The 69,822-nt window shown below is 40.9% G+C and overlaps 1 long non-coding RNA gene across 2 annotated transcripts; it reads left to right on the top strand.

The window, feature by feature from the left end:
- The first annotated feature begins 9,386 nt into the window (after window positions 1-9,386).
- On the top strand, window positions 9,387-48,473 carry LOC117244061. 2 transcript variants are annotated; one of them, XR_004496461.1, is made up of 3 exons: window positions 9,387-9,477; window positions 10,216-10,253; window positions 48,400-48,473. It is a non-coding gene; the product is annotated as an uncharacterized LOC117244061 (long non-coding RNA). The 2 variants fall into 2 exon arrangements; XR_004496462.1 differs by lacking the exon at window positions 48,400-48,473 and adding an exon at window positions 10,821-10,992.
- The last annotated feature ends 21,349 nt before the right edge of the window (window positions 48,474-69,822 follow it).

Raw genomic sequence — 69,822 nt, 5'->3', positions numbered from 1 at the left:
GGGGGGAGAAGGAAGGAAAAAAATAATAGGAAAAAGAGCACACGCTAGGAGTAACGTACTTTTCTCGGTGCTGCCGAGGGGCGGGTGGGGAGACCCACCCGTGCTTGCTCCGCGCTGGCTCTGGGAACGCTGCGGCGCCGGAGCCCCCGCGGGCGGCTCTCGGCTCTCAGCAGAGCCGGCTGCTCTCGGCCCGCCGAGCCCGCTCAGGTGCACCCAGCAGCAGGTGGGGTGGGCCGAGCCGAGCCGGGTCGGGTCGGTCGCGTTCCCAGCGGATTGGGGCCGAGCAGGGGACTGCTGAAAGGAGGGGTGTGCGAAAGCTGAGGGCTCATTAGCGCGGCGCTAATTGATCCTCCCCTCCGCGCCGCTGCAGCAGCGGGGCGCATCTCGCAGGTGGGCCGCGGGGATGGCGGAGCGCCGCCGCCCCACGGTCCCTGTCACCCGCACCGGGGCCAAGCCCGCTGCCCACCGGCCGTGGGGCCCGTGCCGGGCGCTGCAGCCAGCGGAGCGGTCCCCGGCGCAGTTCCACCACCTCCCAGCCGCATCTTAGTCTATTTTTCTTTCCCCTTGCACCAGCCGCAGGCGGGATTACCGGCACGGCCTTGGGCTTTAACCGCTCTGCAGTGCGCACCGCAAACAGGGAACTGCTTGGTGGTTCCTGAGCTCAGGGGTGAATCAGCCACCGGCGGGACGAGCCCCGATGCTCGGGAAACACGCTCGGACGGGTGTCGGGAAAGAAAGCGGGCATTTTCTTTCTTTTTTTTTTTTTTTTTTCCCTTCCCGGGGATTTATGTCAGATAAAAAAAGTCCCTTTCAAGTGCACTGTAAAGCGCGAGAATTTATGCTAAAACACGAAGTCCCTCAGCACGGGTTTATGTTCGCTCCCAGGAGTTAACTCGTTCCTCGGCGTCGCGCTGCCGGAGGCGGGAGGGGCTGGAGGTGACCGAGCCGAGCAGAGCCCGGACGCTCCCCACCGGCCCCGCAGCGCTGGGAGCCATTCTCCGGGGCTGCTTCAAAAGTGTCCTTTCATACACGGTTTATAAAAACCGGTTCCCATCTGCATTAGCTTCTCAGAAGCTAAATAAATGGCTTGCTATTACCGGCTGAATTTACCACTCGCCATTAGGGTCAAATAAAAACTAACTTTCTGTGAAAAAACTTACTCCCAGGGGTGAAAAGGAGATTCCGGGAGGCTGCTGATATCTTCTTTGGATAGTCCTAAATGTGACGTTTTGCACAGTCTCTAGTGGCTACCTGGCCATTAAAATGCCACAGAATTATTTGTGGGGGTTCAAAGAAAAGGGCCCCCATGGTTCCAGGGGGAATGTTGGATTTTGTGAGTAGGGAACAGAGACCTGCCTTCAAGCAAGCTTACTTTCCTCCTAAATCACTTTTCAAACAAAATTCACCTAATCCTGGTGCCACCTGAGCCTCCTTCTCACTCGTACAAAAAAGATTGTGTTGTTGGAGCTCTGGGATGGTTGGCAGGCTATTGATTTCCCAGCTGTTGAGAAGACAGACTGAATACAATTCAGCAGATGCAAACAGACAGAGCCTGGCTGAGAGATTGTTTTCCTCCAGAAAGTAACCTTGTGAGATGCTGAGGTTATTGACTTTGGAGTGGGGAAGGAGGTGTCTGATAATCAGCTCACTCTCTATCTCCCTTAGATTTATAGCTCAGGGCCTCCCTGTCACTCCTGAAAATATAATCACGCTGGCAATAAGTCCTGAGGGAAGAATGAGGCAGCAAGTGTTTTTTCTCAGGGGTAAGGCAGCGACCTCTGAATTACATACTAAAATAAGCCATGATCTTATAGCAAGCTCAGTGCTGCTCTACTTGATAGCTCTGTTTTGGTTAAGATGCCAAAACCGTCCCAGCGTGCACAGGGCTGGTAGTGTGTCCTACAGCCTCACTGCAGAGGGGTCCAGGGCACAGTGTCCTGCTCTGGCTCAGAAACTGCTGCCATGAGGCACTGCGCTTGTTTTGAGACATGTAGTTTGAGAGGGGGGAGAGACAGATTGAGATCTGTCTCACTTTGTTTCTCCAGATGGGAAAACTGTACCAGAGGGATTGGTGGGGTTCTTTGGTTTGGTTTTTTTGGGGTTGTTTTTGGTTGGTGGGGGAGCTTTCTTGACAGAAACATTTCCTGTCTTCTTTGCAAAAATGTATTTTATGACCATTTTGCTGTGCAGATTTCTCTTTCTCTGGATATTGCACAAAGTAATGTAACACCTTCAATCTGTGGAGCAGATACCTCTTGGTTTCTTTATCTCAGAACATGCCTTTGTCTCTCTTCAACCTGTTCTTGCTCTTCAGCAAAAACTCACCTTTTTACAAGCTGTCAAACGTAACACTAACAGCTGAGCATTCCTTTGGAAGAAAAAAAAAATACAACCCACATATATTTACTTAAAAATCACTTAGTATTTATTACTCCTTGATTTTTTATTAGCCTTTTAAACCTGTCTCTCACTTTAACTCTAATCCAGGGGGAATGGGCTCTCTCCTGTGCCTGTAGTAGATATACCCAAACAGAGAAGGAGAAAAGAGTTGTTTAATTGCTTGTAGTATTTTTGATATTTAAGGTCATTTTTGAGCAAGTAAAAGACCCTGCTTTAGCATGCCCTCTGCTAAAAAAAGTATTGTTTCCAAAAGCCATGGTTTGTCTGCTAGGTTGAAGCAAACAGCACAAAAGGTTGCAAAAGCACTGCTTCTACAATACCATTCCACAGAGGAGGCACCTTCCTTTAAGGAGGAAGACCATAATCAGGAGATTATGTTCTTCAGGCCTTTTGACACAAAGATGGCCCAAGCATCCAGCTCTCCTTCACTTTCTTTCCTAAACTCAGCTGAGTAACCCCAGCCTGCCACAGTCTGGCAGGCAAAAGGAGGATAAGTGCAACTCAACTAAGTGGTGTCCGTCTTAACTGGTGCAAGTTGTTACTTTGGCCAAAAGTGCAACAGACTGAGAGGAATTTCAAAGAGGCCCAGGGCAGCCAGGAGAATGGGTAGCAGCTTGGGAAATGTTAAACAACAGACATGAGACTTGAACAACACATTCACTGATTTGCTTCTCAATGTGCTCTAGTGACTTAGGATGGAAATCTGGACATCACTGTGGATAATACAGTGAAAACCTCTGGTCAAAGGGCAGTGACAGTAAAAGAAGCTTATTAAATATTGGATAGCAATGGAAAGGGGAGGCAGGCATGGGAGAAAAATTTACATAAGCTTTGTCATCGTGTAGGTCAGTGGGAAGCCCCTGCCAGAAATAGGATCTCGAAAAGAGCAAAATATAATGGCTCAGGGAAAAGCACCATGAATTGTCAGTGATCTACTCAAAACTGATGTTTGGAAAGACCACTGGCTTCTTTGGGGAGTATGGGATAATCAGAGGGTAAGATGAATAACACAGTAACACAGATGTGTAAAATAAAAGGGGTGCAGTAGAAGACAGATTAGGAACTTTTTGGCCCTCATGACTTGTATGAGTAATACATAAACAAGACAAGAGGAAATGGAAAAGAGATCTTAGGAATTTTCTGCACAAGGGAGAGTTAACTTGTGGAACACTGTCATCAGATGCCATTAAAAGCAAGGTTTTGATGGAATTGAAGGGAAAAATATAGACAGAGTTATACTCTAAAATTAAAATAATAGTATTTTTATATTGTCACATTTGGAAGTAAAACAAATCTTCATCTCTCAGCTAAGTAACAGAACGTTTAGAAAGAAAAATGATTAATCTAGAAATGTTGGTTTTGGCTTTTTTTGCATCTTCCCCAGAAGTAGCCACCAGTAGTTATAATTTGAGACTGAGTACACCTTGGATTGAGCTAGTATGACCATTACTGTGTTTTTAAATCTCTCCTGGAGGCAGCTTTCTTTCCTTGACAGCTCTTAGTCCAGCTTGCTAGAAGCAAGTCTTGAACACAATTCACTGAAGTATTGAATATGACACTAAAATATTAAGCAGAAAAAAAAAAAAAATCAAATAAAGTTCTACCCTTTTCTTCATGATATTATGGCATCTATGTGAATTAGGATACCTAATTTTAGTGTTAGAAAAACATTAAGTCCTTAGATTTTTAAAGATGGGATTGAGGAGCTTTTGAAAATATTAAACCCACTGCCTAAATAATAACATGGAATGTATAAACCATCACCTCTTCACCCTATTCAAAATAATAATCATGAATATTTGTCTAGATCTTCACATGGGGCAGAGTCAGTTTGACTTGCTCTTCCAATTCAAGTAATCACTACAGGAAATCTTTATATTTACATACTAATTTTGGGATTTGTATTTGGTTTTAGTGGAACTAGAAAAGAGTGCCAGCATAAAATGTAAACTTTCTTTAAAACTAAAAAGAGAAAATTTCTACCCTTAATTTTGTTCTTTAACATTTAGTAAGAATAATTTTAATTTACCACATCTGGGCACTATTAGATAGTGCTTGCATATCCAGTCTTCTAAGTAGTCTGGACAAATACAGTGACTGAACAATTTATTTAAAAAAAAAAAAATCTCAAACTAAATAAACCCAAGAGCAACCACTGATACTCATCAACTACCCTTACAGACCTGCATCAATATTTCTTTCCCCTTCCAAACACCCATCTCTTGTAGGCAAGAGGAAAAAAAGAGCAGGGGGGTTGTACCCTGCAAGAAAATACCATCAGTGAATTCAAGCTATTTGAAGCTTTGAAGAAAAACAAGCAGCAGATTTCCAGGATTTTAATACAGTCATTTCTACCTCACTAGAGACTGCGCGTCAATGCCAATTCCTCTGCTGACTGAAATTTCTTAGCCACACTCTGCCACCTTGAATCAAATACTCCCAATGTGTGATTGCTGAAGCAAGTTACAAACCTGAGAAAAACCATGCTAGCAATCACTGTGACACAGTGACTGCTTTACAGAGAAACATTATTTACCTTGTACAGAAAAAGTACGGTACAATATCCTGCCCAAGCTTAAAGGAAGTCTGTCTAGTTCAGGAAGAGAAAGCTCTTCCTAATTCCCATTGTGGAAGACCACCATTTCACACAGCGTTTAATCCAGACAGCCCACTTCACACAGCACCACACTTTTGTCACATTTTCTCCATTTCAGTTGTCATTATGGCCGAAGGACAAAAAAGGGTGTAGACTGCCCCAAAGCACTTTTCCTTCGGCTTTTTTTCAGAACAGGATGCCATTTAGACTCATGCATGCCATTAACATAAATAACCTCAGAACTACTTAAATCACAAACAGACTTTTCAAGTGTTTGTAAACAAAAATGTGTGCCAGGTATACATTTTAATTTATCCTTTCCTCCTGGGTTGTTTTTTTTTTTTTTGGTTGTTGTTGTTTTTTGTTTGTTTTTTGGTCTTTTGGTTTTTTGCTTACAAACGTTGGTAAATTAGAATATTGTGAAAACTACATAAAGGGATAGCTTTGAGTTTGCTCGTTCCTCCCTTCACGCCTCAGCACCCTGGCAGAGGTTCTCTGTGTACCTTGACATGCAAATGCAGGTTAGTTGCCTCAGATTATCCTGCTACTGATTATTGAAATATTTTTACTGCTGGGCAGCACTCCTCCCTGTAATTTTGAGGATGGAAAGCTTTGAGTCAGTTGATTTTAAAAACGTGAGAATACTTTTTTGATGTTGAAAAAAACCAAGAAACAAAGTCACCCAATTTACTTAAAATGTCATGGACACTTGATGGAAGCTTACATTGGTATTTCTTTAATTCTAGCCTTTTGTCAGTACAACTGATGTTCGTTTAATTGTACATATTTAAATTAAAATATCCTGTGATTTAAGTGTGGCAGCATCTAAGCAAATTTGTGCCTCTTTTTTTTAAAAAAAGTAATGTTCCTTCCTCTCACTTTCTGTATTTTCTGCCCTTTTCCTTTGTTTTCCAAGCATCCAAAGGTAAAAAAGAGCTTTATAAAAATGCAGTAGTGGGATGGGAGGAAGGAGAGGAGAGGTTAGGTAACATTATTTCAGGTCTTTGCTCTGCTTTGTTAGGACAGATTTAATCTTTGGGCAGCATCAGAAGATAGGCCTGAATGACTGCCTGATCATCTCTTCACTCTCTCCTCTTTTATCTGTATTACTCCTGACCCTTTTCAGGGATGATATCTCACTATTCTTATTTTGTAAACTAGGCTATTGTTTCCCTGGGTTTCACTTATTGTAAAATGTTTTCTTAACTTCATGCCTTTGTTCCTGAGTAGTGAGCATGCTGTCACTAAGACAGGGTGAGAGGATGGAACTACATAACTGGGGACAGATTCTGCCATATTGTGCCTGTTAGCAGTAGCTTGTTCTCAAGTGCTCTTGACTTCATGGCAGTTTGTAGCAGAAGAAAATGGATAAAAGGGGTTTAAGTTTGCCTTGTAATTGAAAAACTAGGAAAAGATAATGAATATTATGGAATAGTCTCAAATGGCAATTTAATTTTCAAGTTAGCAGATACTCAGAATAACAGAATAATGCTCAGAATAATACTCATGAATTGGTGAGTTTTGAGAGAGCATTTGTTCACAGTCTGAATTATTAATGCTTCCTGTTGCCTTATGATAAACACTAAAAAAAAAAGAAGAAACAAACACAAACACCAACATGACAGTCATCTCAGCTCCATTTAACAGCAAAACTCAAAGCTAACAGTTGTAGTTCAGAACCAGAAACCTCACAACAGAATACTAAAATGTGTGGTGCTGGGACTTTGTTGTCACTGGAATGTATATTCTGAGTGGTAATCTTTTATCTAGTTGTGCACTGAAAATAAAAACCCCAAACCAAACCCCACTGTAATTATATTTTGCTTGTTCATGCTGAGTAAAACGTGTCAGACATTTGGGGAGAGCAGGCTGAGGTGCAGGGGAACCAAGCATGAGCGTTGCTAGAGTTCAAGAAAACCAGGGGATTACTGCTGTGCTTGTGACAAGGGCTTGGGTGAAGGTGGTTACAGGCCAGCTCATTAAAAGTTAATAACGTGTGTTGTGCCATGTTTGATGACTGTTGAGAGAAGGGCAGAGAGAAGGAGCTTACATAAAAGCCAGGACATAATGCTAGTTGACTCACTCAGCACAAGGTTGCCCCTGTGCAGAGCACGTGCAGCCATAATTAGTGCAGCAAGTGCTGCTGTGTCTTTCGGGAAGCGTTGGAAGCTACAGGCTCCGTTATGTGGTCAATGACCACCTGCCCACAAATGTCAGGCAGGTGATGGGTGTTTCACGGGAGGCACTTGGAAAGCTTCTCTGCGGAGGCTACTGCTCTTTTCTGGCTCTCTCCCCTCAAAGTGATCAACATTGAGACCAGGGATATTCATAGAAAATCACATCAAGAGGGCCATGTCCATAACAGCAGGGTGACTATAGCAGAAGAGGGCAGCAAGACAGAAGTTGTAACTCCCTTTGCCTTTTTAATTGCTCTTTCAAAATGAAGCAGGGATGCAACATACTTATATGGAGCATGCCTCCCATCCTGGAAATATTTATTCTGAGCTCAAAAAATAATACTGCTGGACCAGATCCATCCCTGGTGTTCATTGTGGGACACTGGATTTGCTGTTGCTGGGGTATTGAGCAGTCTGTGCCCATAGGTGTGTGTGCAGAGTGTTTTGGTGGCAAGCATGGAAAGGCCCTGCAGAGGAACCTCCACATCACCACGTCAGATGCTGGAGATTGCTCAAGGAGACCCTCCCTGTGCAAGACATGGCTCTGGCTCTCCAGTGGGATTTTTATCAACCCCTTTAGACAGACTGACATAAGAGATCAAGCAGGTTGGGGGACAGGATGCATATAGGATCAATCCCACCAGTATACACAGCAAGCGTGCCTGCCTGCGGCTCTCAAATGCCCCACTGCTATCAGTCCTCCTGCCACACCCCTCTGCTGCAACGCTGCATGCAACTCCTCAGCCCGAAACTCCCACGGACCCGGCTACATTTTTGCTATTCTTTTGGGGTTTTTTCCTACTTAAAACGCGAAAGGAAAGCTGACACGAGCGGAGCCGCTCCTGACAACACCCCGCTGCGAGGGGCCCGAGGGCGGCCCCGCACCCTGACGAGGGACGCGGCCGGGGCTGAGCCCTGCCCTCATGCTCCTCGGGACCCGGGGAAGGCTCGGGGCAGGGGTGAGCCCAGCGCTGCGAAGGCTCCTGCCAAGAGCCGCGGTCCCCTGGAACCCCTTGGCAGGGTCAAAGTGAAAGTGAAGCGACTCCCGAAACCCCTTTGGGGGTGGCGGCGGGAGCCATGTGACAGCCGGGAAGCAGCCCGGCCTCACGGGGGGCGAGGGTGAGTGTGGGTGATTCCTGAGGGCCGCGGTGCCCTCTCCCCGCCCGCCGCGGCAGGGGCGCCCCTCGCCGCCTCCCCTCCCCGCATCCCGCACCGCCGGCATCTCCCTCCGCAGCCGCATTCGCGCCCATCCCTGGAGACTGGGCCGGGCCGGGCCGGGCCGGGCGGCTCCCCCTCCTCCCCTCCCCTCCGCCGCGTCCCCCTCAGGCAGGGCAGGGCAGGAGCGCGCCCCGCAGCGCTGCCCCCAGGAGGAGGGACTCGCCTCCCCAGCATGATCACGGCGGCTTATTAGGGTGGTCGTCTCTCCACCTCTTTTTTTTTTTTTTTTTTTTTTTTTTTTNTTTTTTTTTTTTTTTTTTTTTTTTCCTTCCTTGTAACTATATTTTTTTAATTTTTATTTCAATTTGTCTGCTGGCCGCGGCTGTCACCGCTCTCGCCGCTGCTCTTACCACCGCGCCTCCCGGGGCTGCCGGCGCGGCCCTGCCCCGCCGCCCCTTTGTGCCCGGCGCGATGCTGCGAGGGCCCGGGGGCAGCGGCAGGTAAGCGGGGCGGCGGCGAGGGGCTGGTGGGGCACGGCCGGGGCAGGAGGTGCCGTGGAGGAGGGCGCGGAGCCGCCCGCCCCCGGAGCAGCCCGCTTCTCGCCCGCGCCTCCGCGGCCGGCCGGGTTTGTGCCTTCCTTTGTTTTATTTAGGTTGTCTGTAAAAAAGTTGCTACTACCGCCACCCAAAAGGACACCCCCTCCCTTCCCCCCATCCCCAGTCGAGACCTCTGGGGTCTCAGACCCTGCCCGCATTGGCCCTTTCTTTGAGTCTCCCTGTAACTGGCGCGTATTAAACCTGTCTCCAGCTGCGAATCATCCCTCTCTCCAGCCTACTTACCCCGCTGCCCCCCGGAGTCCCTCACTCCAACCCTTCTGCCTATTTTTATTTTATTTCCTCCCCCCGCCTCTCCTTGGTTTCTGAAGGACTCCCCTCCAACCTGTCTGTAGGTATGTTTGTGTAACCAGACACTGAGAGTAGCTGTCTGCCGAGGAATTAACTCGGCAACCCCCAAAGCTTAGTTTGCATTCAATAGAGGTGTTTGTTTTTCAGGTTTAAATCTCCAGACGGGTTGAAGAAGTCGCCCAAAAGGAACCACTTCGCAAATTTTGTTTCCTCCCTTGAAATCCCACTGGACGTGGAGCAGGTGGGGGATCCGGAGGGGAAACTTTTGGGGGGGGTGGAAGGGGGTGGTGGGATGGAGAGTGATCAGGGGCTGAGTAGTGTGGGAAGGTGGGGGAAAGCGCTTTAAAATTGGGAGAGTGAAGCTGCACTTTCCCCCTTTCCCTCCTCACTGGAGGATAGCTCAAGGCTCTTGCTTTCGTTCGTTAAAAATAAATACTACAGAAGTTGGCACATTTTGTAGTTTTAGAGAAGTGGATTCTCTCCAGGATTAACGTAAAAAATGTTGATGTTTGAGGAACTGCTCTTGCTCAACCCGTAAATAAAGTGGAGATGTTGACAGTTTGTCTAGCCTCTGGTAAATTAGAACAAAAAATATTTCATTTCTTTAAGGGCATCAATAATTGTGAGGGTGGGAGAGAGAGGAAGGAGTTTAACTATTAACCTTTATCTGGGCTCGTAAATTAGTTGAAACTCCTGTTTCTGAAGCTTCTTTTATGCATTTGCTTTCCTGTTTCCCCCCCTTTTCTTTCCTTCACTGGTGATGGTGAAAGGTAAATGAAAATAATGATGCTTGCATTAATTGGACAAGCAGGCGATTTTATGGCTCACCAGTAAAAAATAAATGCCACGGGAAAGTTGCTGTTTGCAGTGCAAGCGGTGGGAAAGTGGTCCGGAGGGCGGGGGTGGGGGGGAACGGCAGAGAGTGTGGCTGGCTGCTGGTTGTGCTCTTACTTTAGGGGATTTGGATTTGTGTTTCCAGATCTTCACTTGAAGGCAGCGAAGGACAATTTGTGGAAGGTAAGAGAGCCTCTTCCCCAGCACTTATATCCTGCCCACGTGTGTACTGTGAGTACCTGGGTGTTTGCTCAGGCCCGCAGAGCCACCACACCCGTGCTGGGAAGTGATAAACAGGAGACTGTCGAGTTGTTGCTGGACACGGTGTGCATATTGGGAAGCACAGGATTTTTTAGCAAAGAGATTAGCTGTAAAGATGCTTTAGATGCTTGTAAAGCTAATGAATTCCTTCCCTCCAAAAATGGGATAGCCTTTATTTTCTTAATCAGGACATAGCTTAGGAAAACAGCAGATGGAGAGTGCAATGAAAAAGTTTCTGTTCTGGCTTTTTTCTACAGTGGAAGTAGTATGCCTTACTTAACATGTAGGTTGTTTCCATCAAAGATATTAGTATTTATTTTGGTATGATTTGGGGGTAAAATAATCCTTGTATGTTCTTAATTGCATCTTTTCCAAATGTGGTGTTGTTATTTTGTGGCATGGTTTTTGCCAGAAGTTAAATAAAGTTACTGTGTACTAGTTTTGAAGATAAACTACATCCAGCCACCCGAGGTTTTCTCCTTCCTACAGGCTTAATGAAGTGAAAGCAAGAGATCCTGTGGAGGAGGCAAGGGTGGGAGAGATATGGGATCATAAAATTTGGCAAAGCAAGTGATTGAGTGCAGTGTCTTTGTTAGTTTGTCAGCATCGCAGTTACAAGTAAAATATGCTTGTAAAATGCAAATTCAAGTTATTTTAAATGAAAATTGAAAAAATGCTTTCTCCCTTTTTTTTATTAGTAAGAACAGAGTCTTTCACTTATTTTTCATTGTTTTGTCGTTCTCTTGTGTAGGAATCAAAAATACAAAAACTGAGTAATACTGTTTATTCTCATGAATTATTGTAGAAATCTGTACAGCATACTCTGTTTGGAGGGTGCTCCTTGTCTTCCCCCTAAAATGAGAACTTGTCAGCAACAAGTGATATACGGATCTGAAGGATTTGGGCACGATGCCAGCTCAGGCAATTTAAATGACATGGTTAATAGTGTCTCTACTGCCCTTATCACACAGTAGTTGTCTTTAATAAACTCAGTGACTTCCAAGTGATAATCACGGATGACAAATTAAGTGGAGTCCTAGCTCTCATGTTCAGTTGAGCTCTTTTGCACCAATTGGTAAATATGAAATGCTAGTTCCAGATGGAGTTTAAGAATTTGCAAAATATACCTCTCTCCTCTAAACACATGATTTCTTTAAGACAAATAAGAGCTAAATAGATTATCTGAAAATATTTCTAAACCTGAAGTGTTCTCATGGATTCTATTGCTAGCAGTGTAATTTTTCAAAAGTTTTTCTGTAGTAATAAATGTATGTGGAACACTGCATCCTTGAAATGAATCTTTATCAAGCACTTCAAAAGAGGAAACAATTTTACATAAATTAGATAAGCCAGTACAGAAAATGTAACAAATTAAAACACTCTGTAACTCCTGTAAAGCATTTCAGATGGAAGTGAAAAAGATTATTCCATCAATTTCAGTTTGAAATAAGTAACCTTTAAAGAGCAGCAAATACAATTTCAGAAATACGCACACTGATAAGCAGCTGTTTCACAATGGGAATTTTAAAGTTCTTTGAGTACTTCTGGTAATAGTACCAACTTTTCCCCTTGTCAAATTAAGATTACTGCATAATGTGTAACTACATAAGAGGCAGAGTAGTACAATTGGCAGTTTAACTGCAAATTGGATGTATGATTTCTTAGTATATGACTTTTTTTTTGAAAGGTTTGATCCTAAAAATATCATTGCTGGATCTCATTTTCCTGATTTTCAAACCTGCTAGATCTTGCCAATAGCTGTAGAAATGCTCATGCTCTCAGCAGCTGTTAAGAGTTTGCTAAAGCACCTAATAATAATGTGTTTTAAATCTTGTGACTATGATGGAAATACAGTGCTGTGTGTTTAACTGATAAGTTTGGAAATGTTCTTAATGGTCAAGATTGTGTTTTATTTTGTGAAAATTTATACATGAATGCAAATTGTCATCACAGATTTTGTTTCTTGTGGATTTGTTTGCAAAATGCATTCCTTTGAGACTAGTGAAAACTAACAAGAAATTACCTATGTCTTAAAAGTTACAATAGATAAATAACAGTACTTTCCTAAAAGCCTTGTACAAATGAAGCACTCTAACAGATTTTTTTTTTTAACTTTGCGTTTCAAATCATATCACAGTCATACCAAAAGTTACTAAAGTGTTAACTTTTGTCAAAGTGAATGATCTAACCTGAGGTAGTAATGAAATGTTACCATGAAAAACCTGTGGCCCAGAGAATGGGGCAAAGAAGAGAATGTGTCTTTATGTATAAATTCACTGTATAACAAATACATTAATTTTGGCCACTCCTTGGCAATATGGATCTGTTCTATTCATTAAAACTAAATACTTGTTGGTTCCGCATAATATTTGGAAAGATACTGTGCCTTCACATCATCGAGTATTCCTAGACATACTTTTTAATCGAGTTGATAGGTTGCTTCTATTTTTAGATGCTCTGAAATGATGATAGTGGCTTTCTGATACACAGGATGTGAAGTTAAAAGTGATCCTCATGGTTAAGAATTATAACTTACTACCTTTTTTTCCCTGCAGCCCTCCTCAAACCTGATAGCATTTTCAGTTCCACAGCTGGGCCCACGTTCCACTTTTCTTTTTACTTTGAAGGCTGGACAGAGGTCTTGTCAGTGTGCAGCTGTACTACTCTGTGTTGGACCGGGTGTCCATGCTCGAAACCATGCAGGTGTTACTCTTCCAGAAGTGTTGCCACCATTCCCAATTCCTTTTCCTAAACTACTTTTAGGAAATAAACTATTTTATTTTATTTTATTAAACCAAATGCTAAGGATTTCTTCCCTAATAATGTATCACAGTAGAAACTACGTGCTAAGCATCATGTACTTGAAAAACTACAAACCTCAAAGGGTTGGGTTTTTCTGGGTGGGGTTTGGTTTTTGTTGGTTGGTTGGTTTGGATTTGTTTGGGTATTTTTGTGAAAACTAGGCACATTAAATGTACAGAAAAAGTGTTCAGGTTCAGAAAGCTTTGCAAATGTAGTGCATCTGAAGCATTTCTCTATGATGTATCTTTGTGTTTTACCCTCTCTTGTTTGCCATGCTCATCACTTAAGACCTGAAATTACCAGCATGCATAATAAGCACAGCCTTACTGCTGGAGGAATGCCACTGAAGTAACTGGAATGATTTTTGGTAAAGCAGTGCCCTATGTTTGCAGAATGGACTAGCCCTTGTCTTTTATGCTCTGCAGGGAAGGGAATTGTCTTCAAAGTATAAGTGCCTGGCATGTCTGTATGTGCCAGAAATGGTAAATAATAACTAACAGTAGTTGACAATTTATGCAGACTTCTTTTTTTTAATCATTATTATTATGATTTTGGAATTCGCCTATAGGGTGCTTTCCAGCAAAAAGAAAAATGCCAGAGTGGCTTCCAGCTGGGGCAAGATGTGCTGTGATGGCAAGAGAAGCTTTTAATCAGAATAGAACACACAATTAATCGATAATATCTTCTGTGAAGCCGTCGGGCCAAAACATCAACTGGCGTAAATCAGTGAATCTCCACTGAAGTCTGCAGAGGCACGACTGACTTATGCCAGATGATGTGAGTGTCCTTTTTGGCTTTAACAGTTTTCCTTTAATCTTTCTGCTGCTTAAACTTTTACTATGATCTGCCCACATTCCAGAAGCATGGAAGGATGATGGGATAATGTTTCCTTGCTTTCGTCCTCCTTTCAAGCCTTTGGAGGCTTTTCTTTTGCGTGATGGTATATGCTTCTTCAATTATATATGCTCTAGTGTCCTCTTCAAGCCAGTGAACATAGTTGCCCTTCTCAAAATCACACCTGTAATTATATTCTGAAAAACTCCAGTCTTGTCTAGCTTGCCAGATGCAAGTATATTGCAAATAGAATCCAGATCATAGCGTATTTTAAAGGTTTCTAATACTGTTGTTGATAATCCTCTTATTAACAATTTTTGTCACATGAAGAAGCTTTAAAACTTTGCACCCCACATCTATTTCCCAGAATAATTTTATTTTGTCTGCTAAGGGTCGTAATAGCTTTAGTCACTAAACTGCGTCATCTGTACAAAATAGTTGAAAATGCTGAATTTGTCTTGTGTGGTGGGATGACTCCCATGATACTCACACAGTAAAGAGGAGAAATAAATATTTTTTCTCTTTCTCACAAGCCTATTCTAACTAATTCTAAGAATTAGTTTACTAACAAGCGTTAGTAAACTAATTCTTGTTAGACATGGGAAATCTGTTTGACTAGAGATAGAAAATCTGATTGATTTTCAAATGTTCAAGCGAAATCTTGCTTCCTATTGAGTATAATGCCATTTCTAGAATTTCAGCATAAATATTTTTAACAAAATTTGCTTTGTTAAGTAATATAGAAAAGTAATCAAGTAGATGCCTGTGCAAAATTGATGGTTTTGAAGAAGGATTTGAGATAATTGTTTGTGTGTGTGAGATTTGAAGCAACAGAGAAATCATAAATCCTAAAACACAGGGACACAGGCATGTTCTGAGAATGATATGGACTGCCTAACCATACATTTTTTCTCAAACTTCTCACCCCATGTCCAGTTTTTCGTGATCTTTATAAACTAATAATATCTTCATTGAAAAAGAAAGTAATAAGAGGAAAATATTGTGCCCAGATGCTGTACTGCAGAAAGTGACACAGAAATGTCTGTAAAGCCTGATAGAGAGTGGATTCTGCAAGTGGAAATGACCATACTCCATTTCCTTTGAACTGACTGGAAAGTTACTTTCCTCTTTCCACTTGTCAGTTCTTCCAGAGCTATAAAGGACCATAGTAACCAAACCTTTCACCAACATTTTATAACAGCAGGAAATATATGTAATTACAACATTACAAGTGACTCAATAGAGATACATAGAAAACCAATAATGTATGCAATAATTTTTGTTTTTTACAGGCACTCAGATGTCTATTTTCTTTTTGTTTGGAAAAACTTTGGATGGAAATGGGGCTGGAAAAGGGCAAGAGTTGAGGCCAAAAAAGTAAAGCACATTTCAGAACTTGTCTTGATTTTATTTTCTGTTGGTGATGCTGTCTTAGCAGAAAGTGAAAATATTACAATGAAACTCTAAATGGGACTGAAAAGCTGGAAGAGTGAGAGGTTTTCAAAAATGTGCCTTTTCAATATACTTCCATCTTATATAAGAAGACATTTTTTCACTCTTGGTTTTGTATCTACTTTACTGTCAGGAGCACTTTGCTGGTCTGACATTAGTCCTAGTGGGACATCAGCTCCAGCTAAGATATGACAGTTCGTAGCAGCTGAGTATCTGATAGAATTCTATCTTAAGAACCTGATCCTGCTAATGTAACCTTGTTAGATTTCATAGGTAGCACGTTACAGTAAGGAAAACAAACTTCTAAACACTTACACTAGAATTCCTTAAAAATATGAATTTATAAGATGCTTTCATATGAGAGGGAAGTCCTGTTATTTCACAGGTTTTAGTGGTTTTCTTAAACTTCTGAATGGTAATTACAAACTGCAGCTAGTGACAAAGTATCAAATGCTGTAAACTTGCATCATAGATTGTTATATCTAAAGATGTTTTTAGAGTTGCAAATACTTCACTGGCATTTAATCTACAGCTAAAGTAAATAATTTCTCAGTTATTATTATTATCTGTTACATATTTCAAGGGGTTTTCCCCCCCCACCACCTTTTTAATAAAATTACAGAAGTATATAAAAGACAAGAGGTGGGTGTTGTGAAGTGATTAAGAAAAGTAAAAAAAAAAAATAAATTTTCTAAGTGAAAATCAGTAATGATAGAAATGATCGGTTTTGTATGAGCTTTTTCCTAAAGAGCAAATTGCCCCCAGAAGTGGTTTTTTTTTCCCTTCAAAAGTTTTATAAATATTTTAAAACAGTGGAAGAACTTTATGTATTGTGTATTGCTTTTATCTTGTAGTAAGGATTTTTTTTGAGGCTAGATCTCCGAGGATTTTATATACCAACCTAAATTATTCTGTAATTCTGTATTAACTACAGACTGGTCCCAGCCACTCGCAAAAAGTCTGCATGGTGCTGACTCATGTAAGGCTTTTGTTTATAAGTAATTTGAGTAATATAATGGACACACTATGTTGGAAAGCAGAACACCGAAAAGTTTGTGGATCAGGAGTTAAATCCTTCCAGCCTTGCTCTGCAGATGGTTTTGGGCAAGTTAAGTGTCCAGTTATATGAATCTGCAGCGGGAGGGGAACACATGGGACGGTTCAGACAGAAAGTTGTTTGTGTGGGAGTATTTGCAAGACCAAAGCCTTGTACTGTAAGCTGGCTCTCATGTTTTCAAAATGAAAGCATTTTAACTTAGAAGCTTAAAAGTAGTTACTCTTAACTTAAATACACATTGACAGACTCCTGAAGTCTCCTAAGTGCCTTTCCGCTGTGACTTTGTATGCTGAGTTGTCTATTTGAGAATGAAATAATCTATCGTGGTGAAATTAAAAAAAAAAGAATCTGATCAAAGCAATTGTTAGAAATTACACTATTTGATAAGATCATCTGCTGAAAATAAAGGGGGAAATGAGATCTGACAGAGGTAAAACCAGGTAAATAGCTTTCAGCTCTGCTTTTGTTATTCAAGAAGAAAGAGAAACAATAGGTGCTGTTTAGAGTCAGGAGCTGCCCTTCTAACCTCTGCTGCTCTTAAAATGCCTGAAGGTTATTGCATGGTTCATGGTGGCTTTTATGTTTGCAGTTCAACTTTTAATTTTCTAACAAAAGGAGATGTGGTACCAGCCTGCTGATAAACACTGTATGGAACAATCAGAAAAAGGAATGGAAATATTCCCTCACACTTTTTTTCCTCCATTCCAGTTACTGAAATATTACTGTGATATTTTTAACAGAAGAAGAGCACTTCTTCTTATGTTAAACTGCCAAAGCTGGAAACTGATTTTTTAAAAGTAGGGACATTAGGAGGATGGGATGTGCTTTTGCATTTAATAACCCCAGCCCAAACAGATGATTTGTCACATGCTGTTATGGGAAATGATCTGAACATCCACAGGGGCTGAATGTATTTCAATAAGATTTTTAATTCTTGCTGCACTGGTAAAACAGTGCCGAGTCTGCCTTAAATCCAGCCTTCTCCACATCAAAATTCCAGCTGCCTGGCCCAGGAGTGTTCCCACTGAGTGAGAGAAGCACCCTTTCTGGCCAAGCTGTAAAGTGGTGCACAGTGTCAGTAACACAGAAACTTCAGTCAGTGCTTGGGTCCTGTCCTTACAAGAGCTGTTTGAATTTGTTGGTGCGATCATTGCCACTGTTTGGAATACCGTGCTTGCTGTGATGCTTTGTACTCGGATACCAGTGCGATCAGAGGAGAGAAGGGGTCAACTTCTGAAGGTATTGTTTTCAAGCACAGCTGAAAGTAATGGAATGTAACAGTTTTAGGAATGTACACCTGTGAGTATATAATAAGACAGTATCTGTTTGTGTATTTTCACCGCTGACATTCAGATCAAAGGTCCCCTAGGTGGTGGTGGTGTAAGAAAAAGGGAAAGGGGCCACATGTCTCGGCAACTCTGACCTGTCGTCCTGTTTGTTGTTTGCAAGTTTTCACTAGAAAATCGGTCATGAGCCTGTTTCGATGAGGTGACTTACTTTCAGTTACTACATACGAATGTGCAGTTCAAAAAACTGGTAGGGATTAGAAGAAAAAATACTGTTAGAAAATGCTGCCACTTAAATACCAAAACTAACGTCCAGTCTTGCGTTGAACTGCACTGGGATATTGTCACAAGCCCTTAAAAAAACCCATTGTGTTTTGAGGCAGAGACCTCTGGATGACCGATGCCAAAAAGGCTGACAAGTAAACTGAGAAACATCTTCAAGCCTTTACAAACACATACCAGCTAAAACAAAAAGCCGTGGCGGCATCTGTCTCTTGCCCTTCAGCTTGCTTAAAGCTAAAGGAAATCTATCCCAAATGGAGGAGAATCTTCCAGGCCCTGGAAGATGTTTAATTAATTATCAATTTCATCCTTCTCATTAAATGTCTTTTGTCACATGGGCAAATTAAAGAGATGATTACACCTGGGAGAAACAATGACACCTGTTAAATCTTCCTCTGTTGCTGAGCATGGTTAAAAAAATAGATTTAATTTTAGATACGCAGAATAAGTAGAGTTATGCTTGGTTTATTTTTATGCGGGTTATGTGGATGTATGCTCGTAAATATTTGTGTCATTATAGTGTATGCTATTCCTCCTGGCAGTAATTCTCATCATCTTTAACTGAACTTGCTGAAAAACTAGCTTTTTTAAAAAATTTATTAAGGTAGAGAGACTTCTACCATCAATTTTTCTCTTGCTTCTGTGACACATCTGACTTAGATGTATAACAAAGTTGTTTTACATGAGAGTCCTGATGTTATTTTTCATGTTGCTTCAGTGCTGGCACCTTGTTAGCTATGGGGAATTTCAGGCAGAATTTTCCATTGAATCAAGGAAGCCAGCAGCCACACCATTAGACTTTTGCATGGAAATCTGAATGTAGATACGGCATGAAGGAAACTGCTTATCATTTTGGGTGCATGTTTGGTAATAAGAACTAAGCCAGGGGTGTTGGGTAACTGTGGTCATCAAGAGCTTAGTTTGGTGTCTGTTCTCAAAGTGCATAAGGCCTCCTGCAATCATTTTTTAGCATGTGGTGGAAAGCTACCAGTGCTTTGATGATACACATTGTTCTCTTTCCTGGTGGGCTCTGCAGCTCCAGTTTGCTCTGGATGAATTCCTGGGGCACATAGATTGCTTTCTGGACTCAGGCCTGGGAAATCTATACCTTACTAGGTGATAAAGAGGGTTGTTTAGACAGTTTGATTTAAGATATTATTTCTGAGATAGAGATTGAGATCAAGGCCTTATTTTGCTTTACCCAGATTTATTCCACAGAAAATTACAAGCTGGGTGTAATTTGCAAATGTTTTCTTTAGTTGCAAAGTTTTCACAGTGTGTTCTCCCAGTCGAAGGGTGGGGAAAATATGCAAGAAGGCCTGTGACAGCATTTTACACAACCCTTGGCCACATGGTTTTGTTTTATTTTTGTTTTCTGTTGGCAGGCACTAAAGGGGGTGTTAATTCGTGGCCTGCTAATTTTGCTTAGGAGGTCTATTCAGCCAGCAGAACAAAAAAAAAGGGTTGCCAGCCTTGCTGTTTCCTATGGCAGCTGTGGCACAAGAGCGGCAAGTGCTGCTCTGATCACAGGGCTGGACTACTGTAGTTCACTCACAGTTAAAGCCTTCAGCCCAGCCCCTACTTTGCTTGCCCACTGCGTCTTTGGAGAGCAGCAGTGTACTTTCTGGTGTGTCACACCTCTGGCTTTTTGGGTTGTCAAACTATGTGAAGTGGTGACTTAACTTTAAGGTGGTGGCTCTGCTCTCTGCTGCAAGCATTTCAAAGCTACATGGCAAGACCGTGTTACCTTAAAGATTGCTTCCTGAAGCTCCAGCCTGAAGAATGTATACAAGAATGAATATACATATGAATTAATATAATTTTCCCACCATTATATTGACTATGAGCAGAGGGGGTGAGATGTTTACCTCCTGGACCCTGCCCCAGGCCTCCAGTTGTATATTTGGTCTATCTTCAGGCATTTGGCCAAAGTGGCTTTGTTCCAGTAGGTGTAGGTCTATAACAGCTTGAACTCCCTCTTTCCTTGCAGTTCCTGCCCTTTCCATTGCTCTAGAGCTGGCTCACAGCTGATTCCATACAAGCCACCATATAGACTCCAACTTGCAGACTAAACCACAGAAAATCAAGAAGCATTCTGCAGGGTTATCTCTCCAAACTGACTTGTCACAGCAGTGACCAGTTCTGCCACCAGCAGCAAAGAGGTGGTGGTGGGAGCAGAGAGCCTGGACAAGGAACAATGACAGCGCAGCCCTACTACCAACACAATTTAACTGCCTTTGAAGTATTGTGAAAATGCAGCTCTTTCCTAGCAGTGAGGTTATTGCCTATATTTCTAAGCAGGAAAGCCTTTTATTAATTGTTTATCATATGTCTGGACACATGAGAGAGCAAGACGAAAGCCTGGGACATGGTTAAGCATCACTGTCAGAGAGGCTGGGGTAGGTGCCTCTTAAATGTTGTCAAAATCCTTGTTGTTGTCAGTGCTGAGAGATGGTCTGTAATGTCATGTTATTTTTCTTTATATTTCAAGATAATATATCAGCTTAGCACTTAAACCCAAGGAACAAGGGTGCAGTCTGTCTAGCTCTATGCATCTCTAGTTCCTGCTTTCTTATAAAAAAACTTAATACCATAGCAGGCATTTTTGGCTGAGGAAAGGGGTCTATTTACAGTGTTTACGTAATTATTTTTTTTTCTGGAGGAAATGCCAGTCACTGTACTTCATACTTTAGGTGATTAGCCAGTGGGAGAAAATGAGTTTGTTGCTGCTTAACTTGCTAAAGACAATGAAATGTATTCTGCTTATGTTTTTCCCTTTCAAATATCAGATTTTATCTTTTTTTTTTTTTCTAAAACAAGGCTAAAGAACTAAAATAGGAGCTGTCTGAGCCTGAAACTGGTAATATGACAGTAATGATAAATACTTTATAAAATTTCTTTTCATATTTTGGTAATCAGCTGGAATGCTGAATAAATCAAAACACCAAAACCTGAATGTGCTACATGTATAACTTAAAAAAAAGGACAAGTAAAATTTGATTAAAATACCTTGCCCTGACAGTTGCTGAAGTTTTCATCTCTTGATGTATGAAATGTTAAAAGCCAGCAAAAATACCTAGTTAGACAGAGAGTTCAAAGAGAGGAGGAAAGGAAAAAAAGCTAAGCAAGAGAGACAAGTAGATTTTGATACAAAAAATAAAGGCAGCAACAAGTGTAATACCTTCTGTCTTCAGAATATTGTTGAAATTAATATAAATTCCATCCTTGGAGGAGCTTTGTTATGTTAGAGTTATTCGTATGTTAAAGTGATTTTTATATCTTTTTTGCTTATATTTAAGTGGGATTTCTCTCATATAAACAAAGTAACACACACTCAAAGACTCTTTCTGCCTCATTTAAACACCCCACCTTATCAAAACTCCATTTCCCTGAGTGATGGATCATGGCTCTGGATGGGAGAATGAAGTATTCAATTACCTTATTTTCATGTGCTAATGAAGCAGAATGTGGCTTTAGGGGTTTTCTTTTCAGCAAGGTAGCCTGTTTGGTTATGCACATGCCGCCTTCTTATGTTTCCTTCCGTGTCCCTGCCTACACTCAGGCGGCAACGGGGCTAATCCGTCTGCCTGACAGCGAGCCTTGGCCTTCTTCAGCCCAGCAGGAGCAGCCCTGGCCTGTAATTAGCGGAGCCATCAAGCCAAACTGTTTGGCTCGAAATTATTTCTTTTGGCACCTCTTGCAACAACTTTATACGCTGGGAATCCGTGATGGGTGGCTGTTTTGGGGGGTTTTCCCTCAATTTTTCTCTGCATCACCGAGTGCTGATGTGACCTCACAATTTCTCAGCCAGCTCTGATAACTCTGACTATCTTCAAATGGGAAATTTGAAATTTGGAAAAATTGGGAAATTTTTAAATTTTAAAAAGACAGCTTTTAAGTGTTTGCTATGGTTTGTTCAACTGAGTTGAAAAGTGCGGGTACATTTGTGACCACGAGTCAGAAGGTAAAAGGTATTTTTTATAAGAGCGTTATGCTTCTGTGGATGTAGGAAAGGCATGTATTGAGATCACACGCTTCTCAGTACTGGGACATGCTCCTCTGGCATCCTCAGCTTCACTTCCATGAGGGATAGTGGTTTAATGGGTAGGATGCACCTTTGTACCCTTGGCGTTAAGCTTTAACTTAGTGCTTTGACAGAAATAGAATATAAGTGTTTGATGCATCACACAATATCCCCTTAGCTGCAGTTGCAAGTCCTTTTGGCACCATATAATGAAAATACACACATTTGGGTTTTTTTTTTCTAGCAACCGTATGCTAGGAATTACTGTGTCAACTTCACCGCAATGGATGATGGAGAAAAATAGCTGTACAGGCATTAAGAGTTACTCACTGACAGTTATGAAAATGAGGAATTGGAAAAAGGCAACAAATTTTCCTTTATTCCTTCTCCCAGGGAATGAAATTATAAAAAAAAAAAAAAAAAGCTTTACAATGTACATTGAACCATATGCAAGTTTGGAATTTTTGTGTGTGTGGAGACTTCTGAAGAAAGAAAAGAATGACTTAAATGGTTGTGGTAGGTGTAAGAATAGTCACCTTCAATTCTCCTAGCAGGTAAAAGGAGGAAGTGTAGTAGACACTGAGGATTTTGTAAGGTGCACCATGCGGCTTGGCATTCTGGTTTTTCCTGAAGAGGGAAAGAAAGTGTGAAAACAAAAACTGGATATGTTTTTTATATGCTCTTTCACAACGTTACCAAAGTTAAAGGTTTAGTGGTTTAGTCTGGTCAGGAATTACAGGTGAAAAAGTTAGGTGGTGAAGGATAACAGTCTTCAGCACTTGAATCCTATTGAAATGGAGCTTTACAAAAATATTCCAAGCAGTGTGTGTTAAAGGCAGAGAGAGACTGAGAAGCAGCCCTGATCATTGTGGGTACCTGGCCAGTAGTTTGAAGTTATATATGTTAAGATTATATATGTTAAGACTGCTGGGGGAGGATGACTGGAGGAATTTGCAAGAAAATGAGGTAACCTAATAACACACGTGTCTGAAGTGCATCACAAGCCAGATTTGATCAATGCAGTGATATTACCAGCTCCTTTTCATGGAGGTGAGGCCAATACCATGTTCTGCTGTTGCTGGTCAATATGGCTTTTGTGCAAACATCCCAGCCAGTGCTGCTCCCAGGAAATTCACCTCATGTCAAGGAAATTCCCTGCATGCTTCCCCAACTCCAGCTTTCCTCTGCATGGAGGGGAATTTCCATGCCTCTCCCTTATCTCTTGCCTATCCTATCTCCAAAGTGTGCTAGGGAAAAACAAGGGGTATTTGGAGCTCTGCAGAGTACTAGCTGCCTTTGGCAACCAGAGATGCATATTGTGGTCTGGCCAAAGTTACAGCAGCTCTTTCATCCCTCAAATTTGGGGAAACAGCTCTGTGCTCTTCAGCTAGAGCTGTGTAAAGGAGGTTTTCATGACAAATGACTTTGCCAATACGTGCTGTTGTGGAGAGCACAGGAATTAACATGATTGGTTATGAATTCAGTTTGTTGTTTTGGTTAAGAGTTGGAGGGTTTTCAGCTGAAACTTTTTTAAGCTTTTAGTTTCTTTAATCATTCTCAAAGCGTAATATCTCAGAGCGTTCCTTTTGAAATAAAACATGTATTTTTAAAAATATTCAGACTTTCTTTGGGAATACTTGAGACTTATTTGTTTCACTCTGTTTAACGTTATTTTTCATCCCAAAAGAAAATTTTACAACATGCAGAAAAACCCCCACCTCCTGCCTTCTTAATCGGTTTTGAGACAATTATCCTCCTTCCCTCCACTTCCTTTTCTATGACACTCTCTTGGATCTGAGTAAAAAAAAAAATAGAATTCCTGGTATCTCAGTATGGCTTGAATTTACTGAAACAAACTTTGCAGAATTTTGGAAAAAATAAAGGGAAGAAATGTAGCCGAATGTCACTCGAAAAAGTAAACTTATTAATGGTGCTGCACATGGCAAGAGCAGATACTTACTGTGCATTCAGAGCTGCTAGCAAATAAAATTAGTGATAAACTACATGCCTATTTAGCAAAATTGTATTTCTTAGAATCAAAGTAAGTTTCACACTTCTTTAGTTACCCCAGCTTTCAGCTTATTTCCCATGCGTTTCTCAGCTGAAAACATCCCACTAAAGCTACTCTTTTTAGCTCACTTTCTGATTCTCATACTTCAGTACCCTGCTGAGCCTGATTAAAGCTGGAAACAGTGCATTGGTTTTTGTTTCCGTGAGTATGCTTACTAAATTCTTTAGAAATTGGTAAGCCGGTGTGTTTTGGAAAACTCCTCTCAGAAAAAACAAGATTTTTTTTCACTGCTTTCCATTTTAGATTGATGATGACAGGAAATAGAAAAAAAAACCAAACAAACAACATTTTATGGTGGTAGAGGTAGTACCTTCTTTATTATTTTATATTGGGAAATGTTTTGAGTTTGTTTTACAGTGATGTGTCTTGCACTGTGATATGTCTTCATATATTTATATATACATAATTCCTGGGCATGAATTTTTTTATGGGAAGCAGTTGTCTTATTGAATCTCATGTCACTTAGGAGAGAACTGTGAAAGTTGTATGATCATGCAGCTTAACTTTTGTATATAATAGGTATGCACAGCATAACCACCAAAGCTGGAGCATTGAATTGCAGTATTCAGTGCCTAACAGTTTATAAGACAGCTGTATTATTACTTCAGAGATTCACAGACTAGCAGTCCTCCTCCTGCCTGGTTATATATAGTATAAAATTTATCTCTCCTAAGAAATATAAAAAACCTACAGGGTCAAAATCCAAGCAAAACCAGAAAGAATTGATAGTGCAAAAATAGCAAAAGTTACCTCAAGAAACTTTCCCAGTGAACTGATTGCAAGTCTAAGATTAGCATTTAGACAACATTGCTTCTTTCAAATCAATAAACTTATGCAGATGTACTGGACCATAGAGTTACACTGTGACAGGGTAAGCAGCCGGGTCGTGGGGAAACTGAAAGCGCTTGCAGCTAAACCCTCATCACTGCATTAAGTTCAACCTGCTGCTGCAACTGTTGCACATAAGTAATCATAGAGCCACACTTAGGCTGTCCTGTGTTTCATTTCATTTTACTTCAGCTTCTGTGTAATCTTAAGGACCTGAGCAAGTAAAGCCATGGCAGTAGCCTGCTCTTGAGGTGACCAAAATTTGGTAAATGTCAGAAATCCACATCTGAAATAAGAGGTCACACGCTCTTTTACCAAGCACAGATGAAGAAAAAAGGCTCTTTGATGTGGCTCTAGTGTAGTATCAGCTTTGTCTGTAACAAGACCTTTGCACTTCAAGCTTGATTTGTGTATAAAAAGCTGTACTGTTGGGTGGAAGGGCTGATACAGGCTTATCCTTCCTGTCCTCTTCACCCCCACCCGCCTTCTGTACCTCTCTGGTGATCTCTGTTTTGGCTGGTTTGAGTCTCAGCCAGCTAGTCCTCATCCCAGCCCAATCACCTAAACCCCTCAGATAATCCCATTCCAGTGCATAAACCAGAGCAGCCATAACAGCAGTAAACAATTGCATAGCAGCTGCTTATTGCAGACATACCCCCATTTGGTGATCCAATGGACATCAAATGCTGCTGCCCATAGAGCAGCAGCTCAGGTGGCAAGGGATGCCTTGGTGTCTCCCTCTGGCTCCCAGCACACACAGCAGTTTGTTTCCATACCTAAAGAGTTTAATACTTTGCTGAATGTATCCCCCTTCTAAATATTAGCATTGATCACCACCCCCACTGCTGCTCATACCTCTTTCTGTGCCTGAGGCAAGACCTCACATAGAATATAAGGATCCTTCTTTCATGCCTTTCTCCTTCACAGTCCTCATTTGCCCTGGTGTTTTCTCACTGTAAAGTTAATTTTGATATACCTGATCTAACAGCGTAATACAAGTCAGTGCCCCTCTTTGAGTCATAATTATTGACAAATTAGACTTATATCCTCAGATATGTGAGCATGGTAAATCTTCCAATGGTGTACTGTAGGCAATGGATGTGGTAAGAAAATGGTAAAGGATGATATAACTAAGTGGAGCATGTTACCTGCCTTTCTGCTGTACTTTTTTCACACTACCACTGTCTTTGAAGTACCTTTAAGTTTTTTAAAAAATGGGTTAGCTAATCTGCTAGGTAAGAAACATCCTACCCATCACATTGCTGTAATTAATATGTTACATGGATCATTGGTCCTCATTCTTCAGCCATGAGATGGTGTTTGCTGGTTTGATGAGAAATCCTCAGCTCCTGCAAATAGGTACTGCATGTGTTAGGGTAGGCAGTCTGGGATGCCTATGATCAGGGTGTTCACTTCCTTCAGAATTCAGGCTGTCCATGAAGGTGGCAGAAGGGGGGGATTTTGCAGTTGGTTAAGGACATGTTCAACTTGATTTTTGAAAGTTAAAGGGGTTCCAAACATCATCACAGCAGAAGAGTCACTGCTGTGGTACATGCACTGACATGTTTTCTCAGTGCAGAGACTTGAGGTGCAGGGACAGAAGAGCTGCCCTGAGAACTTTGCCTTCCCTGTTCTTCACTGCACCAGGAGCCAGAGCAGAGCAAAATAAGGCATAAAGTTTGCACCGGAAAAGCACTTTCGAAGCCTGGGCTTCCAGTTAGGTTGTAATGGCATTTCAGCTGCCAAGTTACTAATGCATGGCACAGGTGGTAATAGCTATTTCTGCTGTCCCACATCCTACCTCTCCATCCCAAAAAATGCTGATATTCCCAACTCTGACTTCACCGGTGTATAAAAATTGTTAGTGACTGGCTATGTGGTGTAACTACCAGCATGACTGTGGTTGGTGAAAATGAATATATTTGCAATTGAGGAAGGAGCCAGAGCACCAAGGTGCCTGTTACACTTTTGGTGTGGGGAGTACAAGAGTGAGAAGCCATGGGTGAGGTGCACCTAGAGTCCCCTCTTCCCATCCCATGGACTCCTGGGACAGAGCTAGAGTGCCAGGTAGGGCACTCTGCTCCTGAGCTGGAATGTTTTTACCTTTTATTAATCTTCTCTTATTTTTCAAAACGGATGCAGAGTATTTACCAGGCTATAAAAAATACACTATGAGGAGTTGCCATATGTAGTCACAGCTGCCAGAATGAGAGCTGGTGATAATGTATTAGAGGGGAGTGAGTGGCTTTGGGTTTTGATGTGATGTTTACACACTACCTTACAAAACTCAGTGCAATGCTTGAGCTCCCACTGTTAAGGAGTGAAAATTCCGCTCTCTCAGGAGAGCCTTCAACCAGGGGTTTGTGAGTCAGAGCTGCTGACTCTCAATGTCTGTGTTGCCCTGACTCCATCCCTCTGCGTGGCTGTGAGCAGAAGAACACAGCCCTGTCCCCATCATTTGCTCAGCATATGGAGAGAGAAGATGCCAGTGGGAAAGGCAGCCAGTGTGGTTCTTGCTCTGGCATCTGGGCAGCAGGTGTGCTCCCAGTGACTGCCTGCTTGCAGCTGGGGCTGTGAGCTGTTACAGATACTGAAACAGCATGGGCAGAAGGGTTTCAGAGAGCAGTCTCTTCATTTGTGTCCCCCAGACTCCACCTATCCATTATAAGTTCTGTGTTATGGAACACAGAACTTATAAAGTGCTGTTTGTCAGGTCTCAGGTATTGCTTGCCAGCCAAACAGCTGAGTTTTCCCAAATATTCCTCAGCAACAGGTAATGTATGGTGAAGGACTGCTTACTGTTTGTTTGTATTTAAATAAGGCCATTAAGGCCATTATTAATTGTAAAGGAGGTATTAAAGCAGGGTCATATATCCTGGCAAACTAATCTACCATATACTCCATTACTTTTAGTTACGTGGTTTAATATCTTTGTGTGGTAAGGCATTAGCTGCACCACATGTTCATGCTGAAAATCAGTTTGGTCAGTTCTAGATCTTCTGTGTAGGCTCTCCAGAACACAGTTCACATGAAGGACTGCCTCTCTAGGTATTGTCCTGGGAATTGCTCCTCTGTGCATCAGAAATCTGGCTTTTCTCTTACTTAGGTTAACAGAAGAGGAGCTGATAGAAGTCGCTCATCACTGTTAGCTGTTAACCATGAAGCAGCCGTGACCTTGTTTGTTTTGAGCTAATTTTCGGATGAAGAAAGCATTGACATTTCTTTCCCTTCCTTTTAGATTGATGGGTGGAAGCAGTCCTTGGGATTTGGCTATTTTCAAAACAAAATATTTGACCTGAAAGGTAATATTTATAGCAGGCAGCTAATAGAAAACCTACTTGCCCTCTCTCTGTGTCTCTTGTGTATGTGTGTATGCGCACTTTGGGTTCCCTCCTGGGCCTGACCTCTGCCGCACTCAATGCAGCTTCATTGACTTCACCTTCTATTCCCTTCTCCTGATAAATGAACCACTGGAAACAGCGGGGCTCGGTATGCAGGGGAAGCAGGGTGCAGGAAGTTCATGGCAGTCCCGTGCCATTCTGATCCTCTGCAAATGTCCCTTCCTGCCGGAGTGATGGATGGTGTGGGGCTTCTGCGTCAGTCACTTGTGAACTCTGAAGGTCACCCGGGACAGCGTATTCTCCCTTTGGAAAGAAACCCTGCAGGGATGTTGATTTAGTGACATCTAGCAAGGACTGAGCCTGTCAGTCTGTGTAGAAATGTTGGGAGTGGGGAACGGTGTTAACATTGGGTCACTGGATCTAAAGCAGGAAGAAATGATAGCTGGTCTCTATAAAAGCCCTCCTCTGGGCTGCTGATAGGACCTGGCAGGTGGGAAGGGGCTATTTTGGAAGCGGTGCCTGGCTGAAGGAGCAACTGCAGTCACAGCTCTTACAGCAGCAAGTGCTTTTCATTTCAGTGAGAGCTGGGGAGTCCTCATTTGCTTGCAAGCAGGCGTTTTCTGTTCTTTTTCTTCAAGGTAAAATATCAGGGGGTAGTAGGTCTCAACAGAGCTTAAAAGTGTCTGTGTCATTAGAAATCGTGCCTGCAGTTTTTTGGGCTCCTGGTTCCTGTGAAGTTTGGGTTTTAACAAATCTAATTTTCTCATGTTTGTACCCCTGTGCATGTCAATAAATCCATCGTTGTTCAGTGAGGATTTGCTGTGATGAGGTGTGGCTCAGTGGGATTCAAGGTGAGCACAGGACAGGCAGGGAGGTGCCTATGCCATTAAAATTAATTATGAGCAAAAGCAAACCAGTTGCAAAAGCAGCATTTGCAGTGAGGTGGGAAGAACCTGGGCTGAACCAAATATAGGTCTGGTCTCCCTTTTCAGCCTCTACCTGAGATGCAGTGGTAGTGGCCTATTTACCATTGAGGCATTTGTTGGTAGTCTATAGTCTGGCCATAGCTGCAGACTTCACCACATGTTTGAAAACACATTCTATTTTTTCCAGTCAAAATTGCTGATACACCAAACAGCAGTGACTTCACAACAGCTGGAGAGCCAATACAAAAATACTGCATTCTGCAAACATTGCGAAGTTCCAGATTTTGGTTCAGCCGTTCAGTTCAGAAATAGAGATCATTAAGCAAGCTGGAATTTGAGTGAATTTCAGCTGACTACTTGTTAAAGCTCTATTTAGACTGGGCTGTGATGAGGCTGGATTGCAGAGCTACAGCCTGCGATCAACACTCAGCAGGAGGTTATTTAGATTAAATACCAACTGTCTTGGAATGGTGGGAAAAGTTTCAGACAAAAGTTTTATTTACTGAGTTTTTGGACAAAGCTGTGGGATTGCAGTAATATTTTAGGAATTCTGCTGGACAGATAGTTTTCCTTCTTGAGGAAATGTTCTTTTTGCATTGCAGTGTTCTTGAATTCAGCTACTCCCTTTCATATCCTCTGATGAATACGGTTCATATCCAATTTGCTCCCCTCCTTTATCTCCTTACTGTGAGAATGTAATCATCCTTTTGCTTTCTTTCAGACTACATTTTTTTTGTTCTGCCAAGAGAAAAACAAGACAAGGGAGAAGCTTTTTTTTGGGGGGGGGAGGGTGGAGGGGTAAGCATCACAATTTTCTCATTTTTCTTGAGATTTTTTCTGTTTTCCCACTTTACTTTTCCATTTTTCATGCTGACCTTCCTTCTCACCTTTCCCTTTCCTGTGTTCTCTCTAAAGGGTGGGCTTGCTCCTCCCTTCTCATCTACTCTTTTATTTTTGAAAATAAGAATCATGACTGATTGTTTTTTCCTCTCATCATTTATCTACTTGTCCACACCTGTTTCTTTCACTTTGGTTTCCTTCAAGTTTCAGCATGCATTTTCTCTTGTTCTGCTATTTGCTTTTCGTTTCTCCTCTGTGATTATGCCAGATCCCCTGGTCCCCCCTCTCCTCCTTTCCAAGCTGCCAGCCCTAGGCTTGCTTCCTCCTGCCCAGCCCCAGCAGAGGACTTGGCAGCCTGGCTGAGCAGCCCCTGCTGCTGTTGCAGTGCCAGAGACAGACTCGTGCCTTTCCGCTTCTCCCGGCACAGCAGCATTCGGTTTGAGTGCTAATGTGATTTGCATCGTTTTATTTTGGGGTCAGCCCTTTCAAAAAGTAATGCATGTAGGAAGCACCATAATGACTATGTTGCAATGTTAGGCTTGAACTGCATAAAAGAGGGTCCACTGACTTACTTTCAGAATGAGTGCACAGTGTATAAAAATCACAGAGAGGAAAAATGATACTCATGCAGTTAATGTCCCTGTAAACAGAATGAGTGATTCTGTAAACAAATGTGGCAAGCAACTCCCTGAAATTAAGAAAAATGCATGTTTCCTGTAATACTGGTTTATGTTTATACAGGGTGTCTTGTCTTTTTTTGGCTTTACAGAGTGAGCAATACAAAATACTGGAAATTATAGTTAGACTATTAAAGGTCCCCAGCCTTTCTCACTTATGCAAGTAAGTGAGATTTCCTGCTTCTTATTTTCACCTGACTGCCATGATAGAGGTATTTGGTACAATTGTTTATTTTATCTAAAAGTTATTTCTTCTCTGAGGCTTTCACAACTGCCACAATTTTTTTCCTGAAATTAGTTTTACTAATTAGCATATTCCTCTTGCCTCAATTACTTTTCTTTGTATTGGAGCTTGAAGGTCCCAGGTGAGATGATGTCTACCAAAAGGATCAGTGAAGCTATGCAGTCCTTGTCACACAGCAATGTGAAATAGGTCACAAAGGGCCTTGGCTGTGATGGGCTAGAAGCAGATGCCCTCCAAAAATTACAGTCACAGGTGTGCACCGTTCCTCAGCAGGGAAGTCATTGCAAGGTGGAGGATTTGCAGGCACCAGTTCATCAAAAAGAGCTAAATGCTAGGGCAAAACAAACTGGGCCCATGGCCAGTGCTTAGCAGATGGACTGGAGGAAGACACAAAGACCGAAATATTTTGTCTCTAGAGGTACAGTCTGAAAGGCTGATGTGTGAAGCGTGTCACCGTGTTAGGCAAAGAAAACTATGCCGACTGTACAATGGAGGCACTTTACATTACTAATTTCAGCAAAATTCAGCAATACAAAAATTATAAACTTTCTTAAAATAAAACTGAAAATACTGAGAGCCTTTGATCAGAATTTACTCAAGTTCGAACTGAAACTCTTATTTGATTTTCCAATGTTGTAGTGAAACCAAACACTCAGTAAATCACTGTAACAATATTTAATATCCTTAAGTAGTCTGCAGAAGTTTTTGTTTGCAGAAAATAATTTCACCAAAGTTATGTTTGTCATCTGAATTTTGCTAAGTAGGTTAATCAAATTGTAATTTAGTATCTGAACCAAAAACACCTTGCAGAGCTCTCTGGTTTCAGGTCTTACGTACTAGTTACTCTATTTTCATCCTGCCTAGCACAGAAATAATGTTTTAAAGGTAATAGCTTTTAACCAGAAACCATAGGTGAACAATTTCAAGACACAGCACACTTTATAACAGTGTCTCCTGCAGCCTCTTGTAGTGCTTAGTCACAGACTATTTCTTCCTGCAGCTGTTTCATACAAGCTTTTGGGGACACTCCCATATGTAGACATTTTCATCTTCACATCCTGACGATGAAGAAACTGAAAATACCCTTTCTATTTAGTTTAAAAATATGTCAGTAGACATTGGGAAATTAATATTTTTAAAAGTGACAAATTATGAATGGGCAAAAAAAAAAGTTTCACAGATCCTCAGCTTGTGCTGCACTCCAGTATCACAAGTGATGGAAGTGCAAAATCAATATCAGTGAGCTTCTCATGAGTTGTTTCACTGATCTTTAGCTGGTGTGCATGTACAGTTTCCTCTTTCCAAGGTGCTTCCTTGCAGAAGCTGTGGTCAAATTGCAAACCTTCTTATTTAGGAATGCCTGGTGTTGGCCAAGCAGTAGCCACCACAGGAACATGTACCATGGCAGCTCTGGCTTCTAAGCAGTTGAATCCACATTTTCAGGATGTCCCTTCAGAAACACAGCTAGTGCATCTCTGTTTGAAAATGTTTAAATAAAGCTTTGAAGTAGTTTGTGATTTCTGCTCACAGGCTCTGCGAGCACTCCTCCATGTGTCCCATCAAAATTCCCAGTGAAGAAGGCTCCTTTAGCATGTGTGCTCTTTCACTGTTGTAACATCTCTGTGTCCCAGAGAATCCAGCATAAAACTATAATTAATGTGATTATTAAAGCAGACAAGCAGCATCTCAAAATTCAAGTACACAGCTCAGTTGCTAAAATAATTGCACATCAGCAATCAAAAAAATTCTTCTACAATAAATTTATTTGTCTTTTGCTAATCTAAAGAGAAAAATACTTATTCTTCATATAAAAAAGAAACTATAGTTACCTTCCTATTTAGGATTTCATCAGTACATCACACAGTTTATTTTCCAAAATCTAATAAAACAGATGGAAAAATTCTTTGAAACTCATTAAATGAACCCTAATATATATAATTTAAAATGTGGTTTCCCTGTTTCTACAAGCTGTTTGCATGCCATGTTACACTACTGGTCTAGTATCTCCTAGATGAGGAAAAAGAGATGAAAAACAAAGCTGCTGTTTTCCCCTGTGTAGGGGTGACTGCCCAAGCAGGGATTTCTAACAGCCCAAAGAGAATTCCTGAGAAAGGATAAGACAACTATTTATTGTGGTAGCCTGTAAGTCTAAATAATAACTCTTACAACTGAATGCAGGGGTCCTGAATCACAGCTTAATAACAATTCCAGGAGGATATTTTACATCTTGGCTGAAAATAAAATATCAAAATTTTCTTTTATATGAGTTTCTACAAATAATGTATTCAGGTTGTCTGTGTCTTCTCTTACAAATTTGGTCCTATGTTCTGACTCTGAAAAATTCGCAAAATTTAAATTGGGAAGAGTACAACTTGGCCATGTATTGAGATCATGGATTTTATTTTCACTCATGAAATTTTGAGGCAAGATCATGAATTAATGTAAATTTTTAAGCCATCACCAATTTCACACCACATACAAAAATCATACAAAGTTGATTTATAGTTTATCAATTGCAACATTATAAGGAAGATGTTACGTGGACCTGAATTTGTTTGGTGCACTCACAGTAGCTCTGAATAAATGCCTCCAACACTAAGGTCATAAAAATAAGATACACATTTCTCTGTCACTGTTAACTTGATACTCAACTGTGATAGATTTATGAAAGAACTATGTGTGAAAATCATTATTTCTAGAAAAGGCATTGCAGGAAATATCTGAGAAATGCTGTGGGGTTAGCACACTTAGGACAAAAGAAAAACATCTATAGGTTCAATTGCACATATGAAGCACTATTTTCTCTTCTTTTTTTTTTTTTTTTCCCCCATCTAGACGAATATATTGTCTTTAGATGACAGGAGATGTAAGTAAGGCTCCAGTACTGCAAACCTTCAGTAGGATTCCCCCTGGCAGCAAAGCAAAGTATACTCATTTGTCAGGCAATTTAGATAGTAGGATTCATAACCGAGTGTTTTGTTTGTTTACTTGTGCATAAATGGTTTATTTTGGGCTGATTTTAGGTTGGCTGTGTGCACAGGGCATCAAGCCATGTTCTGAGGCAGTTCTGCTTTGTTTCATTTGGGAAAAAATGGTTTGGATTATGGTTTGCCCTCAAATTATTAGCAGGAACAAATGGTGTCTAATTTATCTTGCTTTTCATTTGCATAATGATCAATGATAGGGCAGTGCTTGAGTTAGCTTGGAAATCATACAAATGTTTTTATTTGACCTGATTTCTAGATTTGGATAAGTTTCCTTTTCCTGCATGTAAATATCCATAAAAACATGTTGAAAATTTCAGGTCTCACCTAGTTGTTCACTTTGTTGTGGCTACTGCTATCTTTATGAGTTTGATTCTCAAACACTTATGTACCAATGTTCCACTTGATAGCTTGTTAACACACATTGTTCAAATAAAACCCCTTCCCTGACATCTGATTTAATGTAATATTCTTCTTGGAGAATTGTGGAAATAAGAGATGGAAAAGTAACCTTGTGCATATTTTTCACTTTTATATGGTTTTTCTCCTGTTTGTGATGCTCATCCAATGTTTCTTGGTTGCCAGCTGTCTGTTAGTTAATAGGTGGCCTGACACCACACCTTATTTAGGCAGAAGGCCTTCTGCCTCTGAAGCTCAGGCAGTTAGTCATGTTATCATCATCCACAGAATACTGTTTTTCCTATGGAAAGACTAGAAGCTGCCCTGTTTATAAGCTGGCTACTAAGAAGGCGTAAAACCCCATACAGTTTTGACTGTTCCTCTACATGGAAAGTACAAAATAATTTAAGAACTGTGTTTCTCTTTTTTACTCAGGCAATGTTCCGAGTAAGATTTCAGCAGAATTGCTTTTGTGATGCAGCAAAAAAAACCCCAAACCTGTCCAAGGACTTCACTGTCTGTTCCCTTTTGCTGTCTTTCTCTTTTTTTACATCTTGCTAACAGACATTGCTGTTACCCAAATTAACCTCTTCTGAGTTTTTTCTTTTTTTCCCCTGGTATTTGGATCAGGCTTCTCTCTGGGTGGGGCGAAAAGTGAACTCTCGTAACATACAGTACAAATTAGGTCTTTTCAAAAACAAAGACTTCTCTTAAGAATAGCTGTATTTTATTTCTGACAAAAGAAGAGAAAACACAAGTGTGCTCAGTAAATCAAGAAGTCAAATGTGTGTAATCTGATGCCAAGTGTAAACATGTATGGACTTTACAAGGCTTGCCGACACTAGATGCTCTGATTTTCTTTCATTTGAAAAAGTGCTTTTGAGTATTCACAGTAGTGCTTGCAAGAGGCAGTCAAAATCACAAAGTGAATAAGAGCAGGTCTATGCAACAGCTTCTGCTGGATCAAGACACTTATAGTTTTTTTATGAACACACTATTTTTTGCTTGGAGTAGGTAATGTAAATATGGTAGATCAAGCTAGCTGCATATGCATCGGGACTTTTTGGCCTGACTTTTTGGCAGAAAGTTTGTTAAGTGAATACTATAAAAAGCTGCTAGAGAGTCAAAATATAGTCCCTCACATACTAGCAAAGCAGTCTGATTTCAATGGAGGTTAAATAAATAACAGGATATTGGGCATAAAGACCACCTGAATAGTCTTCCAGCACTCAAGGGAGTGCATACCTTTCTGTGTCCACTGAAGGAAAAATGGAGTGCAGAAGTTAATGCTTTAATTAATAAAGATGTTGTCGTGTCTTCACTGCTATTCTATCAGGCTGCTGCTGTAACAAATCATGGTATGACTCCATCTGTGCAGAAGTACTGCTGTAAAACTAAAATTTTCAGGCTGCGCAACATTTGTACTGAATGTTTCAAGCTGTGTTAATTATATATCTGTAAGCACTCTAGTACTAGTGTTAGTTGGGTAGATACCACAGGTCTGCCAAGAATTTTTTCACATAATTGTAATATTAACAGTATTTTTGTAGCTGGGTATTTGTTTTAAACATATCACAAGGGTTTCCAAGCACTAAAAAAACTGTGTTTTCAGCTACTGAGTGGGACTTCTGTTCTTCAGCCCTATCTCTAATTACACTCCATGACTGGGTGGGGGAACGTGTGTTTAATTTTTTAATTTTTTTTTATTGAAAAAAATAATTTTTAAAAATTTTCTTCATGCATTAGAGCAGTTATCAGATTGTTTTGTGGGGAAGCAAAAGTAATGACTTTAGGCCTTTACATTTCTTCTGAGCATGGTGCAGCATGTGGTGGCCTTTATTTCTAGTAGAGAGATACTGATGAAAATGCAGTTTTTCAATGCTGAGAGACAGTGTGCCCCAGAGTGGATGCTCTGAACGTCCCAGCACACAGGGAAAGTAAAAGATCAGGAGAATGTTACATCACCTTTCTTCCTTCTCTCCCTCATTTGGCTGAGGACTTGTTGAGCTACCACACAAGCTCCAACAACTGTAGGACCACAACAGCCTAAGACTTTCATCACTTCTGAAAAATTTGGCACCAGAAGACAACTGGAGGAATGCATGACTTGCAGCTCTGGAGAAGAATGGTGCCCAAGGAGCTGCAGCAGTAGTTTGGGATTGCCGCACTAAGCCAATGCCCCTAATGTGGGCATTCCCTACACAGGCCTGCAAGCAGAAAGGACAGCAAAGTGCTTAGTTCACCCCAGCTGGGAGTCACCCTGTGGCAGGCAAACTCCCACCTGGCCCTCTCTGGACATGTGAAGCAAATGTAATACTAGCCAAGTCCCTATCCCTAAAAATCTCTCAGGAATGCAGTGAGATTAATTCCCTCTCTGTAACCTTCCAGTAGGTTGTGGTTGCTCCTCAGGAAGGACTGACGGGAAGGGAAGGGATTGTGTGCTGCTGCCTACCTTGCCTGTGACATCAAATCTGAGGGACACCTTCCAAAGAAGGGTCTAGAAATGCCTAGATGGATTCATACAGGGCTTTTTGTTCCCTCCCATCCTCTGCCAAGCTTTTTACATGTAAAATCAGAGAACTGGCTCCTCAAAGTCACTTGGATGAATATAAACTCTCAAAAGTGTCACGTAGCCCTTGGAATAATTCCAAAAAAATCCCAGCTTATTTGGAAAAACTGTTCCTTGAAAGAAATGCACAAACATTGGTCTGGATCCAAAGCCATGAAGTCAACAGAGAGACTCTCATTACAGAGGGCTTTGGATCTGACTGACCCACTGGTGGCTACAGCCAGAACAATGGTCTGTTACAATAAATAATTTTTGGATTCATGTTTTCCTGATGTCTGCAAAGTTTTGGTAAGAGTAGAAAGAAAAGAACAACCTGACAGTGAAATCTCCTTCTCTTTTCCAAGCTCTTGAAATCATAGTGCATGACTCTTATTTTTCTATTTTGAATGCAGTACCTTTTCTTCTCTCTTTTTATAAAAATTGGAGATATATGTAACCACTTAGAGTGAAGAGTGAATTAGCCATGTCAAGGACTTGCTTTTAATTTCCTTTTCTGATTGTTTTTCTTAATTGCTCAGTTCTTTTCATTATCTGAATCCATAGGTCATCCTACGTAATTTAAATACTCATCAGACAGAAGAGACAGAGAATAGCAGGGACTCAAAAAAATTCAAATATAGTCCTAATACTCTATCTTGAGCTATTTGATGTGTTTTTGCATAGCAGAAGCTTGAAACTGCATATGTGCTAATGTCATTTGCTTTGCATTAATTTTTTTTTATCATTTGGGTTTGGGTTTTTTTTACCGTTAACAGCAGACACAGTGAACTTGCTTTGTCAGAAAACCACAACCTTCACTGCTAAATGCAGTGGAGAGCAAAACATTGGTCTAGAGGTTGTAGAAAGGAGTTTATCATGTCTTAGGGTATCGTGAGAAAATATTTTGCCTACAAAAAAAAGCCAAGAAAAAATTTAAATCCGTTCAGAGAGGGATTTAGATTATCACCTGTAATATTATCAAACTCTAGCTTTCAAGAGCTGTAAGTCAAGTCATGAAATTGCCTTAAAAATCACAGGTTATGAAAATAGTGTTTTGAGTTCTGGGCTTGGTGCTAATAGATTTCAGTTTCAGGCTTTTCTTTGTCACCAAGACTAGACACCTAATTTCTTTCTTTCATGACAGCTGAGATTCCCACAAAATCACTTTTATTTTAAATAATAGGCTTTAAAAAAAGCCTATCTTGTAAGATTCACAGCTGAATTCCAAAGAGCTCACAGCACTGGTCTTACATGAGGTACAAACTGATGGTAGATAAGCAGGTTTTCTAGACTTACTCTTATAAATACATTCTGTTCCTCACCTCCTTGGATACATACCATCTTAACATCCTTAAAGATTGTGCTCATAAACACCCAAGGAGCACCTGCTACCCTTAACTGTGCAGAATGGTCTCTACTGTACCTGCAGTGGCAGAGGGCTCCATTTCTGAGGTCAGACTGGCTGCTCCAGGTGTGTCCTCTTCTCTTCTTTGTACTGGGAAAGGAGAAAGCAGAGGGCAAGAGGGTGCCAAGTGGCTCTGTCTCTCTAATTAGCAATGTTAGTTAGTTGCCTTTTCCCAGAAGCCATGCAGATGGTGGATGGGTGACAGTGGTAATAGGTTTTCCTATGGTCAAGTCTGGAAATTTAATAGATAGTCACATTTTTCATGGGCAATAGTACATCTGGGAAATTGATGCACTGGCAGAGAAGAAGCACTGGATGCTCTAGTAGTCTTCACTGACTGACCTGCTGAGATTGAAAGTGTAGCTGTATCATCTTGAAGTGTTTCAGAGTGATGAATCAAAGTGCACTCTTCTTTTAGACTCACAGTGGAGACATTAATGTTCTGGAAACAGCACCACACACACAAATAAGCTCTAAAGGTTTCTATCTTGGGCCAAACTTTGGGATTTGTGATAGCAGGATCTCACAAATGGGCTCTGCTTTCTCCTTCTGGAGGAACTATGAAGAGAAAAGAGAAAATGTGACCCATGTTTCTGCCCTTAATTTTGAAAAGGGATGACTGTTTCAAGGAGAAAAGTTATAGCTGGGATTGAGAATCTGGAATGGGATGAGGTTGTCTTACTGAGTCCCAAGTGAAGGAGGTTTGGCAGCCCTGTGGAAGATACACAGAGGTGATCTGAATGGTGGGGCCATGCACTCCTTCATCCATCAGTTTTTGTAGCTGGAGCACAACCATAGCACAGCCCTGTGCAAAGAGGACAGACTAATTCCTGATTTTGCTCATTAATACATTTTAACAGCTCCTTTTTCTGAGTATGCAAGATAGAATGATGAAAGTCTTCAGGGTGGGGACTGATGTATGCTAAATAAAAAGGGTCTTAGTATCTTTTGACTGGGAAAATCCATACTTGGCCCTACTTCTGTAAGTTACTGCCTCTGTTTTAGAAAAAAAAAAATTGAAGCACTGTGGTTTGGTTTGGTTCGGTTTGGCTTGGCTTGGCTTGTTTTTTTAAAGTTTTTTTGGTGGGTGGGTGTTTACACTTTTGGCAAGGCCCTTTTAATGCTGGATGTCTGGAGTCTACATGCTGTCATACACAAAAGTTTGTGGTTTCTTTAATACCCTGCATTCCTAAAAATACATAATTATTTGCTTTCTGACTTTGTAATGGAATAGTGTTTTGTGTATGTGTATATATATATGTGTGTGTGTGTGTGTAGATGTCTTCATGTAGAGTAAATGTGGAAATAGGGAAGACCTGAGGAGGATAAACAGAGAGTCAAAGTGAATCTCAGAGGAGATAAGTGGTGAAAATGGGTAAACAGAAAACTCCACTTCTGTGGGAAAACATGGAGGAGCTAAACCACAAACAAGAGAGGAAACAGCCAAATCTAAACAAGGAATTCAGCAGCAAGCTGCGGCAAATGTGATTTTAAAGAACAGAGTGTTCACAACAGACATGTGTCACTGCTGAAAATGAAGTATGTGAGCCCTGCTTTCCTGCTTCCCCATCCCCAGTACCTCCACAGAAGGCTCAGCCTCTCCTGTCCACCTTATTTGTTCAGTAGTGGACTTCATACGATTGATTCAGTTCTCATTAAACTGATTTACTGGGCTCGCTGGCTCTGCTCAGCTTCAGTTTATTCCTACTTTGTTTAAAATTCGGGAAGTGCTGGGGGAGGGGACAGGACACTAATGGCTGTTCTTGTGTAAGTGGAGTGGTAGCTGATTTATTGCAAAGGTTATAAAGGAAAAGTATTAAGTGTGTTCCATTCTACTTGGCAAAGCCATCCTGCACAATGTCCAACAAAACCCTGAGAGCACTGGTTTGTACCGAAAAAAAAAGGAAAAAAAAAAAAAAAAAGGAGGAGGGGTGTGCGTGTGTGTGGAAGGGGGATGCTCCACCAAGATGTGCTCCTCTTCTTTGAGAGCATTAATTAAGACTGTAAATCATGAGCAACATGAAACAACTGTATTTGATGGAACATGGACAGTTCTGGAGTTCTGCTGTGCTTGCGCCATCAGTTTGAATACCTACACTGAAACACTAATGGGAAAGCAAACTTCAAAGAGAAATTCTGGCATGAAGAAGCAGTCTGCAGGATCATTACATGGATAAAGTTGTAAAATAGACTCCTCCATGCAAACTGGGAAGGAGGCAGAATCAAAGTTTGAAAGGTTTATAGGAACTCAGGCTTATTTTCCTTTCATGCACAAAGTCAGTCCCACATTAATTTGGTAAAATAAGCTTGTGTATTAGTGTTTTGAATAAAAAGGGGGATAGGAGGGTGACAGCAGAAAAAAAAGTTGTACTTAAATAATGAAAAATTCTGTTAATATCCTTTAAAGCTAATTTTCTTTTCCTAATTGATAGTTGAAGGAGTTATTTTTGTCACATCATAAGTAGTGGTGGGTCATATTCCCCATATTTATAGAATTAAAGTCTAAATTTGTTCCAATCACATAGTTTTATTTTCAGCAGAACATCAGTAATAGAAATTCACCCAGTAATTCCTGTTCAGTTGTCATATCCTAGACAAATCTGCTGAAGCTTATATTTAATTATTATTTATTTAATCTTGTTTCAAAGACGTTAAGTAAAGCAGACAACCCCTTGTGTCAGGTTATTCACTTTATAACTTATTTAAAATAAAATTTCATCTTTAAAATTTATTTCTCTTTGAGTTCATCTAGTTACAGTTTCTTGCTGTTGTCTCTGTACTAGGCTGTAGTGGAGCAGCTCTAGTGTAATTGAGATGATTTTCATCCATTGTGGCATATAGTCCATTTGTTCCTCATTTTCCATTGGTGCAAAGAACTGGATGCAAGCAACATTTTGATGAAAAATGGTCTATCCTTATTAGTTAATTCACAAGCAACTTATTTCCCAGCACAACATTTTAATGTAATTATAAGTAGATTTCTGTCCAACTACTTGTCCAGGATTCCTTAAAGTTTTTGGTTTGCCAAATGTGGTTTGAGATGCAATTAATAACGTGGTGGATTCCAGAATTGCTGATGAGGTTAATTTTCTTTCTTGTAAAATACGATACTGAAATAGAGACATTCTCTTTAGATGCATGCAATGGAAAAAAATTTGTAAAGAATAACTTAGGAAAAAAGATTATCTGGAGTTACTTATATTCAGGAATCAGGAGCCCTGTTTGCAGCAATGGCTTCCATGCTTACCACAAAGCTGCTTCTTCCACTGACCCTATTAATTTTATGAAGGATAACCCTGTGATGTTATGATACTATTTTGGAGACTATTCATTAGTATGGGTACATTATTTCTATTTTTACAGGTAGTTTAAATGCCTATGCAATAAGCAGGGAAAAGGAATTTGTTATATTACAGGAATGTACATGCTAAAGGGTTTATGGAATGAGAATCTGAGTGCCTTAAACCAAAGGGTTCAGAGTCATTTGACTTGTCATAACTTGCAGAAAGAGACAAATTACCTGTATGATACTTAGGTAGTAAAGGAAAGTACTTCATGTTAAGCAGAGTGTATCCACTATTTTGTCACTGTACTGGTACTTCAAAACAGTACCTCTCCTTTCCCTAACGACAGAAACAAACACATTAACTGACATTCTATGACGTTTAAGGCAGCAGGTTTTTTTTCTTCATTGGGAAGCAGGAGTGTGCTGGCTTAGCCTGCAGTGCCTTTCAGAGGCACTCAGATGGACTTGGACAGGAATAAATGTATGCTTTTTGCCAAGAAGGGTTGCACCATAGCATGATCATGTGTTTGGAAATGCTTACACTTGCATGTCCAAATGCAAATAAAGGGTGCACAGTCTTGAACTGTACCTATGCTGGAAAAGAAAGTCTTCACAGAAACTCTGAGATAACAGTAGACTCCTCTTTTACCTCCCCACTGTTCTCTATCTACCAAAAAAAAAAAAGAAACACAGCGTAAATAAACCCTGTTAGTAATTCTTTATTTCAGTGTTATTACAGAATTTCATACAAAGGGCACATTCTCAACTTACCACTGATTTCCATGGACCTAAAACAGTGTTTCTTACACCCAGCCAGAGAGGCTGCATTCAGTAGCTAAGCATATTGTGTATACCAGCACACAAAAATGTACTTTCCTTATTCTGTTAACTTCCGGGCACTGCTGTGGCTGGTTTAGATTGGCTGTGACTAAAAAGGCACTCACTGGAAAACCATGCATGAAAAACTTCTCACCTGAAATGATTGGCAGATGCAAAGGACCTGTCCCAGGCTCTTTAAAACAAGCACACTATAACCTTGGTTCCCTGGTTGCCCTGGTGTATGTATTCCTATCAATTCTTAGTTCATCCAGGAAGACTACCCAGCTCAGGGTTTAGTTTCATTCATAGATAATTTCTGTGTATAGGAAACAGTCAAAAATTTCTGAATGAGAACTGATAAAGCGAAGCAGAACCAAGGGAGATGCTTTTCTATTTCTTATTGACATCAGATCAAGACACAGTGTGCTCCTGGGAAATACACTCCATGCAAATGAGATCCATGGAGTTACCAGCCAAGTGAAACACAGGCTAGTGCTGTGTAAATGAATGGGCTTTCTGCCCACGCTGGCTGAATCTGTGATAGCAGCAGGGGTGAGCAAATGCCCTTCAACACCATTTGTTACTGAAGTGGTTGCTGTTGCACAGTCTATACAGCCAGGTAAGCGTGTTTTGGGTCTCATCTTGTTCCAGGCACATTTACTCAGAAGAGAAAACATCCAAACTAAGTTTCATGGCAGGCATTTACCTCCAGCATGACACTGGGCAGGAAGCAGGGTGGCATATTTTTCATTCATCTTCACATGCCAGAGTTTGAGTCAGTTTTCTCTAAGCTTCCTTTACTGTCTGTGGAGAAAACCAGCCAACATTTACAACACATTTATCAATCTCTTTCAGACATCAGCAACAGAGAAGTTCATATTTAGTCAGACGGAGCTGACACTTAGCACCAGACTTTAAAGTGTGTTGAGATAGATGTCTGATGATGCAGACAGGTATGTCAAAAGATGGTGGAGATCACTCCGGCTGTTCTTTTTACCTTGAGGAGACAAAACACCTTTAACAATCGGTCTCTGAACTGCTGGGCTAGTGATGCTGGCCTACTGGGCACAGGAGCCTTAGGTGCTGGATACCTACACTGCGCTGCTGGGGAGCTAGCAGCTAGCAGCTAGCAGCTAGCAGCTGTGACCTGACTCATCCAGCATTCTTTTGGACAACACCTGGACAGAGTATGGATGTTAAAGACAGACCAGGTGTCATTGTCATTGCTGTAGGTGACTTGCATGCAGCCCTGTGAAGGAGTCTGAGTGGCGCTGGTACATGTGACATAGGCTCTCCAGGGTGAATAGTCTGCAGTGCCATAGAAGGGTTGCAGCCATGTCTGTAGCCTGTATGTCCCTGCTCCTTGTTTATTAAATAACGGCCACAGTGTTCCCTGGCTAGAAACTGTTTATAAGTGCAAGTTAAAACTTATGGAAGAGTTCCTAGACAGGGTTGCTCACAGCCAGAGTAGTTCCTTGGTCCTTTTTGCTCACAGCTATACAAATTCTTGTGTCTTTATCACTGGGGAAGACTGGGGTGGGGGAAGGTAACTATGTCAGCAGGTAGAAAGAGGGAGGTGGCAACAACTGCTTTAAACCAGCATTGCTGCCAGAAACTTGTTCTTTAAATGACCCCCTGTCGACTTCACCTGCCAATCCATGGTCGTTTGAATAGTTCAGTATATTGGCTTCAGGGAGCCCCAGAACAAAGACTTTCCTTAAAAAACTCAGACCTTACTCAGATAAAACTCCCACTCATGCCCCAGGGAGTTTTGCATGACGAAGGATTACAGGATGGTGTCTCAGCTTTGTTGTGTGTACTGCCTGTAGCTGCTTTTTAGGTCTGTGGATGAATAAAGGCTGTGCCCATTTACCAGAAAACTTGATTTCCGTTTGCTCCCGCTCAGTTTGCTAAAAACTTTATCGTCCTCTTTATAAACTAGACATGGGGCTTTTGAGGAACTTACAAGAGAGGAGGAAGGAGGTGCCTCGGGAGAATGTGGAGAAGGAGAGGGCTTCGAGGGTCTTAGCAGACAGGCAGTGGCATCTGAGATTTTTAAGCTGCCCACACTCCCTCCGAGGTGAGGGGTTGCTCAGTCCTGGCAGGACTGCTGTTAAACCCAAGCTCGTGAGTCTGTCCAGTGTTTGGGAATCCTGAGGTGTTTTCTTCCCCTCGTCTTATGTGACAGGTATGCTGCATCATGCCTTTAGTTTCTCTGATTCTGCGATTACTCATTGTTATTTTGTGTGAGCAAAGCCAGAAGGTGTTACAATACCTTCCCTGTCAGCACGTCCTGCAGTTTCTGTTTCGTTGGATGAGACAGGAAAGCAGTCACTTCAGGGCCACAGAACTGGGCCTCATTTCGTCAGCTGGAAGGTGACTAGTTAAAATCTAACTAGCAGTCTCACACCCATTGCCTGACAGGAACAGTCTCTGAAGACTATTAAGAAAATAAAAATTCCCTGCTCTGTCATATAATGGAAATGAGTATACTTCAACTGCCATCCCCTCTAATCTGTTAGCCAGCCCTTAGCAGCTTACCAAGCCTGTATTTAACCTATTTCCCTAATGGCAATTAAGAAATGTTTTCATTTCCCAGGGAGAGGATTGCCAATGAAATCCTCCTCTCCTCGGCAATCCCCATCCTGTGGCTCCGTTCTCTCCCTCCTCTTCCCCACACCCCAGCTCCTTCTTCCTTAGCCCAAGGCATCCAAAGCATTCCCCGTGTGTTTGGGTAGCATGCAGTGAGGAAGAAATGATTAAGCAGCTGAATGTTTGAAATCCAGCTAAATGCACCGATTATTATCTGCTTAGGGCTTTCTTATCTCGAACTGTGTGGTGCTTAATGGTAGGCCCATTGTTTTCAGCTCAAAGGTATTAATGAAGGAATCAGGGCAGCAGGCTGATGTCATAGGTGGCTGAAAGGTGACTTGTGCGCTGATTTCCCTTACTCCACCCCTTCACAAGTCCCTTCCAACTAGTTCAGAAGAAGGGTTAGTATTTTTAGAGCGGAGGGGAAAACGAAAAAAAGCAGCAAGCAGCCGAGGTTGCATTTGTGTGTCTGGTAAAAGGAATGCAGAGGCTCCTAAATATCCTGCTTAAAAGATGTACTTTCTGAGCTTCTGCTCTACTTTCTCACTTCATAAAGACTCTGAACTGTTGGCGGGTGTCAGTGTGAAAGTGGCCAGCCAGCCCTTGTTCACACCTGCCCTAGGCACTGACCAGCAGACCACACTTGATATCCTCGCCTAGACGCAAGGTGAGGTTTCCACTTAGTGTTTTCCACGAGAAGAAAGAGCTGCGTAAGTAGCTACCACCAAGAATGGCTTATTGAGGTGGATGAAGCCCTCAAGATGATGCACAATTTAAGGAAGTGCTTTTGTTATCGGCTGTACTTTTTGTCACTCTTCAGAGTTAAATCCTTTCCTTTTTTTTTTTTTTTTTTTTTTTCCAAACGTACATAGTTACTAGATGCAAAGTGGAGTGTGTTGTGTGGAGAGAGACTCCTCTGAGGTGAGGTATCTTGAGTGTATTCGGTTTTCTATCACACAACACAAGCAGGGAAAGGTGAAGATTCAGAATAGATTAGATTTCACTGTCATAGTTTGCATTTTAATCATACACTGTTATTTTTGTAATTCTTTTTGTGACAGAATTAATTTGGTATTTCTTCCCTTTTTGTCATCGATATGAAGAGCACACTTCTTACTTTGAGCTAGTACTGCTCTACATGGTAGGACTTTCACATCACACTCCTGCAAAAATGCTTAAATTTCTTCAAGGTTTCTTTTTTTTTTATTTACCCACCTGAGAATTCGAGGAAAGATGTATTACCAAAGCTGGCTTGTGTAGCTTTTGTGATTTTTGGGACAATATAAGAAAACCAGCTTTAAATAGTAGTGTCATAAGATAGCTGGTAAAGAGTTCTTGTGTCCAGGCATATCCAAGCAGCTCTTAAACTAGAATAAAAAATACGCACTTTCTTTTTTCATTTTAATGAGACAATATTTGTTGTGTAATATTAAGATAATCAGAGTCTTTGTGATTGCAGTTATGTCTCTGATAGCATAGGATTCATAAGATAGGATTTCTGCCTTATCTAAACAAATGAGTGAAGAGTTTAATTCTTTCATATTTTTGATTAGTTTTGTTTGGTTTTCTCAATTTCTGTTTAGTTTTGGTTTGATGAACATGCATTAGCTTTCACTGTTCACTGGAGTATTTTGTGCCTGTTGAAGGAGCTATCTAAATAGTCCACTAGCAAAGACTAGAAAGTCAAAAGAGAAAGCAGAGGAGAAGGAGTGGCACTGAATACCCATACATATATCAAAGCCAGCTGCTGTCTTGAATAAGATTTACTTAACAGGAAACCATCAAACACAAAAATTCTCACTTTAATTTTTTTCCCAAGGAGAAAAAGAACTGCATAGCACTAGATTGACTTTGGAGGTTTGGTTTTTGGGTTTTTTTTTCCCCATTTTGATTTATTCATTCATGGTTGGGATTGGTTTGTGTAGGGTGTTTTTGGTTTGTTTGGGGTTTTTTGCAAGTGGAAGTGTTGAGTGAACTGACCGGCACTTCCAGTCCTGCCCTCTCCCATTCCCTTCTGTCCCCCTCCCTTTTTCTGTAGGTTCAGCAGTAAAAACCTATTGAAATGTGAGATTACCAAACTGAAGCAATCAGTCTGAAATGATTAAGGAAGATGACTATTCTTTCCTTCAGATGACCAAAAGTCATCTTGTCCAGAGTTCCTTATCTTCAAGGTGCTATTTCACAATAGTTTCTGTCTTTCTAAGTATGTATTTCCTGTTAAAATGTGAAGACTTTACATTGTAGGTATGCTTGTATGTACAAATTATCACCAGCAGTTACAAAAATTGGAGTCTATCCTTCTTTTGAAATTATGTTGATTTTTTTTTAAAGGAAAAAGTGTTTATTTATTTCTTCAGTAATTTAGGAGATTATGTATCAAGCCTAGGGTGAAATTTTGTTTGCTGAACTTATCTTAAACCTCAGGAGGGGAGGAAGGTTCCGTTTAAAGGTCAAAGCATTTCAAGATTTCAGTTCAGTATATTTTTTACTTTTGAAGTTTTCCCTTCCCCCACCCAGACCTCGGACCTTAGAAGCTGTTTAGATGCCTTACACATGTTCATCTTGTATCGACATTTTTGAAATAGCTCTACATTAAATGCCAGAATAGTTAAATATTCATGTACATATTATTATCATCTATTGTGCACCAACACTTCTCTGGAGAGAAATTCAGTGTTCGAGATTGGAGGAGAATGGTGGAGCTGACAAAATTCAGATGCTAATGATAATTAATTTATGTAGTGGCAAAGATAGGTGCACTGCCAGGTGCTTTACAGGCAGATAAGATCTGGTTTCTGCTTCAGTGAGTTTACAATCCGAGGTCCCGGTTTTGCAAATACTTATGCACATGAGTTATGCCACCGAGCGCAGTGACATTACTCATGCATGTGAAGTTACTCACCTGTAGTGAGCTATCTGTGTACAGTTTCAACTGCATTAGCTTTTCAATTGACTGGTGAGTCAGTAATTATTCAGGCTGATAACTGCAGTTATTTAATAAACTCTGCCAGCCAGAAATTAAAGAAAAAATGCAGGATTCACCTTTCCACAAGGGAGTTGAAAACTCGGGTTTTCCTGGGAAATTTCTCAGGAAGCAAACAGTCCGTGTGAGATCTGGCATTTTCATGTCACACTGGTTTAAATTATGTCTATCTGCGTACAAATCACAGAGGAGAAAAAAAATCACCCGATAATTGGAAGGAAAAAGTGTTATTCCCGTTCCTCATTTGTTGTGCTGCTGATCTTGGGGCCACGGTAAGAGTGTTTCCAGTGAAATTACTTTCAAGTCTGGGAAAAAGCAATCAGCAGAGGCCTTGGTAGCTGTAAATTTGTGGCAACAGTCCCTAATTCATCTTGTAATTCTATGACAGGCTCTGAATTGCCCGTATTTGGCCAGGGATCACCTCAGTGGACAGTTAATGAAAGAGCAGAGGGAACTTGAAGGTCAGTCACACTGAATTCCTTTTTCTTCCTGGCTATGTCTTTTTTATTGCATCCTATCTTTATTTATATGCTTTATTAAAGAAAACCTTTTTTTGTTTGTTCCTGGCAAAGGCAAATCTATGCCTCTTCATTTATCTGCCTTTTTTGCTTGAAGCATTTATAAAACAGCCTAAAATGCCGCAAAATAGATGTTTCTGTTGAAATCACTTGATAGAATTACACTTTAGCCAGTTGCTATTTCTTATCTGAGTGTGGTCATGAGAATAAAACAGCAACAGATGCTACAACCAGGTATGTTTTAGAGAATGGAATTTGTACATTGACATGTGAATCTAATCTCAGTACAATAAGAAGACTTTAGTTATTGGCTCATGGTCAGAATAAATGAATTTGAACTTAAGAAAGCCATGAGACTAATTAAAATAACACCAGAAAATGCATTTGTGTCTGCTGGAGTCAGACTAACCAGCAGATAAACTGTAATAGCATTTGTTTGTTGAAACACTGCCTTAAATTTGGTCTGAATTATCAGAACACAAGATTTTTTTGTGACATGCATAGTATAACAGACATGTTAAAAAGTAAATAAAATAAAACCAGAGAGGAGTCCTGGATTAAAAATTAAAATGGCCTTTCCTTTTTCTTCTTCACTCTTTCTTATTTCATAAGGTAATTTCCAGTCATCACTGTTTTCTCTTTTTCAGAATATTTTCTTTCTTTGGAGGACATCAGTCTTGTCTCTTTTTTTATCTCATTCAGTCTGTCTCTCAGAGTACCTTGTGTCTTAATCTTCTCTCTCTAGCTTATGCCTTAAATCTTTTTGCCTCCTTTTTCTGTCCTTCTCATAGTGTTGTTTTTATCTCTCCTTTATTTTGACTTCCATTCCAAATACATTATCTTCCCACCTCAGTTCCCTTCCCCTGTTCAGCCTTTGTCAGAAAAAAATTCACAGGGCTCACCATTATTTGACCCTTCCAGATAAAGCATTTTGAATGACCACTCTGGCTTCAGGAAAAAAGGGAAGTGTTGGTGGATGAAGTGGTGTTTTTTTTCAGTATCTGAGCTCCTTTCAGTCACAACAAGATCACTTCCTCTCAGGCTGAATTCAAAATCCTTTGCAATTCTTGGGAAGCTTCATTTGCTAGTAAACTAATCCTACAAAGTAGAGAGAAACGGGAGATTAAAAAAAAAAGTGGGTAGAGAAGTCCAATTTCTGCCTTTTATACAAGGGAAAATTAAAAAATATTTAGAGTTGTGTTTATTTTTCAAAGTACATTCAATTTAAACTGGTGTTAAGAATTAACTGCATTTTAATGGTTATCACGTAGTCAAGGATGCCTTTACTATAAGTAGAGTACAATGAGCTTTTCTATTTGTGAACTTGGGATTCCATGTCACTTTTTAATAGGCTTCTGCAACACACACCCTTTTGACTGCCTGTGATACAGCAGCAGTCATTACTAGCTGCGGGACCTGCTGCTTGGCTGTGCCTGTCTTGGCTGGTGGGATGTGTCTTGCAGACATTGTGGCTGTAGCCACTTGTCATTTACCAGCACCAGGGGATTTTGAGACCTAATGCTTTTGCAGATCCCAGGCAAGCAGATCCCAGATGTGGTGTGGAAAGCAAGGCGATGCCTTCTGCCTTGGTTGTGGTATTGTGTCTATACAAATAAAAGGAGGGCTTGTCCACACATAACCCTTTGAAAATTCTGCCAGTACAATCTTAGCCAAGTCCAGTGGAATAAAAATGGTCTTGGTTCATGCACAAGTCAATGCAGGGAACAAAGTGGCCTCTCATAGTTGTAGCAACATCTCATTTCTATACATGCTGAGTTTCCAATATTTGTACAAGAAGCTACTCTGTGAAGGTTGATTGGAAGTGATCGGGATTGTTTTGTGTCTCAATTTTGCATATATCTCTTTAAATCAGATTAAGTCACTGTATTTGAAATGCTGGATTTGGCAGAAACAAAATTGGTTGAAGAAGGACATGAAAATCTCTTTGTGTGTAGAAGACTATTGTTAACTTAATATAACAGGGTGTCAAAACCCATCATATGCTAAGTGTTTATAAAGTGCTCTTATTAATGGTGTAAAAAATCCCATAACAAGCCAAGAAACTTCTCATTATGAGAGGAGAAAACATTAGTGCTTTTCCTGACAGTGTTCCTTTTCATGGGGGATTCCTCTGTGGAACACTAATCAAGTCCGTTTGGAAAGATCTTAATTAATTTAATTAAAATCTGTCAGATCAAACTGATTAGCCTGACATCCAGCCTGGTGGGAGGAAGGAGGCTGGTACATGCATTGTGTGTTGAGGTGGGCTTGCCGCTTGCAATCAGAGATGTGTGGCTGCTGTGGGGATCAAAGCAGTCTTTCATTGTCATCAGAATAAATGCTATGGCTCCCCCAGGCAAGTGATCCAGTTTCTTTTTGTTAGAAAATATTTTATACCTCCACAGCCCCGGCAGCTCAGCAGGGGACAGCAGGTACTTGGTTCTGCATGTGATCGAAGGGGAGCGCCAGGTGACCTTTCCTACCCTCCTGACAACAGGAATGCAGATTAGACATTTCTCATCCCTCTGCCATCCACTGTCTCAGCTGTTGGCCGTGGGTAGGAGAGGGAGGCCATGGTGATACAGGGGTGACTGAATTTTGATGCTGAGCATGAGTGTTGCTGCAACAGAACCTTCCAAGGAGTGGTGTGTTCATATGAGACATCTTCCTTTTGCTGCCACCTCCCACTGAACAGAGGTGGGAGCTAAGGAACTGCACTCTGCTCTCTGGCTGTTCTTGTCCAAAATATGAGGAACTACATCAGCCATGTAAGCTTCTTAATTCTGCAGCTGCTAATAATGATGTGTGGTTTCTATGGCAAACATCAGGGCAGCCAGTGCCAATCTGTGTCTCTAGGTCTTTCCACTTCCCCTACCACACATGTACTCACGGAGTACCTCTCATCTTCAAAGATTTTAATAAACACTTTTATCCATCATTATAAGTGGGATGGATCCATCAAAAGGGTAATAGCTAGTAAATACTCCATTTTTCAGGCCCCAATCCTGCAGGCGCTTAGGCATATGTTTTAGCTTTATATGCCATAATTCAGGCTTCAGTGGAACCATTCACAGTACATGAAGCTAAGCATATGTGTAAGTTAGGAATTGTAAAGATTAAATAGCATTCCTGTTAGCTGGAAATCAAAAGGTAGATGAAAACAGGGACTCCAACTACAGAGGAAATGCAGATCCCGAAGGAAGAGCAGCAGCAGCTGACATGAAAATCTTGCCAACAGAAGACCTGTCAGTGGCAAGTGTTTGGTCTTTACTTGTGAGAGGGACTCTTCTACTGGCAAAATGCCAATGGGTCAGTTTCTCCAAGGGTGGAACTCATCTGGAACACTGAGTTCCATTTGTGTGGGCACACACCTACTGAAAGCATCTTTCTACAGTTTAGAAGCATGTATCCCATTTAAGTGCTTGGGCTTCACTAGACATTTTAGCCAGGAAATGATAGATTGTTGGAAGAGATAGGATGTAAGTTTCACCTGCACATGCTTTTCCTGACTTACACCTTCCCAGTACTTTCTGGCCATGTCAGTTGAATTGATACCAATATCCTTGAAGCAGGCAAGGTAGCTTTAATTTGAACAGTGAGCCTGCAATCAAAGAGTATGTTTGGATGGTTTAGGATCTTACAGTTGGACGAAGATGCTTTATGGAATGATTCATGGTGATAAGGATAGGGCAGACAAATAGGTAGAAATAAGCCACTAGCCACACTAGCCAACATATTGGTTTGTTGGGTTTTCTTGTCTTTGTTGGTTTTTTTTAAAATAAAATTATAGTAATTTTTTGCCTTCTCTGCTATCTAAGCCTCAGTTTAGATATTTAGACATATTTTTCCCTACCTGACAGTGGCTTCTTTGATCCTGATCTTGTATTTTCTCCACACTGGCCCAAGGACCCATCCACGATGAGACTTTTTAGCAAGAAAATGTATTACACAGTGTACATGTAATAAACGTGGTCTTGGTTGATGGTGACTAAACTCAGACCGTTCTTCTAGGGGAGTACCAGAGTATGTCTTTTTTCTCCTGTTTTTACTACAGAGTCCTCCCCTGGCACCTTCCCAACTTCTCCATTAAGTTCCTCTTAAGATAATGCAAATCTGAATTCTATTCAACCGTACTTATTTAGAGCAGAATCAATTTAATTTTATTTTTTTTCCTAAATGTCAGGTAACTAACCAAGATTTCAGTCGTGGAACTGAGATTTGAGTGATAGGTTCAACACATTGCCATAAGGCATATTTGGAGTTATAAATGGGCAACAAGAACGAATTTTTTAAGATGTATTTTTAGTAAGATTTTATAAAATTGGTCTCTTCCAATGCAGCAGTTGTATTAGCTGTAGGTACTACTTGAATCAAAGTGATTTGTATTTTTTCTTCATCTTTTGCAGACAGCTAACCTAATATTTTGAGGAAATAACACTGGACATTATTGATCTATTTTTTTCTTTTCTTCCTGGCTCCTAGGTCACAGTTTAGGCCCTAGTTCAGCAAAGTACATAAGAAGAGGCTTATCTTTAAGCACATGTTCAAGTCTCAGCAGAGTAAATGAGAATTAAGCAAATACTTAAGTACTTTACTGAATAGGGATAGAATTAAGCATGTAGTTGAATGTTTTGCTGAATCAGGGCCTTAAAATTAAAAATTAATCTTGTTTGTGCTACGAAGATTGGAAAGCTATGCGCTAGATTTGGATCTTGAATTAATATAAACCAGGAACAGGGTAGCACCAACTGTCACAAGGAGAGGGGTGTATAGGTGTAAAAATGGGGTAAAGCTGGGGTTGTTAAAATCGTGGGTAGGACATAGGAGAGATGTGCATTCTCTTCTTATGTCTGTTTCAGGCTAAATTACTGGAGATTGACATTCCTCTGTGTTTCAGTCGTGGTTCTGGTGAACCCTGGCATGCATAAAAAGTTGTATGATGTTAATAGCTGCCATGCTAAGTCTGAAGTTGCAGGAGAAGGGGCTTAATCTTTCTGAGCCTCAACACACACTCTATTTGTCCTGTGAAATGAAGGTAATGCCACTTCCCTTCTTTCCAACTCTTTGAGCTGGTGAGGTTTCTTTCTGCACAGTGTCTTGATTTCTAGCACAATGTTCTTTCTTGTGCCTTCTAGAAGGTTTTGTAATAGAAGTCCGTAATAATAAATCCTGTGCTTTGGGTTTGATAAGATTATTTGTGTGACATGATAGAATATCGTTGCAGGTGAAATTTTTGTCAGGATTTAGGTTGATACAAAATAATGGCAGCACTAAGTAGTTTTCTGACCATCATAATTAACTTGTGAGACTCTAGGAAAAAATAATTGAAGAAGTGTTGCAACTTTCCACTATTTTTTATGAAGACAGCTGCTGTTTTCAGCCTGTAGAGTTGACCAGGTTATGGATGCATGTAGGGGAACGTTCGTGTGGACCACTTTTAGGGATGACTTAAATCTCAAAACATCTAGAGTTTTTAGTGCCTATGAATTCCTTCTGAGCAGTTTTTGGTATTGGTAATAAACACTTGAGTGGTTGAAGTGAGGTATTTGACAACCATCTTTTCTATGAACATGGAATGTGTGCCTGGAGCTGGCTTGGTGTTCATTGTGACTTTTTGTGTTGTTGTTACCCTGTAGCAATGCTCATAGAAGACTGATAGACCCAAGTGCTTCTCTTCAACCAAACTTCATACAGGGGTAGCTATGCAATTAGGCATAGTGAGTGTAATATGATCTGCATGGGTGATAGCTAATGGTTAACTGGCTCTGCTGAACCTGTGTTCCTTAAACAAACGCTATCAGTGTGGGATGAGTTGTCTTATTTCTGCAGACAACCTACTTCAGGTTGGAGACTAAAGCTTTACTCTTAGGAGTAGAAGACAGCAGGAGGGCTTTCACTGCCTGCTCGAACAGGGAAGGGAAGGAAGGCATCACATTACTAGAACTGCTGTTTTCAAATCGAATCAGGAGGGATGAGGGTAGTAGGATTTCTGAGTATGTTCTGAAGTGTCTAGGGTGGCTGACCTCAACTCAGCTGTTATTTTGATTTTTTAACTGACTGCAATCTGAACAGGTGCTTGATGCAGTGTCAAGCTTCTCAGGATAGCTGGAGCAACTTTGTACTAAGGCTTTGAGAAAGGAGAGAGAAATAGGCAAGATCATGCTTTACACAGGAGGTTTACGCAGTGTGGAGATACGCTGTATGGAGAATGAAGGGGCAAGATAGTGCTGAAACTTTGAGCTCTCTGTACAAGGCAGAAAATTAATAGATAAGGTGAGTCAAAACTGTGGATCTTGCATGCTGGGGGCTTTGAAAACTTTGTGGAAACTGCTTGTAATTAGGCATATGGGATAACCATCTTGTTTTCTGAAATTTCATAGAGGCATGAATCTGCATTTTGTATATGTGAGAGACCTCTCACCCAAGCACAGTTCTTGCAATTATAGCATTGTATGATCATCTCGGCTTATAAGACGGGCTATCATCTTAAATTTAAAGTGAACATTTAAATTGAACAGTTTAAAAAACCCTAGTTCTGAATGAGTTGTAATAGTGTGGGTCTGGTTGGGGTTTTGGTTGTGTTTTCTTAATGGCAAATACAAATTCCTCTCTGTGCATTTGAAATATGAAAGCTAGGGGATTTTTTGAGAATAAGCAAATTATTTACTCCTACAGAATAAAAAAAATCCAGAACTCATCACTGAAGGCTTTAAAAGCATAGCTAGAGCAAAACCAGTGGGTTTCACTTTTTCAGTTATGGGGCAGAATAAGTTGGTATTTCATTTTTCTTGACTGTGACTAGTAGGAGATAGATTTATTACATCAGAAATTGTCTCTTTGTGGTTATTTTTTGGGACTAACTTTTCCTCTCTTGATGAATGAGGTGATCCACATATAAAAACAAGCTAACTTTGTAAAATGTGATAGATTTTTAACTCTGTAACATCTATCGCTTACAACAGAGGCCTCTGTTCAGAACAGAAGTTTACAGTTTGACACATTTAAAGAATTATTTTTGACCAGATAAAAATTCTTTGTTAAAATATTGCTGGGCACTCAGTTCCCTCTTCATTTAGGTTATCTTTGCACTGGTAACTTAATTCAATTGAGTTCCCCAGGACTTAGAGCATTTAACATGTGACAAGAAACAAAATTATGAGAGACGTAAAAGACAACTCTTTTTCTTCTAGTTTTGTGTTATTTATTAACAGTATACCTCATTTGACTTTGGTTGCACAAAAGCTCTGTCAACTAAGTTAATAGTAAATGTCACTTCCTAGTTAGCATGACATGAAAGTCTGGCATACGGAATGATTATTTTAAATGTCTTGCATTCACAAAATAAAACACGTACTTGTAAATTTTTTAGTTAGTCTTTTAAGACGACTATCAAAGAGCAAAACCGTAATTTGTTACCTTGTTTAAATAATTTTCTCTTAACACAGTATGGTTTGATATGATAACTGAATTGATTTATAATACAGAATGAAAGACAGATTAACATATTTTAAACAGATCAATGAAATATTGACAGGCCTGGAACATAAGTGATTTTGATTTGTGAATTCTCCAGTCACTTTTTTCTTTGGCAGAAAAGTCACACTTGCACCATTTCTAGGAGTTGTTCTGTTAATGGCAAAATGTTTAAACTTATAATTCAAAATTTGCAAATTAGAAATTAGGAACCTGGAACAAGAGGCAGCTTTTGAACTCCAGGTTTGTTAAACAAAAATGCCTTAGCTTTTTGGCTGGGAAACTCCTCTTTTAAGCACAGCAAAATTATGAATTTTTATCTTCTTAATACCTTCTTGGCTTAAAGTGACACAGTCTAAAAAGATTTTATGAATACAGGTTTCGGGGGGGGGGGGGGGTGGGTTTGTTATTATCACTAACATACATCTTACGGAGACTTTATGAGTTCCTGTGCATCCTCCAAATATTGACACTACTGGGGCTGGATGGAAAGTTCAGACCAAATCTTGAACCTCCTCTTGTTGGTTCTACAGACTGTCTGGAGTCCAAAGGTTATGAACTGCTTGTAAACTATCTCCAGAATAAAAGCCTGTGTGCCAGGACATCAGTGCGGGTATTGTGTCCTCTATTCTTTTCCTAATTTGCAGTTTCTCCCCACCCTGCCCCCGTGGATTGTCAATGGCCTGAATTGTTTCAGTCTGTTTAATTCAGCAAGGCTGTGCTAATCGGTGTCGCCTGAAAGCCTGTCCTGAGACCCCGAGACTTCAGAGATGTTAATTCGCTTAGTATCACAAAATTAAAAAGGAAAAAAGAAAAAAAAGAAAAAAATAAAAATAAGAAAACAAAATCCACCAGAGTAGTTCTACATTGTCCACTTAAGCAGCACAGACATTAAACCCTTGGATTCTGCAACAGTCAGTACACAACTTTTAACAGAACAGTTTTTAATACACATCAATTTAACAGAACTATTTTCTTTAATGTTAAGCATTCAAATTGCTCTGTAAAAGGTTGACCCAGTAACTAAAAGTCAACAGAAATCTTCCTGTGAACCCAAATTTAAAAAGTTTGCTTTGCTTAGCTGTGCAAGATGTGCATGTTAAATTAAATAAGACCATTTATGTCCTTAAACCTGAGGCAGTAACAACACTGAACCTACAGCTTTCCCAGAGTGGATGTGGACCTGTCCTGAACATACCTGGAGGAGAATCTGAGAGCTTGAGTTACTGCTGTGGCTCAGTGGGAGAACACAGTACTAAGGAGAGGAATCCCAGGAGCCACCAAGTTCAGCCAGGAGCATCCTGAGTTTAGTTCAATGACTTGTGCATTTTTGCAAAGTGGAGGATAGGGCATAGTCCAACCCAATAAACCGAATTACCCTATCTGTTCTCTGGCTATCCTTTGAGGATCCATGCTTAACCTCTCAGGCATCTGTGTAAAATAGTACATTTCTTCAATGTTATTAAAAAAATTTGTTCTAAATGAATGTTTCTGCCTAGACCCATTTCCAAAGAAATACTTTTGCTAGAGAGGCGGGGAGCAACCACTTACAGCTTTCCACAGGCAAACACTGTATGTATTTTTACTCCCAACTGTGATAAATTTACCTTGGGTTTAGTTTATTAAGAAAACTTCATCAGGGAAATGCAATTTTTCCTCACTGTCTAAACAGATAGTACTTATCTCCTTTGTCTAGGTGTTTTTCAGACATGAGATTATTGTTAATAATGATTATTAGTAATATTAATAATCATTATTAATAAAAACATTTTTAAAAGCCACACATTCTTTTCCACTCCATCAGTGTATGGTTTTTAGTTGGCAACAGAATATGTGCTATCAGTAGTTTATCACAATGATTAAAAGTCCATTGAAGGAAACATACATGAGTCTTTAATTATTAATTGATCCTCAGTGATCAACTTTAACTTGTTGCTTTATTCAGAAGAAATAATGATTAATTAATTGATTGATTTTTTTTTTTGTAAAATAACCTTTATCAAAAATTTGGTTTTGTATCAGGATTTTTTAATGCTTTTGTGGCCTATGCCTCATGAATATTATCTAAATACTCTTCACAGCCAGCAGTAATCTTAATGATAAATCATTTTGCAATGTTTCAAATGTTCTTAACTCTTAGTGAGATAATTCCAAATTCAGTGTGTTAAATATTTTCAAGAAATAGGCTTGCTGACTTTTAATCTGCAGGTCTGTTTTGTACCACATGCAGTTTCCAGGTAATCGGTATCTCTTGTGCTGCGTAACCCGTCTTGCATGCGCGGCTATCTAATCTTGCAGCAGGTGAGAAGCTGTAATTTGTGGGGCTTCTTATCAAAATGCAGAAAACTGATGTGGAAAGAATGGCAACCAAGCTGTATTTTGCCCTCACGGTATTAATTTTGTTTCAAAAAAACCACGATGTCACTGAATGAATAATCTCCAGAGCTGTTAAAACATAGCAGGTTGCATGGCTCTAAGGCAAGCCCTGCAGAGTCGAGCTGTGTGGGGCACCAGTGCCCTTCACTCCCCAGAAGCCCAGCATTCCCCATGCTCACCAGGATCCGACTGTCCAGTGATGCAAGAGTTTGCTAATTAAACAGTTCACAGAGGTGTTTGGGGCAGAACCTGTGGACATTTAACCAATTCAACAATTTATTGCTGTAATTGAAGGAGTTAGCTGGTGTTTATTAACTAGCCTTCCTGTCATGTTCCAATGGCTGGACTAACCCTTGGTCCCTGATTTGTTTTCAAGTATCCCACCGGTGGTGTTGGCGCTGCAGTGTCACTCTTCAGGCTGCCACTTCAAGGCCACAACTTCACTTATCAGCCTTTTGCAAATCCAGACACATTACTGGACTTTTTTCCTTGCTAGAGCAAGTGTTTTATTACAAAGTACTGTCACTTTAGAGAAAAACCAAGATTTTATTCTAGACAAAAAATAAGTTTCGGTTATTAAGAAATTTCAGCAAACCACTTCTGGCTTGAAAACGGTTCTGGCTTTGTAATTTCAGGATAGCACTAGTTTATTTTCCTTTTATGTTTATGGTCACCTCTGCCATCTCTATCATTAAAGTGGGTTTGGGGCTGGGATAAAGGCGTCATTGCAGTGGCGTGCAGCAGGGCTTCCAGTCAAACCGCTGAGGCACGCGCAGTTTGGGACACAAATCTATTCAGGGGAACAATGAGTCCTGATGGTGGTAACAGGCTGCTTCTCCCCCTTACCCATGAAAGCTTCTATAACTAGAACTAATTGGCCGTTCCTAAAGTGCAATTAGCAGGGATATTAATCCAGGCCTGACAGGTGTGAAAATGTGTTTCTTTGAGTGCATTCAATAGACACCCTATCTGATCACCCGTAGGAGGGGTCTGAAGCAATTGTATCTGAAAACTTGCATGCCTTTAGTTTGTTGGAACTGAACAGCCCACTTTTAATAATCACATTTGAGTCAGATGACATTAACTGGACAGAAATGGATGGGAGGAAGTTCACTTAATACTGACATAATAGTTGGTATCACTTCCATCATCATGACTGCTTTCACCTTCATTTGCATACATGAAAAAAAGGGAAGTCTTTAAAAAAATATATTTTAATGAGAAAGGGCTGAATTATTTTGCATTAAAGATTATTAGGTGTAATCCCTTGGTTTGCCTCTGGTGCAGTTTGATAATCTCCATTTGCAATGTTTGCTGCTTTCCTTATTTAGTTGTTCTTCATCCCAATAGGCACAGCATAGAGCAGAGACTTTAAAAGGCTTTGCCAACAAGGGTGGCATTATCATCAACTCTGCAGCTTTTAAATAGTAATAATGTAACTGTTTAACTCCAATTGGAGATGGAGTTTCAGGACTCAGGATGGATACAGTACTACTAGTTCAGCTTTGCTACAGCTGGTGTACAAGGGCACAGCTCAGTGGACATGTCCAAAGATCCTTAATTTAACCAGCAGACTTATTGTGGGATGCTGAAAGGGTTCCAGCTGAATCTGCAGATGGCTGCTTATGCTAGTGGGCTTCAGGCTTGGAACTAAATGAGGAAATTTGTATTTCCCGTTTTAATTAAAAGGGGTATTCACAATCTAAGACTAAAAGACAAAAGCCTACCCCAAAGACACGCATCTGTTTTACATAAGATGAATGCGCTATAAGAGTGAGAAATTGCTTGAAGATGGTCTTGATACTGAAAATAGTGTGAGTTCATGGGCATGCACATGCATGTATACTGCTCACTCAGCTAGAATTTTTTCCAAAGATGGAAAATTTGTTATGTATGGTCTGTCCTGAAAAAAATATCTGTATATTGTTTTACTAATTCACCCTTCTGAAAATATCTGAATGTCTAGACCACTGTGATATTTCTTAGAAATACCTTAGAACATGTGTTAGAAAAGATAAGTCTAGGTCTTCTCAGTCACTCAGCACAGTCTTCTGATAGAAAAGGCAACTTCATAAAAACTATTGTTCTACTAAGGTATGAGACCCATCTTACTAAGGCTGGCTTTTTTTTTTTTTTTTTTTTGCCTCACTGCTGTGATGGAAAAGCCCCTCTTAGACTAAACAACTTGTCTGAATTTGCTTGGGAGAGTTTTGTTCTTCAGGAAAATCCTTAGCTGAAAAATCTCAAGAAATAGCTCCTTGCTGTTTACTTCACAACACGCTGAGCACAACCACATCCTTTCCTAACCTTTGCAAAACCAGAAAGCAAGAAAGATCATGCTTGCATAATGAAACAAGGTTCAGCAGCCTTCAGGAGTATAAGCAGTGATTGAGGTAGCCTTGGAAACTGTGTGAATATGTTCCTGAACCTGAATTTGTGTGCCTTTCTGAGCTGTAAAACATATTAATTTAGTTGTTAATGTATCTGCATTGCACTCTTGATGCTGCAATACCCCTCAAGACACAATTTTCCACAGCCAGTGGGGTTTAGAGCTGTCTCTGCAGGCTTTGCAACAGAGCATGCTGCATGGTTAGACATGCTCTCTAGCATCTTTTCTAAGAAAGGCACTGCATTTTCTAACCTAATGCAATCAAAATGGATCTTGATTCAACACAGATAACCAGCATAGGAAACAACACTGTTTCTGGAGCAACATTCCTTGGTTTTGACATTCCTTTGGAGCCCATTGCCCTTCTTCCTGGTTTAGGAGGGCAAAGGAGTCTTTTTCTTGATTACCTTAAATAGTGTAAACATCCAAGGGGAAGGAGGGTCTTGTGACTGAGACAAAGGGCTGTGATTCAGGACTCATGGGTTCAGCTCCTATTCTTGCTGTCTGCTTTCAGTTAAACCTTGGGGAAGTCATTAGATCTCTTCCTCTTATACAAAATCCCGGACTCCTTCTGTCTTTCCCATTGAGCTGAGAGGTTCTTGTCACCAGCTGCACATTTGTATGCCTTCTTCACCATTGTTATCTTCTAATGCAAACTAGAGAGCCTGCCTTCTCATATTTGGGGAGAAAAGTTGAGGTGTTAGAGTTTTGGGGGCTGTTGTTAGAATGGTGAACATGATCCTATGCCCAAATCTGCTACCAGAACGCCCATTGCCTTTTCATCTCCCACCCTAATTCTCTCTCCTCACAACAGCTCCATTTCTCCCCTGTTCCTCCTGAAGCACTGAGAAGTGGAGAGGAAAAGAAGAGATAGCTTTCCCCCTCCCGACTGTGAAACCAAAATGTATTATTATCTGTCTTCTCTTAACCAGACGTGGCAACAGGATTACTCAAATTCATGTCGTCTGAATACGAGTTACACCTCTTTGCAAGTTGATGACTAAAATTATTGGAATTACCCAGAGTTAAAAGGTTTGTTATAGCAGGAAATTGGAAAATCTCTTGGTGTTGGCACCATTGTTTGTCATGGAAGCGTTAAGTCCTGCTGCTTCATGTCTTCCACCCTTTTTATAGACAAGAAGGGTACACAATGAAGAGGTTTGTTCATACTTGCTGAAATTCAAATGGTTTGGACAGTTACTTTCTTTATACCTCAGTTATATTTTCCTTCCTATTCACAGTTTTCATTAGCAAGTTATTTTGTGGTTACCCAGAGTGGCGCTTAGTAATTGCATGGAGATATTGCTCTCTCAGATTTCTAAACTGCAATAATGCAGTAAACCCTTCTTTTGCTCAAGAAATACCTGAGGAAAAAATGCAGTGATTAAAAGAATGCCTAAATAACAACTGATATGGTATTTATTGATGGAAAATTGCAGCTCTTAGCTTGTTTGGCTGTTAAGAAACAAGAGAATGAATAATAGCTACCAGTGTCCCCAAGTTTGAAAAGTCAGAGGAAATGGCAGCAAAAAAAAGCAAATGAAGATGGATGGAATCCCAGGAGGATGAAGGGAGATTGAAGGGAGTCCTCCACACTGGACAGGGCTGAGCGGCTGACTCCTGGGTCACCTCAGCTGTTGCTTTTCGGAGTGGTGTTTTGAAAAGCGCTGCTCAGGAGAAGTGCTTCCTGGCCGCCACTACCACACACCACTTGCAGATGCTGCCTGTGGGTCAGTGAGAGGTCACCTCCAGTTAACTCAACACCCTCAGTGAGGAGAAAGCTCTTGGGGATAAATTTTCATACTATCGCTGTCTAACCAGCACTGAGAGAACTTGCAGATGCTTAACTTGTTCTTTTGCCTTGTCCTGGAGTACTTTTCATGGCATTATTAGCACTGCCAACCATTACCTGTCCACTTGTCCAGTACAGCAGGTTCAGCAGCATCAGTTTCTACAGCCTGGTGGTTGGGTTTTCTACTGACAGGTCCCCCTTCCTGTGCTGTGCTGTGGCCAGGGCCAAACTGCAGGGCCTCACCAGCACCTTGGCGAAGCTGCCAAGGACCAACTTCAGGGTCTGCAGAGGGAACAGCATCCCATGCATACTTGGGTGCCCCAAGAGCATCCAAAAGCACATGCAGGTGCCTCCCAGGCTTGCCATGTGTGACAGGATGTGGCTCCTGGTCCCACAGAACGTAAACCAGGGCATTCACTGCTCCATGGCTCAGTGCCAAAGGGAAGGTGCACCTCTGCTTGTAGTTTGAACATTGTCAGTGATGACATCAAGGGAGACATCAGGAGGGGACGGGCTGAATGTGAAGGTGGGTGGTGTTTGCTTATGAAATGTAAAGTCCAGTTATGTTAAGTAACCTGCCTCAAGTCCTGTAGCTCCAGAAGCAGAGCAGTTGCATTTAAATAATTGTGTTCTGAAAAAGATCAAAGGTGGAAATAAATGGCACAAGTCGTGCAGGAGTCCATTTTACATATATGCATAGAGATACATGAGAAATCAGTGTATTTTACATTGCTCCCACATTTTTACTTCTGACAGCAGTTACAGAGCCCTGCTCACAGGTGAATCTGTGCAGGCACTCCTGAGTTGTTATTTCCCTGGTGGGGGTACTCTCAAGTATCCATGCAGATGCAAAAGTCTGGAAAAGGTAAAATGCTGAGGCAAGAGGATTGAAGTCTGAAAAACCTCTTCAGGTTTCAGATGTTCTGCTCTTGTCCATAAAAGAATTTAGTAGGCATATATTTTATGTGTGTGGGTACATCAGCAGATGCATTAAAATACATATGTCTGTTTTCAATAAAAGTGTTCCATGATCTAAACATCTTCCAGATAACATCTTAAAAATCTTAGGCTTCACATTTTCTCAGACAGGCTTGTTCAGGGAAACGAAAGAGAGTGCTTGACAAGATTATGGTGTTGCTTCTATACATTTCCTTTATTCTTGTGGCTAAAAGGAAATTACAATGTGTTGTTAAGTCAAAGCGTGGTCTGTGGAGCTGAACCAAAAAACTTTTAAATGGACTAAAATTCCCCTTCTGATAAAAGGGAAAACTACACAGCAGAGAGACAGGATATCTTTAATTTAAATAGTGGGTTTAGGTATATTAATTTGAGTTCAAAGCATCTTTCAAAGGGTATGATGCCCACATTTTTAATTTTACCTAATACCGAGCATCTGGTGTGGACTGGTTTGTGGTACTGAGAGCAAAAGGAAATACATTACTCATAGATGAAAGGAGTGAGGGGGAATCACTGTCCTGACTAAAAATAGCCTTTTTTCCACCAGTTAATATCAGCTGGAAGTTTTATTAAATAGTAATTGTCTAGAAAAAGACAATAATTGAGTGTGACTGTTTCCTTTCAGGGGCCAGGCCCAGGTGGTGAAAGTTAAGTATTGTCCTTCAGATAAGGCCCTGAAAGCAGTTTTCCTGAATGTCCACTGAGCCCTTCTGCAAAATGTCCTTTCTGGGTGCTGAGCTGCAGACAGACAAAATCCAGGCCTTTTTGCAGGGCAGCAGCAGTTTTCAGGGATGTAGCACCAGAGGATTTTATGGCTGCATTGCAAATACAAAGCTGGCTCACCTCTTTGGCTGGAACTCTAACCCAGAGGCGCAGAGATCACAAGAGACAAATGTCTTGAATTAAGAAATGGGGTTGACATCTATAAAAGTCAAAGCACATCTAGTAGGCAACATGTGTAATAAGACTATAACATTATATCTAATAGGAAGATTGGAAAGCTGTCTGAAAAAATGCAGCTTCTGTTCAGATCTGCACGTTCAAAAACAAAATACACCAGATTAATGTTTTTGGGTTTTTTTTTTGTTCCTGCACCTCCCCCTTTATTTACTGTTCTGAATCCCTATTTTCCTAAAAATCAGTCTGGGTTTTTTTTCAGTACAAGGTTAGTGACAATTCTGCCTATCTTTATTTGAGTCTATAGTGAAAAAAATGTGTATTTCTGTGAGGTTAACAATATTCCCCTCTTTATTTCTGTAAGGTTGTTTTCTTTGAATGACCCTTTTATGCATCATAATGTTAACACTTACCATTTGTCTGGGGCTTTACGTATCATGAATATCCAAACATTATTTAATTAACCATTGCAAGTGTCCAGTGAGTCAGAGAACCATGAGATAGGGCCAGAGAGGAAGTGCTTTTTCTGCCCTCCAAAAGTTTGCAAATTATTCTGAGTTGAATGGACTCAAAATTTGGGGGGGGTTTCCATGGAGGAAAAGTGGAGGACGAGAGAGAGCGTGAGAGACACAGTGGTTTGCTGCAAAATGGCCAAAAGTTCCAGAGTGCTCCCTGGGGAAGGGGCAAGCTATCATTTCAGCCCTTTGTCCTGCATGGTGAAGTTTTGGAACTTTAGCCTTATGCTTCCACATGCTGAATTAGAACTGTAATGGTTGAGCCAGAGTCAGGCCAGCTCTTCTGGGTGGTCTGGAGACAAGCACTCAGAAAGAAGGTCACCGTGGCCTTCTAGTGAGAGCAGCTCCTGAAAGCTTTGCTGGCTGTAGTTTAGACCGCCTTTTCTTTTCCGTTCCATGTAAGTGGTCTCACTGTGAGTTGAGGCTGAGCTCTTATCCAGAGAGCAACATCACTTACTCAGAAAGTAGCGCATATGTTCCACCAGGAAGCCTGGGTTTTGGCCATTCAGCATTTCCCAGGGGAAGCTGACCCCTTGGGTCGGTAAGGGAGTTGCTTCAAAGACCACAGAAATTGGTACCATATTCAATTTGAGGATTCAGACATCTTGACTCTAGGGTTGAAACCACTGGACATTTTTTCTGAAATAGATAGGAATATTTGCATTTTTATATAGGGAAACTGAGGCATGGAAAGGGTCTGAGGTTTGCCAGAAGCCACATGCTAGGCCTGTGGAAGAGCTAAGAACAGAACCCAGGTTTCCTGATACCAGCACAAATGATTCAGCCACAGCACACGGTGAGGGCAAGAGAGGAAGGAGTAAAGAGATAAGAAATTAATTTCTTCTGAAAGTGAAATTTCTTGCTTCAGGTAGTGTTTTCCATTATACCCAGATCATTGCCACATCCCTAAAATCTGATATTTCTTTACCATTTGGGTTTAACAGTGAATATTGCATTGGCACCTACCCCTGGAAACTCCTGGCCTTCGCCTAACCGCAGATTGGTGGGCTAAAATGAGAGACTGCCCATTGAGAATATAATCCTGGTCTGCAGGGGGCACAGAGATTTCTTCACCTCTGGGAAGCAGCCAGTGGTTTACAGTTACCAGTGCCTGAAGCTCCATATTTAGGTACAGCACGCCACGCTGGACGTAACATGAACCTTAAAGACGGGGACAGGGGCCTTTAGCTGATGAGTAGAGTGATGACTTTGCTTGTGGCAGTTTTAAATATGTAGAAAATACGTGTGAAATTTTAAAGGGTATGTTACTCATAAGTTCAGGAAAGCAGATATTTTCATGTCTTCCTTCATTTAAAATATAATGGAAACCAAATATAATTCTGTTCACATTTATCAATGTGTTTTAACAGGAAAAAAATGGGGTCAATAAGTCCTCTGAAAAGAGGCTAAAATGACGGAAGATAGAGTTCATCACTTCCATATTTTGAGCCTGTGACTTCCAAAATCAAAGGCTTGGTAATCCTAATGGATTGACTTCCAAATTTCCTTGGATTTGTATTGCTGGACTTGTCTCTCTCCAGGGCTTAGCTGGATCCCTGCAGATAGATTTTTAGGTTTATATGGTGTAATTCCACTTAGTCCAGCTGTAAACTTGCGGTGGCTGAATTAATACATTATAAAGGGAAAAAAAAATGGAAAAAGAAAACAGTATACCTACAAACCCCCTGGCTTGTATATCAAATCCTGAGGGGGAAAAACTGGGCATTTCAATTAGTTGGTTGTGTGGCCTGATTGAAGAACAGCCCTATGGCTAACAAAGCTTTGTCTGTAGTATCAGCTTGCTCCTCATCCACCAGGACAAATAGAGTGGTTGGTCATTAACGGGCTAGCCATCGGGTAGGGGTTTTGTTCTTAAATGGGGGCTTTGTCTTATCCCTGCTGTTTAAGCCCTCTCCAAGCACTCCTCACCTGTCATATCTGTCATACATTTAATTCATCACGCTCTCTGGTCAAAAGCTACACTGATAGTATCAAAAGAAGAGGAGGGGGCTTCTTATAACTTTAGCGATCAAAGGAGATTACAAAGCAAATAAGATTTTAATGAAGACGGCAGGTTTGGGAAGGAGAATTTACTGCACTGCGAATCGCTAACACATAAATGTTCGTTTTATCTGTATAGTATTTGTGAGTGGAATCCCAAGCTATTACAGAAGGAAGGATGGATACATGTGTTGGTTCATGGTTTTAATTAAAAACACAGAGGGAGGAGATGTGGGGAGGAAAAAAGAGCTCTTTTATTTCTCTTTAAAGGTCAAATTTTTATTCTGCAAATATGATAAACAGACTGTGTTTAAACACAAGTTTGTTTTAATGGTGACAAATGCATCAAGCAATTTGCCACTGAACTGATATTGTCAGGCCAATGCCCTTTGTTATTTGACCTGAGTTTCAAAATGTCAGTCACAATAATGAAATACACTTAGCCTCACTGTATCTACTAAAGAGGTAAAGCAGGCAGGCAGTTTCCAGTCATAGTCACAGAAATCCACATGTTCCTGGGATCATACATGCTGGGGGCCAGAGCTGCAGAAATGCACCTTTTGCGTCAGCGGGTGTTTTACAGGAAGGCAGCCCTGTGCCAGTGGCGTGGGGAAAACCACCTGCCTTCCCTTACAGGGAAGCCTTCCCTTACTAGCACATACTACCCTGTGGCACTTTGTCATGGAATGAGAGCCTAAAGCATTCACATCTTAATTCAGAATATTCTGAATTGGATGGGACCCGCAAGGATCATCTCTTCAGTGAATGGCCTATATAAGGATCAAACCCAAATCTTTGGCATTATTAGTGCCATGCTCTAACCAACTGAGCTACTCTCAGTGGCTCATTCACTATTACCTTCTATTAAACTTGCAGTCTTTCCACAGAGGATTTTTCCCATTTGGGACTCTCAGTCCAGAGTACATGCTCTATTTTCTGATAAGGTGGAAACAACTGATGGGGAATTATCTGTTGCAATTCCTAATGCTGCTAGTGTACAGTACACAAATTCTGCACGGCCAGTCACCTGGAGATTCAGTTAGCAGTAAAGATACTCCATTGGAAACATGGAGCAGAACATCTTGACACATAAAAGAGAACCAGGGGATCAGGCTCAGGATTTATGAAAGGCAGGTGCTGTTTGACTAACCTGGTCTCCTTATGGCCAGATGACCCACTTAGGGGTTGAGGGAAAGGCTGTGGATGTTGTCTACTGGGACTTCAGAAAAGCCTTTGATAGTCTCCCACAGCAGTCTTCTGGCTGTTCATGGCATGGACAGGGACACTCCTCATTGGGTAAAAACCTGTCTGGATAACCAGGCCTAGAAAGTGATGGTGAATGGAGTTACATCCAGCTGGTCACCAGTGGTGTTCCCCAGGGTTCAGTACTGGGGCCAGATTTGTTTCCTGTCTTTTTCAACTGCCTGGACAAGGGGTTTAACTTCACCCTCAGTCAGTTCACAGACAACACCACATTGGGCAGGAGTGCTGATCTGCTGGAGGGTAGGATGGCTCTAGAGGGGGATCTGAACAGGATAGGCTGGATCAATGGGCCAAGGCCAATTGTATGAGGTCCAACAAGGTGAAATTCTGGCTCCTGCAGCTGGTTTACAAGAACTTCATTGTAGCACTGCAGGCTGGGGGAAGAGAGTCTGGGAAGCTGCCCAGCAGAAAAGGATCTGAAGTTGCCAATAGACAGTGACTGAACATGAGCCAGCCTGTGCTCAAGTGGACAAGAAACCCAGTGGCATCCTGGCTTGGATCAGCAACAGTGTGGTCAGCAGGACCTGGCCAGTGACCAGGACCCTGTACTAGGCACTGGTGAAGTTGTACCTTAAACAGGTCCAGCTCTGCACCCTTCACTACAAGAAAGACATTGAGGTCCCAGAGGGAGCCCAGAGAAAGGCAGCAAAACTGGTGAAGGATCTGGAGCAAAAGTCTTATGAGGAGCAGCTGAGGGAGCTGGAGTGGTTTAGCCTGGAGAAAAGGAGGCTCAGTGAGGACTTTGTTGTTCTCTATGAAAAGAGGAAACAGCCTCTGGCATGAAGAGCAGTTCTGATTGGGTATTTCTTCACTGAAAGGGTTGTCAAGCAGTGAAACAGGCTGCCCAGAGAAGTGGTGGAGCAACCATCCTAGGAGGAGGTATTTAAAAGTCATGCAGCTGTGGCATTTAGAAACATGGCTTAGCAGAGGACTTGGTGGTGCTGGACTCATGGTTGGAATGATCATTAAGGTCTGTATGATCTTAACGGGTCTTTTTTTGTATCTGAAACAATTATATGAATTTATAAAGTTGTGCTTTGGGCACTGGCTAGCATCTGTGCAGTGTACAGAGCCAAACCTGTCCTCTTAGCAGCAGAACTAAGCAGCTTTACTTTGCAGTTTTTCTTTGTGATGAGAAGAAAGCCTTTGCAATTGCTGAAGCCTTTGATAAAAGAAGGGGTAGTTGGTATTATTAGCACGGATGTTAACATCTTTACTTCAAAGACAGGGGGGAAGTGGCTGCCTAGCTTTCTTTAAATTGAATTAAAAACGTGGGGTCCAGGAAGGAGCTCACAAAACCATGTCTGAACTTGTCAGCCTTTACAGGTTTAGGTGGAAAACTCCAGTTCTCACTTTCCGCTGAGTAATACTGAGAGCTCATTATTTGTGTGGTTTTCAACCTGGCTATGAATTATGAATGATTTACTTAAGCAGTGATAAACTATGGGTCTGCCCTTAAGCTAAGAGGAGGTCCTTACAGCTGAGGTGTTTTACATTCAGCAAGGAGATGGTCCTCAGCACCCTTCTGATACTGGGAGTTAATATCTTGTATTTTCATCTGAAGGCTAGTATCCATCCCTTAAGTTGCTTTTCTGCTGCCCACAGGATCTCCTGGCGTGCAAGGCCCAAT

The sequence above is a fragment of the Parus major genome, chromosome 3, assembly GCF_001522545.3.
Source record: "Parus major isolate Abel chromosome 3, Parus_major1.1, whole genome shotgun sequence".
In the NCBI taxonomy this organism is placed as follows: domain Eukaryota; kingdom Metazoa; phylum Chordata; class Aves; order Passeriformes; family Paridae; genus Parus; species Parus major.
Note: the sequence above shows the minus strand (reverse complement) of the source record. Positions and strands in the feature narration are given on the sequence as shown.